Genomic DNA, 61789 nt, shown 5'->3' with positions numbered 1-61789 from the left:
TTTTGTACCTAGCTAATTTTTGGCCTACCCATGAGAAGGTTCCACTTTGAGAAGCTAAAATTGATGATTTTTTAAAATTCCCATTTGCATTTTTGGTGAGGGTAGCCTTAGCAATGATGCAATTTGGGCAAAGCAAAAATTAGGCATTTTTAAAATTTTGGGAATTGCATTTTTCCTATTGGACAATATGTTGATATGTGGCTTCTCTTCTTCATGCATACTTTAAAGTGATTGACTCTCTCTCTCTCTCTCTCTCTCTCTCTCTCTCTCAAGTCTTCCTACACACCATCATCTCCACCTTTTCTCCCTCCCCCCCCCAACACTCGCCCCCTCCCCCCCCCCCCCCCCCCTCTCTCTCTCTCTCTCTCTCTCTCTCTCCTGCAGTCTTCCTCCACACCATTTCCAGTGGATTCCTTTTTGTTTGCTTTTTTTATCTTAGGTAGGCCTTATGAATGATTAAATATTATTCACCTTGTTATGATCGTACAAGAAGGTAGCTAGTGTGATTGCTAAGCTTGTTGTATTGTCAAATCCGACTGAAAACAATTGCACTTAATATTTGTATCCTCTCTCTTTCTCTTCTTCTCCTTCTCTCTCTTTCTCAACCCCCTTTTCCGTTGCACCGTCTCATTGCCCCCTTGAAATCCTCCTCCTCTCTCTCTCTCTCTCTCTCTCTCTCTCTCTCTCTCTCTCTCTCTCTCAGCTTTCAATTCGCCCCTTTTTCGCACACCATCTCGGGCAAGCCACATGAATGAAATTCATCTTGTTTTTTAATTACACTTGGAACGTTGCCTCTAAATGGGTATTCTACATTCAAAAATTCATTATCTACCATCCAATTTACGGGGGATTTATTCCACCAAGTTTGTAATTTTGAGCTTCAATTGCTTCTGCATTGAACAATTGCATTTGATCTATAAAACTCCAAGAATTTGGAGGATTCATTGGAAAATAATAATTGGTAATACTTTATTAGCCCCTAAGTTTGTAATTTTGAGCTTCAATTGCTTCTGCATTGAACAATTGCATTTGATCTATAAAACTCCAAGAATTTGGAGGATTCATTGGAAAATAATAATTGGTAATACTTTATTAGCCCCTAAGCTTATCTATATTCATTTAATTAATCATTCTCCCCCCTGCCTCCCCTCACCCTTGCCTCCCTTCGCCTCTTTGCACTCCCCCTCGCTTGCACTCATCCAAATATGGAATGAGCCTACTCTGCTCTCATTGATCACCCCCTCTGCCCCCTTCCCCACATCCGCATCCCCTTTGCCCCACCCCCCCTTCCCAACTCTCCGCCCTATGCTTCGACACCCTCGTCGCCCCCCCTATCGCTGTGCCTCTCTCCTTTCCTGTCTCATCTACCCTACCCACATGTTGAGAGCTAGACACACATCACACTACCATGCTCCAAGCCTCCATGATTCATTGTGTGGGAGCCCTTGACAAGCTAGCAATTCCGTGTGGCAATCCATCATGCTCCACCTGTGGATGGAATCAACCACGGGACAGCAAGGAACTAATGTGATGGAGAGATTGCTATGCGGGACAACGAGGAACTATTGTGCGGGACACGCTTCCTTCCTAGCACCAAGGGCAAAGCTTGATGAGGTGTAGTGAGGTTAAACCGCGCACTCCCATTCGTAGGCTAGCGCAGTGATGCACAGGAGGGCGACCTTTAGACAATCTCAATGGCGGTTCAAAAATTCCCAAAGGCCACGCTCCAGGGACATGTGGCACTCTTACCTCCCCCAATCTATCCCCCTCCCCTTTCACCCTGTCCCCATGGGCTAATACCATTTTTTACCGACAAGGCCCCCCTATGGAGGTAGTGCTAATAAATGAACTCCAATGCGAGGGATATTTGAGACCTCAAGCCTATTCCCAATTAATCAAGGACTTGTTAAAGATTATCTTGGGAATGCATATCTTTTTTGAAAATTTAACCCCCTTGAAATACACTAGTTTAACTCAATCATACTTAAAAGAATGATACTTTAAATAAGTTTTTTGTTAAGTAAATGATATTTTATATAAGATGACTGGTATGTAACTCTAAGTGTTGAGATCATATTGAGACTATATAGTAGGGGTACTGGTTTGAAAGCCCTTGAAAGATGAAACCACTATGCTTGTAAGCTTAAAGAATGGACTTCATACTGTGTGCAAAAAAAGATCTGAAATTTCTTATTAAAACCACTTTTTGCGGTGAACTTTAATGTAATTAACTCATTAGTTATGTTAATTTTACTAACATAACATGAGGGCATTTGGGAAAAGGCCGTTAGAAGAGTTTATCATCCCTATATTTTTAATTCCTAAACTAGAGTTTATGGGATTAGAGCTTGTCATTCTGTTGGGAATAGAACATGAATAAACCACATTTTCCCCTTTCTAAACTCATGAGGTTTTATGTGACCTTGGACGTATACTTTACATAGGCTTATGTACCTTGCTCCTAGCTCCATTGGTTGAGATATTTGTCAAGGATATCGCTTTTATTACCAAGTTAATAATGGCCAAAGATTGGCACTTCTGGGGAAATAAAAACTAGCAAATACTTTAATAAGGGCATTGCTAGCATGACATCGTAACTTTTTCCTTTGATAATATGGAAGCTATCATTATTGTGACTAGTAACATGTAGTGACTTGAACAATGACAATATGAACAACGTTGTTGTTGTCCTTCAATCTCATAGTCGCTACGTCTTTCAATTCCTCAATTGTCCATGTGATTAAGAATGAGCATCAAACAGGTTAGCTTCTCAGAACATCAATCTATTTACTTACAACGAATGACTTATTTTTATACTTCTTGTTCCTCAAATTCCATTGTGCGAGTACTTAGAAATATTCATATATTTGATCGAATAAGAGACACACATTCATTTATTTATTATTTATTATATATGTATATTTATGTATATATGCTTATATGTATGTAGCTACATAGAGTGTGAGCAGAGAGGCAACATGCCTCCTCTCCCTAATTTATAAGTCTATATATAGCTACATAAGTGAGTGTGAGTGTGTGTGTGTGTGTGCACACACACGTGCATGCGTGTGTGTGTGTGTGCGTGTGTGTTACTAACAACACATTGTGCTATTGCAGTTTGAGACCAAGGGGAGTCATCCAACTTGGCCATTTCTTTTAAAATAATATTTGTTATACTTTTGTTTGGTGTTTATAATATTATTAATGTTTTGATTCTAATGCTTTTCCTCTATTTAAACTAGGGTTTCAGGACATTCATCCACAACATATGGGGGTGGATGAAAGAATTGTTCTTGTGGTAGACACAAATCTTGGTGGGTCCACGAGTCTGTAAATAATTTGCACAAGGGTTGTTGCTGTGTATCATGTAGGAATTCATAAGAGTAGACCTTTAAACTTTGTGATACTTTGCAAGAGGGCCCAAGAATTATCAACATTTGTTGCAAGGCTAGCGAAGCATGAGAACATTGTGAACCCCATCTTTATAGTGTAGGGTTGTGTCCTGGTATGGGTAAAATTTCCTACTTCTCTCTTCATGGATCTAGGCTATCCCATTGTGCCAGCTTAGAATGTGTGGTTGGAAGAGCTAGTGATGACTGCGTGTATGATGGCAAATGATTATTTGCTTAACAATGGAAGTTTTGTGACATTAAGCAACCCCATGCATATTCCATCCATTGTGAAGTGCACAAGAATCCACAATCTAGAACTCCATCAAACGATCTGTATTGAGATTGACAAACATTACTTTGAGATAGATGATGCTAGGGTTGAGTAGGTGACATCCAAAAAAACAAAGAATTAGCCTTATCTAAGGTTTCAAAAAGGTATATCTAACTTGGAATGATGGTGAAGGTGTGAAGAGAGTGGGAGAGAAGGAAGGAGTCTCACTTGTGGCTTTCTCACATACACAATGGGGGAATATACACAAAGGTGGAGGCTGAAAACACTTTTCCTCTTCTTAGTTTTAAGTAGCAAATTGTATTTGCATTCGCTACAACTATCAAAAGCAAGAAAGTAGATTCGATAGCACAACGGTAGTGCAGGATAAGTGGTGATTGGTTGCACAATAGGATATTAACCTGGTGGTTGTGACTTCCTTGAAATGCCATGTATAGTGCTTGAGGGGCAAGTAATGGTGGAGTGGCAGAATTACGCCCCATCGTATCTTCTATTACTACAATATGAATGATATACAATTCATTCATTTAGGATTTGTGGTCACTAGCCCAGTGGTTGAAATCTAACAATAGATAAAGAGAAACAGCCTAAAGGGGACTGTTTTAGTTATCTCAACACTCCCCCTCGAGCTCAATCCCAATTCTTGCACACCAAGCAGGTCTTTGAACATGCGCAGCTTCTCTGCACCCAGTGCCTTTGTGAATATGTCAGCTACCTGATCCTCTGTGCTGACATAAACTAGATCAATAAAACCTACTAGAACCTTCTCCCACACATAGTGATAATACACCTCAATGTGCTTTGTTCTAGCATGATAGACTAGGTTATTTGCTAAGTGTATACTGCTCATGTTGTCACAATAAATGACAACTGGCCCATCTGTAGACTGATGCATATCATAAAGTAGCTAATGCAACCAAGCTGCCTCACATGCAGCCATCGCTGCACCCCTGTACTCAACCTCTGTGCTCGACAAGGCAATTGTAGGATGTTTCTTATTGCTCCAAGTGATTGCAACACTCCCAAAAGAGAACATATATCCACTTGTAGATCGTCTATCAGAAATACTATCAGCCCAAACAACATCAGTGTATCCATGCAACTGTATCTGAACCCTTGTCTCATAAAATCGTCCATACTACAATGTGGACTTCACATACCTCGGTATGCGTCTAGCTACATCCAAATGCGTTTTACTTGGAGCCTACATAAACTGACTTACCACCCTAACAGCATAGCTCAAATCTGGCCTGGTAATAGTCATATAAATCAAACTTCCTACTATGCGTCTGTACATAGTAGGGTCTTCCAGAAGCTCACCTGCATCTGCACTCAACTTCACATTCTGCTCCAAAGGAACTAAAATAGTCTTACAACATGTTATCCCAAATGAATGCTGTTATGGTTGCCATCCTTGCAGCCGGACTGAATGTTTCTTCATAATCAATGCCATATGTATGTGCATACCCCTTGACAACTAATCTTGCCTTGTATCTGTTCACAGAACCATATGCATTGTGCTTCACCTTATAAACCCACTTGCAACCAATTGCATTCTTGTCTTTAGGCAAAGGCACCAATTCCCATGTAGCATTTGCTTCCAAAGCATCCATTTCTTTATCCATGGCTTTTTCCCATTTTTCTTTTCCCATGGCTTGCTCAAAAGAAGTGGGTTCTGGTTCATGTATTACTTTGACCATATAGGCATAGTGAATGGCTGTAAATCCATCATATTTCAGTGTATCCATAGGATACTTAGCTCAGTAGACCTGCGCAAAATAGGCTCACTACCAGGCACTCTCAAAACATCCCTTGTCTTCCTTACTACAAGTGTAACAATAGAAGGAATACCCAACTCATCATCAAGGCTCTGTTTTGAGCCACTGGATTCACCATCCACATAAGAGTGACTTGCATTCACATCAACCATGGACTGATCTACTTTCTCTTTTCCTTTTCGTGATACTTGCATACATTGCTTTGAAGAGATCCTCCTGATCTCAATCTGCCTTTTCATGGCAAAGTATGTGAACCACTGCTAGAGGACACTACAGGTCCACTAATATTTTGTGATTGCTATTGTGAATTCTATGCAACATTACCATTTTGTGCATCTACATCATCAATCACATTTACTAGTTTATACCAACTGCTTATCTCATAACATCTCTGCTCACTGTAAACTTACAAGTAGAAGGGTTATAGCATCTATACCCTTTCTGTTGTAGAGAATAACCAATAAAGATGCACTTCTCAGCTTTTGGATCCAACTTGGATCGCAACTCATCTGGCACATGAACATAGGCAATGCAACCAAAAAACTTTCAGATGAGAAATATTTGGTTTCCTACCAGTATACCTCTCCTTTGGCATCATGCCATGTATTGCTCCAGTGGGAGTCTTGTTCATTATGTAGACTGCTATGGCAACTGCTTCAGCCTAATAATAATCTGGTAGGTCTTTTTTGTTGAGCATGGCACGAGATATTTCCTTTCTGTAAGTCCATTTTGCTGTGAGGTATGACTACATGAATATTGCTGCTTTATGGCATGCTCCTACAAGAAACTTGCAAACTCATTTGAGAGGTACTCTCCCCCTCCATCAAACCTTAGGCATTTTATTTGCAGGCCTGTTTCTTTTTCAACCATAGTTTTAAAAGCTTTGAAATGCCCGAACACTTCACTTTTTTTTCATTAAATACACCCAAACTTTTCTGTTGTAGTCATCAATAAAAGTGACAAAATAATGACAGCCTCCAATAGATGCAGCTTTAGTATTCCACACATCAGAGTGGATTAATTCCAATGGCCTCTTACTCTCTTGAACATGTCTAGGAAATGGTTTCCTTGCCTGTTTTCCAAATTGACAGGCTTCACATACCTTATGCATTTATGCAACTTTGAACTTAGGCAATCTTGCAACAATATTTTGGGCCTGCATTAATTTAAGTTGTTGTACATTAATATGAACAATGCGTTTATGCCAGATATCAATATCTGCAACTACACCGGTCCCATTTTCAAACATTGATGCACTCAATTCAGGCATGTCCGCATCTAATGTAAACATCCTGCCCTTCTTCTTTACCTTCATGTGGTAGTCATTGATGCTCTTATTTTCTCTCTGCACATTATGCAACTCCTGCTTGAGCTGCATTTTCCTAGCTTGCGTATTTGTGCTATACATTTTTATCAAAGTATCGCATGCCTCCTTCGGCATGCTTGCATCCTGATATGCACAATCATAGGATCTTAAATATTGATAGACAGCTAGTACATAACTTTTCTGGCTCTCTCATGTCAACCTTTAAATGCCTGCAACTCCTGTTGATTGGGAACATTAGGAATAACTGGTTCTTGTTTAGCTCCAGTAATGAACTCCCAATAGCCTTTTCCCTAAAGGAAATTAATCATTCTAAACTTCCATGCTTGGAAGTTGTTCTTGTCAAGCTTTTCAGTGACAATCTGTGAAAGAGCATTAGACGCCATTATAGAACACTGCAAATATTCTGTCACTACAAATTTTGCCTCACAAGGGCAAATCTGCAAAACTGACGAAAGTGGTATTTGACCACATAGTCACTTCCTAGTGATGATTATGCATCAACAGGCAATAAGAATGATTCTGTCACTCCCAATATCTCTACGCACAGGCATACGATGTAATTTCTGCGATAAATTTTCACCAACCTGCAGAACAGTGGTCGCACAACAAAAACAAAGCACTTTCCTGAGTGCCTGCGGAAAACTTCCGCCAACAAAACGGGCCTCGAAATGGCCTCGAATCAAAAAAATAATCTCACCAAGGGCATCACCCTTTCCATAACATATACTTCCCTCTCGCCACACCATGAAGGGCATCCAAATCTGAGACAATGCACTCTTGCACTTTTCGGCTGTGCTACCTGCAGAGATTTGCTCCCAAACTCGACAAAAAAAAGGAAAGCAACATTGATCCTCTTACTAGGACACCGCGAACCTGGTTTGCTTTCTTGAGCTCCTTACCACGAACTGAGCTCTAATACCATGTGAAGAGGGTGGGAGAGAAGGAAGGAGTCTCACTTACAGCTTTCTCACATACACAATGGAGGAATATACACAAAGGTGGAGGCTGAAAACAATTTTCCTCTTCTTAGTTGTGAAAGCCAAAAGAACTCTAAGTACAAAAGAATAGGTGAACCCTATATGTGGGTCTCAAACCAAACTTAGCTAACTAAGGTGGCATAAATGCACAACGGTCACCCTGGCATATCACGAGTGGAGCTCGATATCTCAATAGAAGGCACCCATGCTACTCATTGGAATTATCTTTGTGCATATTCCACCTAGTCACAACAGTAGCCCGATATATATGATACCTTGGATATTAGGCAATTAGCCATCCGATCGATTTTGAGGGTGACTCAAACTTTCTAAGCAAGTGCCACAAGGAGTTACCTGATTGGATAATGGCAAGGTCAAGCTAAGGGGTCGATGGTCACTTTGAAGTAAGGAGACCTTATTTCTTATTCTCAAAATTTGTGTTCATTGCAGTAATGGGTCTTCCTAAAAAATGTTGGCACTTATAGGTGGTTGCTAGGAATTTTCTTCATGAGGGGGGACCTCATGCTAGACTACTTTCATAGGGATTTGTAGCATGGTGAAGGCATCCAAGAAAATGTTGTGGCATTGTAAACTAATGTAGTAGTCTCTACATGGAATGATCTACTCCCGACTTTCTCCTCGTTGTCCCATCACCTGAGCTTCTTGCCTTTGCCTAGTCTCCCTGCCCTTAGCGTGCCCTTTGCACCTTCTCTTTAGCCTCACCTTAGATTGTTTTGTGGTTCACCCCTTGCTGAAAGCTTTTGCATGGACCTTCTACTACTATACGGCATTTTATAATAGCTCAAGGTGCTTAGGGCTTGATCACAAGTGTGCCATTGTTAGGCAACTCATTACACACAATAGCTCAGATGCTATTCAAGTAATTGCTAATAGTTCGAGGGGCTTCCAATCCATTTGGCTAGCCTTTACCTTGTAGGTTGTGGACCCCTTGGAGTGCCCTTTACAGAAACTTGCAACTTTGGGGCTTCTTGGAATGAGGTGTAGTGTGTTTTTGGTGGAGAAAGGTCTTATCGGAGAGCAATAAAGAAAGGGAGAACACCGAAATTGTGGGTCCTAACTCACCCAGATCAAGGTAAGCTCTTATTATGTATGTATGGTACAAAGGGTTATATACTAGGCCATTGGCCTTTACCCCAACAACCTCCCACTTAAAGGCCAATGCGCCTTTAAGGGAGAAGATGGGCATCCTAATGTCATCCGATACCCATCAATACTCTACAATGTGCAAACCACTCTGAGGAAAGACTCTTTGTAAGAAGATCTGCAGGGTTCTCATCTATGTGAACCTTGGCAAGCTGGATGCGCTTGTCCTCAATCACCTCCCTGATGAAGTGATACTTCACATCAATATGCTTTGTCTTCGCATGGAAGATAGGATTCCATGCCAACTGGATGGCACTCTAACTATTACAGTGCAAAACTGGAACCTCTCCTACAATGCTCAAGTCTCCCACTAGACGAGTGAGCCATATAGCTTCCTTGCATGCCTCAGTGGCTGCAACATACTCTGCCTCAGTGGTAGACAAAGCCGTACATGGCTGCAAACGAGAGACCCATGAAACTGCACCTCCAGTGAATGAGAAAACATATCCTATAGTAGACCTCCTGGTGTCTACATTCCCTGCAAAATTAGCATCTGCATATCCAACAACAGATGTGTCCTTCCTCCCAAAGAAAATGCACATGTTCTTTGTACCATTCAAGTATCTCATGATACCCTTCACTGCCTCCCAATGCTTCTTGCCAGGATTTGCCATGTACCTGCTAACAGCTCCCACTGCAAAAGCAATATCTAGACATGTAGCAACCATGGCATACATCAAGCTTCCTACTGCGGATGCATAAGGTATCTTTGCCATTTCAGCCTCCTCCTCATCTGACTTAGGGCTATCCAATTGGCTGAGTTTCACATATGGAGGCAACGGAGTACTTATGTCCCTCTCCATATTGAAACGCTCAAGTACCTTGCTAATGTACTCTTTCTGTGACAAATGAAGGAGTTTCTTATTCCTATCCCGAACAATCCTCATGCCAAGTATGTGATTGGCATCACCCAAATCTTTCATGTCAAAGGTCTCATGCAACCTTTTCTTCAAGGCATCCACATCCAAAGTAGATTTCCTAGCAATAAGCATGTCATTAACATATAAAATCAAAATAAGAAGGCTACCATCTGATGCCTTCTTTGTGTGGAGGCAATGATCTGTCTCACTCTGTGTGTACCCTTGGGATCGCATAAATGCATCAAACTTATGGTACCACTCCCTAGGAGCCTGATTCAGCCCACCTACTTCAGCCCATAAAGACTTTTTTGAAGCTTGCATACCATCCGTTCTTTGCCCTGTACAACAAACCCCTCTGGCTGCTGCATATGGATGTTCTCATGAAGATCTCCATCTAGAAAAGTTCTTTTTACATCCATTTGGACAAGCTCCATGTCCTCTCTGGCAACCAATGCAAGCACTATACGAAGCGTAGTCATCTTCACCACTGGGGAAAAAATCTCATCAAAGTCAATACCCTTCTCCTGCTTAAAACCCTTGGCTACCAACCTTGCCTTATACTTAGGCAATGCATCTGCTGGAGACATCTTCAGCTTGTAAACCCATTTGCATGGGAATGCATGCTTTCCTTTGGGCAAATAAACCAAATCCCAAGTAGCATTCTTCATCAAACAATCCATCTCTGACTGCATAGCCTTCTCCCACTTATGCTTGTCATTCCTAGACATAGCATCCTCAAAGCATGAAGGCTCACCACAATCTATTAACATGACATAGTCTAGAGATGGAGCATATCTCTGTGGAGGTCATGAGACTCTAGTGGAACGTCTCAACACTTGCTCACCATGAGCATCTTGCTGTCCCAACTAATTTTCTTGCATAACCTGAGGTTGTCCACCTAGATGTGGCTCTCCCACCTCACGATCTATGGGCTATCCATGCTCTGCATCATGTGGAATAGGTCGTGCATGCCTCTCATATGGTGGTTGTCCATCCTCTTGAAACACCACTCTTCGTATCTCAACAGTCTTTTTTGGCTTCTTGTGCATCTTGTCCTCATTAAAGATAATATCATGGCTGTGTACTATCTTCCTGGCCCCTTTGGATCCCACAATCGGTATCCCATCTCGCCTGAATCACCATATCCAAGAAAAATGCTCTTCCTTGACTTTGGATCGAGCTGCTTGTGTTTTTCCTTAAGGATATGAACATAAGCTTCATAGCCAAATACACAAAGATGCCCATAAGATGGTGGCTTGCCTGACCAAACCTCTTATGGCACTTTCCCATCTAGTGCCTTGCTAGGCGATCTACTGATAAGATGTATTGCTGTCTTGATAGACTCAGCCCAAAAGCCATGAGGTAGACCGGCATTAGAAAGCATGCTTATATTCCTTTCTTGAATAGTTCTATTCATCTTCTTAGCAACCCCATTCTGAGAAGGATTCTTAGGAGCACTCAACTCCTGCTTGATGCCACGTAGCTCACAAAAATTCTTGAATGCATGAGAGGTATACTCTCCTACTCTTGCTCGACTGGTTTTCAGCAAATGTTAAGAACTTTTGAAATGCATCAAAGACATCACTCTTCTTCCGAAGAGGATAGACCCACACTTTCTATGTAGCATCATCAATGAAAGTAGCAAAGTAAGAAGCACCACCCAATGAGACAGTAGGCATAGGTTCCCACACATCACTATGAACCAACTCTAATGGTTTAAGCCTCTTCTTGCCCAAAGATTTTTTATGTGAAGACCGTTTGCTTCCCATACATGCAATACTCACACATGCTAAAATATGAAAAATTAAACATGGGAGCATACTGTAAACCAAAAAGTATCTTCGTTCCTATCATGCTCATGTGTCCTAACTGACGATGCCACAAAGAGACGGATGGCTGCTCGATCACATTGATTACATTATCTGTTATGCCTGACACATGCATTGAGTGCAATGTTCCATACTTGGAACCTCTAGCAATCACAAGTGACCCTTTGCTAATTACTTATCAAGCTCTTTTTCAGATTTGAAACATGCCTAACATTCTTGAGGACAAATGTAGAACCATTAGGAAGAGACAAGTGGATATCTCCCACTCCAACAATGTCACATGGATAATCGTTTCCAAGTCTCACGGTTCCTTTCCTTCGTGCATCATAAATGGTAAACCACTCCCTATGTGGAGTGACATGGAAAGGTGCTCTTGAGTCTAGTATCCAATTCTGTGACAATGCATCATCACTACTCACAAGAAAAGCATGCTCAAACATAGAGGCATAAAGAATGTCACCCTCATCACTATTATTACTTATGGCATTCACTTCCTCTATATTGACCGTGGATTTCTCTTCCTTCTTGGGTTGCACATTAGCTTTGCCTTTGCCTTTATCATTCTTCCATTTGTAGCAATCCTTTTTGAAATGGCCTCTCTTCCCATAATAGAAGCATTCCAAATCCTTTTTGGCATGGGATTTTCCTCTAGATTTGCTTCTAGACTTACTTGTATTTCTGTCGTGGTATTTCCCCCTAGAATATAACCTCCCTCTCACATTGAGAGCACTTAAACTTTTAGTTCCAGCATTGTTCTTTCTATTTACCTCCTCAGTGAGAAGGCTACTCTCAACATCACTGCTTGTCAAGCCTCCTGCACGGGCTGAATTGCTTATAGCAGTCCTAAAAGTGTTCCAACTTTCAGGAAGGGTGACAATAAGAACATTGCTTTGACTGAGTCATCAAAGGCAATTTTCTGAGTTGAAAGTTGACTGAAATTTGTGTTAAACTCGTTTAAATGGCTAGACATGGAAGTCCCTTCTTCCATGCAAAGATCTATGAGTTTCTTTAGCCAATACACTTGACAAGCGACACTCTGCTTCTCATAAAGATCATGCAACTTTGTCCACACACCATAGGCACCACCTGCAGTATCTTTCACATTGAAATACACCAATTTTGAAAGTGTGAGCATGATCGTGGAGCATGCAAGCTCATCCAATTCCTTCCACTCTTCATCATCTTCCCAATCCTCTAGCTTTATGCCTTTGTATTTTATAGGCTTTACTTGCTTCTTATGCACCAGAACATTGTAGATTTGCTCCTTCCAATAGGAGAAGTTTGTGCCATCCAACTTCTCAATGTTAAACAATGCATTCTCTGATGCCGAAGCCATCACAATGGATGACAAAACAACTAGGATACACTGCACCAATGTACCAAACTCAAACCCAAAAAATATAAACTACAATGACAACAGCCACACTGTCACTGTCACAAATACATGTTCTACTGTAAGTGACCTCAGGGCATCCCAAAACTAGCCAATAGCTTTTGCATGGGAGCTCCGATGCAAAAAGTGTAAACTGAAGAAATGTAGCTTGTAGAAAACTCTACAACTTCTCAGTTTATAGCAAGTCCAAAATCCTTACAAATTTCCTTATATCTACTGTTGGAAACCACCACGTACAAACTTTTACTACTGTAATAACAGTCTGCAACAGTTTTGGCCTATTTTGAACTGTTAATATCTTCCCAACCGTAATTTGGTTGCCTTTGCTGTAAACACCAAAGTTGTAGACAACCATTAGATCTTACAAACTTCTAGTTTACTACAGGTCCAAATTCATTATGGATTTTTTGATATTCACTGCTGACAGCAGCCCCCTGCTCACTTTTTCTAGCTGCTATCATAAACTGTCAAAACTATAAATCACGGGCATATCGGGCATCATAAGTTTTTCTCTAAATCTTGAATTGAAACGCTTTCAAAAACAAGATTATAGATTGTCCAAAAAACTTAAACTTCTTAGTTTAACTCACAAGACAATTCCTCATGGATTCTTTGATATTCACTTCTAAAAATAGTCACCTGCTCACTTTTTATTGCTGTCACAAGACTACAAACTGCCAATCACCAACTTTTCTTGAAGCATTTGAGGCATAAACTCCAATGAACTAGCCCAACAATTCTGAAAATTGTTGTCCACAAAATTCCCTTAGTGGGAAGAGTATTGTACTCACAAAAATAATCCCTTCCTGGGAGACAAGACAACTTTAGAAAAACACTGCTCACTTATGCTCACTTTCTCAGCTAGACAAAGGCTCAAAATGCATCAATTATAAGCAATCACTTTCAGCCAACCTTTGGCTTGATATGCATCAACTTGAAGGCATAAACCCAACTGAAATCTCAATGTACTAGCCGCCTTTGATCAACTGGAGTTTGCCACAAGCAAAAGACGTTTTTTCCTTTCGGGCCCCAAAAAAGCAACTTCCAGTGGCTGGAATTGCAAAGAAGCAGGTCGTTTTTTACGGTAGATGGATAATATTATTTCTCCCCCGCTCAAACAAGGCAATAAATTGCTAGAACAGTCGAGGCAACCTGATATATATGACTGAAACAGTAAAAACGAGCTAGTATATGTCAAAATATAGCTCCCAGGGGTAGCCCACAGACAGTAGGAGACTCCACGCAACAAGTTTGGGCTCTTGGCACAGCAACACCACAATGCTACAGTCTCCTTGTTTGCTTCGCTCAACCAAGCTCTCATACTAGATGGAGAGGAGGTCTTATCGGAGAGCAACAAAGAAAGGGAGAACATCGAAATTGTGGGTGCTAACTCACCCAGATCAAGGTAAGTTCTTATTATGTATGTATCGTACAAAGGGGTATATACTAGGCCATTGGCCTTTACCTCAACAATTTTGTGGTGCCCCTAGAGGAGAAATTTGCTACATTCTAGTCTCCCTAGGATCTGGGACTAGTTCTTGGCAATAGAAGCTAGTCCACCTTTCAAGAGCCCTCAAGGGTTGTGTTCTTTGCCTTGTACTTTGATGAGTCTCATGCCTTTTGGTGAAGTATTGGTAGGCCCTAGTTTCTAGCACTTGTTCCAAGCTATTGAGGGATTTTTCCTCTTTTTGCTAGTCCTTTAGTGGGTTTGGACCAGCATCTCTACTTGATACCTAGGTTGATGTTTCTTTGCCTTTTTCTTTTCCTTTTCTTTCTTCAACAATGGTGCATTTTTGCTTAGACTTGGCGGAAAAGGATTTTGGTGGCGACTTTTGGTCTGGCTAGAGGGCTCTAATGGTAGGACCCGTGACATCCCAAGGTTTTTCTTTCACCACCAACAAAAAAACAATAGGTAAAGCAAGTAGTTTACTCATTTCAAGACAAAGTAGTAGTGGGTCAAATCATGGGTCTCACTCCATCAAGCATACAAGTGTGGTTTTGGATCCAGGTGAGTCTGGCAATAGAGAGTGACCACATCCAAGAGATCACCATCTATGGGAGACATTTCTTCCTTCTTTAGCTAAGCAAATCCCCCTTTTTCTCACCCCATACCTTGTGTACTTCATTCCTTGGTACCACAGTTTCCGTTTCACAATAGATAACATTGAATTGACACTCTTGATGAATGTGAGCTAAGGTAGGGCATTGAGATTTTTAGCCTGCTAGGCTAGTGCCTACATTGTAGGCAGATGGGACAAATGGCATGAGATTGTAGGAGAGGGCTTGGCAGAGCCCCTCCTTAGCACCATCAGGAGTAGAGAGTAGCATGCCCATAGAGAGCTTGACATGTGTAAGGTCAGAGGATAGAGTCCCAAACACCTTGGATTGATCCCTCCTAAGGGACTTGGACTAGGGTGGAGTGCAAGAAGCATAGGAAGAAGACTCTAGATAACTATAGGTAGTAGACTAGACTCTAGGAGTGTTAGAGAGTAGCAAGGGTGGCTACACCCCTGAAATAGGGCAAGCTATCAAAGGATGCCCCTGTAGGCTAATCCCACACTTGGAAGGATGAGAACTTCTTTAATGTGTTGATAGAAGCCCTTGTGATAGGGGATTCAAGCACACAAGTGTTTAGGAAAATGCGTTAATGGAGAAACAATGCCTAAATAAAAAATTCATAAAGTACATAATACAAAATGCGCACAGAATGGAAGAGACACAGAGACACTGATATACATTGTTCACCCAATGTGAGCTACATCCACGGAGAAATAGCTAGTCCTATGTTTTTCTTATCCAACAAGCAAGAAGATACAAGATACAAGCAGTATATCCACTGCTCTCCTACTATGTGAGCCATACCCTTATCTTACAATTTTGAGCACACAATTCATGAGCAATTCATGCACCAATTCACTAGCCCCCCTTGGAACCCCCGAGTGACAGTACCAAGGGGGCATTGCCCCCCCACCCCCCCTTCATGGGATGGGTATAAACATGCCTGGATCCAAAAGACGGCCAAAAAACAATCTCTAAAAAAGGATTAGGCTCCATATACAACAATCTTCCACTTGGAGACTGATCATAGTCTCTCTACTATTACTACACTCACTAAAATTCTTTGGATTTGGCTGTCCCTCATATTGTTCCTCATTCTTGAAGACCAATTGAAATTGAGCAAGAGCTCCACTTTTGCCTAGTTACCACCTTAGTCAACATGTCTGCAGGATTTTGGCTAGTGTGTATCTTTTCTAGCTTCAATTTTCCATCCTCCAAAATAGATCAATGAAATGATATCTGAGTTATGTCTGTTTGGTTCTTAAATGGAAGGCTAATTTCTTTGCAAGATGAATAGCACTCCGGCCATCAGTATACAAGCTAAAATTTTCTTGCTTCTTCCCAAGTTCCTCCATAAACCTCTACAATACCAAATCATCTCTTTACTAGCATCTTTACTGCAATATATTCTTCTTACGTTGTAGAAAAAGGAAGAAACTTTTGCAACTTTGAAGTGAAGCTCACCATTGTTCCACCTCCAGTGAAAACATACCTGGAACAAAGCTAGAAGTAGATGTAGTGTTAACAGAGGAAGATAAGTTGCAACTTCCCAAGAAGGCTATAGAGAAGCTCGACCAGCTCAACAATTTGGAGAAGCAACATGAAAGAGAGCTCTATAAGAGTACATAGAATTGGTATAGACATCAAGAACTCATGTGGCAAGTGATAGAATCACCAAAACAAGGTGGAAATAACTCATTCTGGTCTCTAGAGCTTCTAGAACACAAACAATTGCTTGCTAAAGAAGTACAAAAGGTCGGTCTTCTCCAAATCAAAACTCCTTTGAACAAGTCAACTTAGATAACCAGAGATGAAGGCAAAATAGATGATTGTTTTTATACCACCATGAATCAATAGGTAGGTAAAATTTTTGACAAATCGGCCACAAATAAAGGTTTGAGAACTTCTTAGTGCAAGCAATATTGTATAGGGATTCAACAAAAAACTTTAGTTGAATAAGCTACCCACAAACTAAATTATACCTTCCAAACTCTCACTCTTGCACAAGAAGAGAAAGAACTCTGAGAATAGCAAGAGGATAGGAAGGGAGGGGAAGAGCCTAAAGCTCTAATACCATGTCAAAAGATCAAGTGCCAGGGAGAGAGAGTGCTCAAGATGGTGGAAGCTCACAAGATGAAAGGGTCTCTTGGACAAAACGTGACTTCAACTTGTGATTGTACTTATACACAGATTAGAATTAGGGTCCTCATCACCAATCCATAAGGCTGCATATCATTGCCTTACGTAATATCACCCACTCACCCATACACTCTCTTGCTTCCACTAGGAAGAGATTTTCAACACCTACTACAAGGCGGTGGTGATAGATGGAGAGAGCTTGTTGTTGATCCTTTCCTTGTAATCCACGAACACTGTAGATTGCTTGCTCAGTTTTTAAGAAGCCAATGTCAACCATTTCTTCAAACAAACACACATAATGCCCTTGAAGAGATATGGGTCTTTGAAAGAGGCGAATTGTTGTTTGAGCATCTCTCTGTTGATTTGGATTGAAGCTGAGGTTGGGCAAATGGTCATCACCGGTGAGGGACACCTCCAGGATTACTGCTAAAATTTCAATGTATTTTGCACTTTCCTTGAGTGTTTTGTCATAACTGCCTTTCATAATTGATTCATGTTTGTCCTAGGCTCTGATGAGTGTTTTTTGGCTTGTCCATTTGATTTTAGAGTTTCTATTGATTAACGACCATTGTGAGGAGCATCTACACTATCTGGATCATGATGATAGGCATCCCATCGGTAGCAACGGGGGTACCACATCAAATGTGGGATGCATGTGAAAGGAAGATGAAGCTTGTAAGTATTCAAGGAGGTACTTTTCATTGAGTAGCTTTGGTCTACATCAAGCAAGCTGTGGCTCCGATTTGTTGCTGATGTCAGGAGTGATTTACGCTTGGCGAATGCTCATTGAAATTTCAAAGAGGTCCCATCCTCTTCTTGACTGCATGTCAGGGTATTGCCTCCAAAAATCACCAATGGCATTACCAGGCACTGCAATCCTATCTGTATCTTGTTGCAACTCCCGTGTGGGTGTCCGATTTAGATTATCCAATTCTTGAAGCTCAGCTTGCAGACAATAAAGTTACAAAGGAAGTGTCTTATAGGCAACCATCTACAATGATGAGCCTTCTTTGCCCCAAGAGCCCCTTATTGGAAGAAAGGATCTGATAGCCAACTAGTGCATCAACAACCTCACTGTTTCCCAGGCAACCACCCACATGAATGTCTTGATTGGCAATTTCTTTCCTAGTGTGAACATGACCTAAGGGCTAAAGCACACTTCCCAATGGTTTGTGCCTTTGTGAACAAGTTAGCAAAACTATCCAAGGATAACCGTTTCTGGATATATCCAATGAACTTTGTGGATATAAAACTAGAAACAAAAAACTTTGCCCAAATTGAGCAAGGGTGAATATTTGAAACTCAAACAACTTTCTTAAACATAGAACTATTTGTCATGTCAGTTAGCTTTGGAACTTACTACATCATGAAGTATGACAAAAGAGATAGTTTACAGTTTAAAATAACAAAGTTCATTTGGAAACAATCAAATATACCTAGCTCATATTCATATAAGGTCATAATATCACAACCATTGCCATACATATGCAACGATGAAAGAGATGCACCAAAACAAATTTTTAAACTAATAAAAGGATTCCATACAAATGGTTTCCAAATACCATGGTTGATAAGAATAGTGAAAAAATCACTATCGAAGAAATATACCAAGGCCAGATGTGATCCACAAAAAACAAAAGCAATACTCGGTAAGCAAATAGGTTCTCATCAGGCTAAACACAAACTAAGAGGCCAATAATGACACCCAACGTGGTTCAATTATGAAATAGATCATCACAATTAAAATAATTGAAATAGCCTGTCATGAGGGACAAATGGTGGGTACACGTACACACACTAGCCAAGATCAAAATTGAAGAGACATTGCACATTTTACTAACTCCAAACTAGTATGCAGAAAAAATGTGGAGACTGCAATGCAACTACAAAAGACCACAACCGAGTGTGTCATAAGGTGTGAAAGATTAGACTCCACTCTATGAAATTCTATAAATTTCGACGAACTTTCATGCTTACTATGTGAATGATGGATAATTTTCACATCAAATCCATTGTGAACGCTTTATATTGCTCTATAAACATATTTCCAAAAGCATATTTCATTTAAATATTACTATGCCCTTATGTACTACATGATGCTCATATATGGTTGGCATTTAAATCATTGTTTGAGCATATTGAGTTGACCTTTTAGATGCTTGTGCCTTTTTTCTACCTTATGGATGCTTTCTGGGTTAGGGAGTAGAGGATAACATGGTTGGTTCTAAAGGCAGCCTCTTTATTGATTTAATGGGTGTGTGCTTTACAAGATTTGGAGTAATAGGTAAGGATATGTTTATTTAGATCTATGTTTAGAGTGTGACTTGTATATATGAGTATATTAGAAGCTTGTGTTCTCATGAATGCTCTATCTCATGAGAAAAAGGATGTGTACTTAAAAATTTCCAAGGATTTTGGAAGTATAGTAACGTTTTCTTATTGAAATTTATCGAATTTTGAGTGGCACTCATTCATCACTTGAATTATCTACTAGTACATTTTCACTTAAAATAAAATATGCAGAATTGATTGACTGGAAGTTGAGTGCCTCATCCCCTAAAGTTCTTTTTACTATTATAGATTTTAAATTAACTTGGTTAGGGCCATCTCTGACCCCTTTGTTTTCATTTAAATTTAATAGAGGAGGCAGTATACATATAAGAGTGTCATGATCTTCTTAAGTAGATGGAAAAGTAGTTACCAACGAGGGAAGGTAGGAACAAGATACATTGGTAAATTTGATGGTAGTCTCATTTCATTCTAGTGTTGTTACGGGATTTTATTTTTGATATTCTCTTGCTATGGAAATTATTTTATTTTACTCAAGTGTGACTATGGCAAAGTATTCCATAGTAGCACATCGGACGAAGCGAGGGTCCTAGTGGATGATTTGTGGGGTTTAGTTGGGGACGGCTAACTACCTCTGTTTTTGCTAGGCTAGATGGTTAGTATTGTGGGTGATTCCAAGTTAACACTAATGTCACTAGTGTTACTAGTGTCATTGCAATCGGTTGCAAGGTGTGTATTTTGATGTCTGTATATTAAGCGTACAATTGTGTTGGGATTAGTTGGTGTGATGATTCATCAATTGATTGTAACAGCTAACATAATTGGCAGCTTGAGTACAGATGATGAGTTGGATAATGAGGAACAGAGATGGTGAATGTGATTTGGATTGATTGAAGTATCTAATGGCTGTCAAAGACCATGGGCTATATTGTAAAGTAATGAATTTTAAGCCGTGGACTAATTTATTTTAATTAATTGTGGATGAGGGCATATTAAGCCTTGTGATATTTTAAGCTTGTGGAGCTATGTTGACAAATCCCTCTATAAATGAACAAGGGATGCTTTTGGATGTACTATTATTGGCTCTTTGCTTTTTAGAATTACAACTATAAATACTCTAGATGGGAAGTAAGAGCCACCATCTAGGGGGGCAAATTGGACCCCATGTAGTGTCGCTCTCTCTTCCTCTTCTCTCCCACTTGTTTCCTTGTTCTTGGTTTCTATGGTTTTGGTAAATCTTGAATTTGTGAGCATGTTTGATTTCAATTTTCACAACAAGTGTAATTAGAGTAAGCTGATCTATTGATTTTATATGCTTCGTGTAAGTTAGGTAGTTGTTTTTATATGCTTGAAGTGGTTTGTGCTTATAAGTGTTTAATGATTCTTTTTTACCTTTTGATTTTTACTTTGAAATTCAAGTAATTTTTTCTTGCATAGTTGGCTCTTGTGATGGCATTTCTTGTATAGTTTTGAATGAATTAATTTGTGGTCATGGTTTCTGCCATGAAGTAACCCTCAGCCGCCTATCCTCCCCTATGTAACCAAGCCACTTTATCTTTTCCCAATGAGCATGAAGATTGGCGCATCGTGATAATTGAAGTTTATGGAGTGTTGAGGCATGTTGTCATCTCTACTAGTGTCTGCGCATTCTTATGTTAGCTTTCGTATGTGAGCATAATTAGTGGCAACTCATGCTATTGTGAATATTCATCATCTGTAGCTCTAGCTTTGGGTTTTTTCCCCTTGCATGGCCATTGAATGCTTTGCAATGAGCTGGTAGGCTCTTAGCTCTTACTTCATGATTGATGGAGTTCTTCTTGCTAGCAGCCGTGGGGTGGTGTGCTTCATTCAAGCTACTACTTCTCTCTGCCTAGTTGTCGTGCTTCACCTAGTGGAAAGTGCAATCAGCTAGATGCTATCGGTTATGCTGCTGACTTTATGACCCTCTCTACTGTGTTTAGTTTCCTTGACGTTGAGAAAGAGTGGATGTGAGCTTTCTTTGTGGTTTAGACTAGTGTTGCTTTGGCAGTCACCTTTCTTATTGCCTGAGTCGCTTCTAAGTTTAGGTCTTGCCTTCCTATGTGAGCCTCAGTCGTGATGAATTCCTCACATTCAAGCTTCTGGTACTAGCCTGTCTCAATGGCATTTGGAGGACGTTCCTTTTTTGTGAAGCTTTCACTCGCGTCCACCCCGTCTCTAAGTTCTTATAACAATAGTTTAGGTTTTGTTCTTGTCTCAGGCTTTTGTCTCAGGCTTACATCGTTATTGCTCTTCAAGTCATCTTCAAGTTAGGCTTGTGGTGCTTCCTGCTTAGACTTTGATCCAAGCCCCTCAGTTGTGCTGTGTCCAAGCCACCAAGCAAAGTGTGCTGCTATTTCTTCTGTCGTGTATTCTTCAAGCTAGCAATGCTCACCCACTTCTCGGTCTCTCGGTATCGACTCATCGAGCATCCTTAGCTATTGTCAACCAAGCTACACCCTCCTAGCTTCAGCCTTCTACAGGCTCTATTTGGCTTCTTCAGGTGTCTCTCTGATCAAAGAGAATACTCTTCTATACTCATAAACCCCTTTGATATTTCGTGTGCTTATCCTTCTCCTAGCCAGTACCTTGTATTCTTCAAAGACAACTGAGATAGTAATGTTCTTGAGCTCATTTCTCTGCTCATTTCTCCTTCGTGGAACTTTGAAGGGCTAACTCCTCTATGATGCTTTGAGCCGGCTTCATAAACATATTTCCAGGGCAGTCCATTTGATCCGTAGAAGCTGATAAGTCCCTGGTTTTGTTCTATGTTCATCATAAAGGTGCTTCTTTGAGGTTGTGTACGTGTGTTTTAGTGGGCTTTGATTCATAGTAAGGAGTAGCAGTCGGCCTCTGAGTATGGTTCTCTGGGTGTGTAGTGAGCCTGGGGATAAATATTAGGGCATATGGTTTGTCGTTTTCTATGTGCGAGACTCGTGCGATCGGCACCAAAAAACGACAAATTTACTCAGATCAAAAGATTGTAAGTGGTGGGGTTTGAACCCACGACCATGAACTTTTGCTTGTAAGCCTCTACACTACACTACTGCATGCTTGCATGCAGGAGATGATAGTCAGATGTTTATAATCATATGTCTATAAACACATGTCTATAATCGTAGCTCCGGTGTCGTGAAAATCCACCGGCTTGCATGGGTCCTGCCTCCACCCACCTTAGACAAACTATATACCCCGAAATCTATCCTAAGGCGTGTAGTGATCGACCTGTCTGGTTTTGAGTATCTGGCTCTAGTATAGCGGTCCTCTGGACCATGTTCATCACTAGTAAAGGCAAGGTACTTTGGCTCTGGCTTTGTTGTCATTTGGAGCATTTTGCATTGTAGAAGATTGAGCAAGGTGGTAAAGAGTGGTAGTCATGGGTGATAGTCTATCGGGGTTGACAGTGTGTTCACGAGACCTACTTTTCATGAGCCTCAGTTTGCTTGTGTTGTCGGGGTTGAGCCTCCACACACACAAACACACACGTGCGTGTGTGTACACACACATGTATGTATGTAATATTATGAGAGAGAGAGAGAGAGAGAGAGAGAGAGAGAGAGAGAGAGAGAGAGAGAGAGAGAGAGAGAGAGAGAGAGAGAGAGAGAGAGAGAGAGAGAGAGAGAGAAAGAGAGAGAGAGAGAGTTTAAAGAATAAAATAAGCTTTTGGAAAATATATAGAAAAGATAATAACCATCAAAGTAATCTATACATCTATTAGCAAAGGTGGCTAAAAAATAATAGCCATCAAAGTAATCTAAAGTTATATTCATTTGTATATTGGTTAGCTATAAATCTCACCTCAAATAAGGCTCCTTTTTTATATGTAAACTCTAAGATCTAGGTGGTTGTATGTTTCATACTCAAATTTTCTATAATTTTGGTGTGGATGTAAAATGTTCATGCCATGGGTATGTGCCCTTAAATATAAAATTTAATAAGCTCAAATAAGATATGGCTTGTGTAATTCCATGTAAACATATTATAATTAGCATAGGCATGCATTTTTCCTATTTGGATTAAAATTAAACTTACTCATTTTATAGATTCTAAGGTCATGTTTTGATGCATATAATAAGCCTTAATACATTTTATTGAAGGTGCACCAACTTTAGTTTAGCATCAAGGCTTTCCTTACAAACATAGAAAATGCATTATAAGTGTTTAATGCATATAATAAGCCTAAATACATCTTGTGAGAGGAGTACCAAGATTAGCATCAAGTTTTATTCATGTATTGCAAACATAGACAATTAATGCAAATTTACCACATTAAAGGATTTTTATAGTGGCTTTCTATTTTGTTTGTGCCCATGTTGCATATAACTACATGTTATCCTACCACTCAAGTCAAGAGTATCTTGTTCAATTATCTATTTATAGAAGGGCAATCTCTTGTTCAATGTGCATCCTAGGTTCCTAGATTTCTAAGCGCATTGGTTCATACTCCCACTTCCTCATGAGGTGCTCTCTTCTTGCTCATCCTAGGAATGAAACAAAGAAGATTGATGAAGAAATGGAAGTATGATTATGAATAGAATAGAGACAAATAGGGTTTGCAAGAGTGCCAAAGGTTGAAATATTAAAACAAGCAATATTTTATACTACTTGTAATAAATTATAGACTTTTGAATTCTTTACATTTGCATGGACTTTAAATTAACTGCTTGTCTTAGGTCTCTTCTTCATTCACCGTCCAACTTCCTCTTTCTCAAGCTTCATTTTTGGTGATCCACTATTTGTTTGCTATTAGTATCTTTGCCAAACATCACATCCTTGCATTTATTGTTTCCATCATTCATTGTTGTGAGTTGGTTTGAACTGCTCCCATCACTGGCTTCTCTCGTACAAACCACTACATTCCCTAGCATGATTGCCAAAATTTTGATGCCAAATTATTGTCTTACTTATCAGTGCTTTGGTTCATCCCGTTGTGCCTCATCCTTTGCTTTTGCTCTAGGTGTGTAGTGTAGACTACCATTTCTAAGTGACCCGGTGATGGTTTACTTTGCAGCAATAAGTGCAAGGGTAGTTAGCGGTCTATGCACCCCATTATCCAAGATGTTGCCATCTATCCTCAAGAAGAATCTCTTGTTGAGGCCCTTTAAAACTACAAATTACACATACATTATGTTGTTTTATTTTTATGCTAGCATCATGAGACAAAGGCTTAAATTTTATTCTATAAACATTTTGGATTTCATGTAGCATCATAAAACAAGGCCTTCCTATGTGTAATGTTACATTGTAATCTTTTAAACTTGGCATGTTACGTTGCTAAAAATAGTTGGCATTAATAAAGACAAGGAAATTTAAGAGCTACAAAGATCAAAATGTCAATAATGTAAAGACTGTATGTATCACACTATCTATGAGATCTATCTATCACTATCTATATATATATATATATATATAGAGAGAGAGAGAGAGAGAGAGAGAGAGAGAGAGAGAGAGAGATCGCTTGATCAAAACGTCAATAATGTAAAGAATTAGACTAGAAAAGAGGTATGTAAAGTTAGCCTAGAAAAGACTAATGTTGAGTGACACTATGTATAATGATATTAAATTGTATGAGGATAATAATGATTTAAAAAAAACATGAAGGATCTATTCCTATGTGGATACTTCTAGACACAATGAACTTGAAGAATCTATTCCAATGTGGATACTTCTAGGCACAATGATCAAAAACCTACATGAAGAATCTATTCCAATGTGGATACTTCTCAATGCAATGAACATGAGAAAGGGAAATTCATCTTGTGCTTATGTTGCACTTTTCTTTCCAAAAAGTGCACACATGCATGTTGCTATGCATGAATTAGACACGTTAAAATGTAGAGGCCTTTATGTAGATATTGAAGATGGAGATTTTTGCTAATGCTATGATTTATGATGGAAATTGTGTGTGCGTGTGTGTCATAGATAGATAGATCTTACACACACACACACACACACGTAGTACGTACATATATGTATACATACATCCATGCATGCATGCACACATACATACATATGTACATGTATGTGTACATGCATGCATGAATACATACATATATGTATCGATGTATATATGTATGCATGCTTGTATGTGTGCATGTATGTATGTTTGTATGTATGTATGTATGCACGTATGGTATCTACATATGTAGGTTTGTATGTGTGTATGTATGTATGCATGCACGTATGGTACCTATATATGGTGCATACGGGTGCACGCAAGCAATGGGGGGGGGAGAGAGAGAGAGAGAGAGAGAGAGAGTATCTAGGGGTCAACATTCCTTTATCTTAGGTGTAGGAACATGCATTGAGAGCTCAAAATGTGTTTTATAAGACGCTTGCAAAAAGTTATTCTAACATCTTTTCTAGTTTCTACACATTGGATACACAAACATACATGATGATCTCACGTGAGACTATATTACTTTAGTTGAAATGAGACACACGTTAGGCTAGAGACAAACAACATATCACATCTTGTAGGCTTTACTAGTTCATTGTCCATTGACATTTATTTGTCCAACAAGATTCTTTTCAAATAAAGTCTTTAAAGGACACATACATCTTTGCAAATAGGACAAATAATACATGTCATCTTAGAGAAGTGATAGGAGATTTCCTAAACATAAATCCACCCATCAAGCCCAATTTGTTGAAAACATCTTGAAGATGCTAATGTATTGATGTGTGTGTAGATTTGTCACCAAACTCCGAGATAAATTCAAAGGGGGGGATGAGGCCAAGTGGTAGGAGGAGAAGGTAGCAGAGGACTTTAAGCATAGTGGTCCAATCTTTTTTCTTTTTGATAGGACCAAAGTTCTTTCATAACTTAAGGCAAATGACAATCGAGTACATGCTTATTTAACAAGCTCACATGTGGTTTATTTACGTGAAAGAGAGACCTTACTCCCTTTTTAGGTTGAAGTTTAGTACCATCATGTCTATGTCTAAGCGATCTTTTTCCATAACACTTATGATCACAAGTGAGGTACTAGTGTTATAATTCCTTATTTAGTCAAAAAACCAACCACCTTTTATACATTGAGTGAGAAATATTGAACGATTGTAGGATCTTCCTTATGAGCACAACCTTTAAGGTAGTGGTAGTGGAAATGCTTTGAGCTTTGCTAATTCTTTAATGACTCAGCTCTACTCCCACACGATTTGTTTATGGTGAGCTACTTGGTGTTATAATGCATGCCTGTGCTTTTCAGTGCACAGAGTGATTGAGTACAACCTAGTGCTCGAAGAAAATAATTTTGTCAACAAATCACAAAATCTGGGTTTCAAAATTTTTGAAGCAAACTTTTCGAGCCAAAATATAACTAAACTGCGAGAAATCTTGCAGATTTTACAAAACCGAGAGAGTAATATTCACAAGTGAAAAAACGAGAATATGGTATGGCTCAGTGTATGTAGTTTACAGGGTGTTGGTGAACACTGGTACAAACTTCTTGTTTTCACGTGCAAGGCAAGGCGGTGGAGTGCTAGTGGGATCGACCACAACGAGTGAGATGGTAAAGGGGGAAGAGGAAAAAGGGTGGAAGAGGGGGGATTACGTGGAGGGGTGGAGGGGATGACACGTGGAAAGGCGGTCCAGCTAAGGAAAAAAGCAGTTGCTTGTAAAACTCGCATGATTTGCCCGTTTACTTAATACCTACTTTAATATTTGATCAGACACTTCTGTATTTTCTTCCTCACCATCGCCATAGCCATCTTTCCAGATCGCTTCCTCTTCTCCCAGGTACCTCTTCCTTCCCTTTCCCTTTCTTTCTATCCCCTCCCTTTCCTTTCTTCCTTCGCCTTCCACCACCTCCTCCTCTCGCCAAATCGCCCCCAAGCAATCTCGCACCCCACTACCCCAAAAACTAGAAGATTAGAACAGCTGTACCACTGACCTAGGAAAACAGCAGTTCAAGGCGCCAGTCCATAAATAAGCATAATACGAGGGTGATAAGATTCCATAACGCAATAAGGAAGTGTGATATGCTTTAGAGCTGAGCTTTTATTGTCGACGTGTGTTTCTGTTTTTTAGCTCCTATCGCACCCTTTAAAGTTTAATGTAAAATCTAATAGCTGTGCCGCCAGATTGAGGTGTTTGTATTCAATTTGTGTCGATGCTGGAGGTCTTAATGGATTTGACTTCACAAAACAGCAAATTCTGGATTTATTATAGGCAATGACTTTCTTAAAAATGCACGCTTCCAGTAAGTTTTCCGATCAAAGATGGATTGTTTTAAGTGTCGATGCACAGTGCTTCTGCAACCTTAACACTGGACTGGCAGTGTGAGACATTGCCTGAACCTGGGAATGTTACGTATGAACTCAACCTGAAATGTGAAGGGTCCCTCTGTTGGATGATAGTTCACTCAACAGCACATCTTTGAGTCATTTTGAGTAACGTGCTTGCAAGGTAGCTTTCCTATCCCTCACACATTCACGGTTCAACTGACTGAGTGGAGAAGGGTAAATGACTTTCTACTTGAAAGTATAGTGAGTGAAACTGCTTAAGATAGAACACCTTCTATACACACACACACACACACACACACACACGCACGCGTGCACGCAAGCTTTCATTCCATTTATTTTATGCATCAAGCAAGGGTAGAGCACCCATCACTTGTGCACGAAGGTCCACTGCCCATGATTTTCCACATATTGCAAGTCTGCATCGAGAGACACGCTACAACAGGACCAGATTTGCAGCCATTGAGCCACAAATAGAACTTAAAAGGGCTGCACACAAAAGCCTCACGGGACACTGGCACAAACCCTAGGAGTCTCTAGCCTTTAAGCATCGCTTTAGTCTGATATTCGTCCTCTAATTCAATCATGCAACCCCATATACCAAGCCATTGCCATCATCGCGAGCCTCCTCCTTACATGACAAAAGTCAAGATACAAGCTTCCGTGAACTCTCCAGCTTGAAGCATCAATGCCAATGTGAGGGGTCGGGGCCAAGTCCCGTTGAGCAATGGCTTCCATTACCCATGTTTAAAAAATGGGGAGAGGGAGAGCTCAATGGCTTCCATTACCATGTTTAAAAAATGGGGATAGGGAGAGCAGCTACGTAGGGCGGAAGCTCATGACCATAAAGGGGAGGAAGCAAGCCATGGATACAGAAACATGTACATTTTTTCTTACTTTTAAGTTCTCTCTATCATTACACGAGCCAGGTACAATTTTTAAAGCCTCATGGCTTCCTTAGTTTGACATCCTCCCTTACACTATCCTATCGATTCTAGTTACTCACAATCACTCACATCCAGTCAATAGTCACACTCAATCTCATGTCTTGGAGCACTTACCCATGCGCACAAACACAGTCACACAAATGCACATCACCAAGCTTCTCGATTTCTCATAGCAGTGAAATCATATCTTGTAGATGGGTGTGTTCTTTGAGTATGCGTGTGCATAGACGTTCCTATCATTGAGATCTTGAGGGTTAGGCTCTAGCAAGCCAGCCTCGACATAATGATGTGATGGTGATCATACCCTTAGTAAGGGTTGTTACAGCCAATGAATGTAGCAATCATGAAATGAGTAGTAGTTATAATGGGGGTCATTAATGAAAGATAGTACATTGAACCATTTACTTTTGTGAATGTAAGTTAAAAAGGGCTAAACTAGTATGTTACTAGGTTATTATTAGCAGGCACCAAACTAGTACGTTACTAGGTTATTATCACCAAGCTTCTTGATTTCTCATAGCAGTGAAATCATATCTTGTAGATGTGTGTGTTCTTTGAGTATGCGTGTGCATAGACGTTCCTATCATTGAGATCTTGAGGGTTAGGCTCTAGCAAGCCAGCCTCCACATAATGGGTGATCATACCCTTAGTAGGGGTTGTTACAGCCAATGAATGTAACAATCATGAAATGAGTAGTAGATATAATGAGAGTCATTATTGAAAGATAGTACATTGAACCATTTACTTTAGTGAATGTAAGTTAAAAAAGGGCTAAACTAGTATGTTACTAGGTTATTAGTAGCAGGGCTGTAGTTGGATGTAATTAGGACTGCCATGTGTCAAGTATTGCAGGTCTATTATTTCATCCAATATTGTCACTGAGATCACTGACACGGCTGACTAATCTGAGGCTGCTTCACGTTTTTTATAACTGATTCAGCTCATCTTTATGATTCTCACCTGGCTTGTTGGCTGGTATGTGTTGGGGTGTGCAGTCCACACACCTCTTGTCTCCCAAGTAAGAGTGATTTGTTTACTTTTACTGCAGTATTTCACATTGTATTCGTTGTTCTTGCTGTTAATTCCATTACTTCTTTACTATTAGGCAAATATTTATCTAGTGTAGACTGAGCTAAAGAAAGAACCACCCTGTACAAGTTTAGTCCTGTTTCAGTTAGAGCTGTCCTAGGTTCCATCCTTTGAGATGGTATCAGAGCACTTATTTGGGAATTTCTTCTTGGAAACTTGTGAATTTCTCCAAACATACAGCCTTCTGTCTCTAAACAGTTGCATAAAAAAATAGTCATTATATAGTTGCAGATTTGCTGAATCGAGTTTCTCTTTTTCGAAGTTGTAAAGAACAGATTGTTGTTGCTGTCTGGACTCTGGAAACAGTGACAATGTACCGGCATCTTCCCTCAGGATTGGAGTGCCTTAGGAATTTTATGCAAACCAAAGAATAGCAACTCTCTTTTGGCTATTTTGTACATAGACTAGTTGGCAACATATAGTCTGAGTTCCACTAGTTCAGTGGTCAAAATTTTACCACTGTTTGGTGTCAAGTTTGGAAGGTTTTGAGTGGAGTTTCCTCGATACCTTGGTTTTCCATCTCCAAGGTATCTCCTTTTGGAATCAAGAATGCCTGGACAAGGGAGAGATCCCATCTTGACCCATTAATCTGGTTAGAGCACTGAGAGGTTTCATATCATCTCATAAACAACGCTGCCAATTACATGCCTATCCCTATTTAAAGGGGATGTCCTATTCTGATGTATTTCATTTAACATTTCATCTCAACCTTAATCTAGATGCCCAACCTTGATCTATTTCATTTAACATTTCATCTCTCAATAAGGAGGATCTTGCATGGCTTATTTGCTGGTGTTGTTGGAGTGCCATACGTCCCCTCTTCAAAGCAAGAGTGATCTGGTTACTTTATGTGACTTCTCATTTATAATTTATTATGATTTTTCTGTTAATTCTAGTACTTTTTGACTATTGGGCAAAGATTATTCCAGTGTAGGAAAGGATCAGGCTTTACTAGTTTAGTTTTGTCTCAGTTAGAGCTGTTCTAGTCGAGTTCTGTTTCAATGGACTTTACCTAGGAGCAGTGAACCATGGGCTAGACTTATGGCTAGAAACTAGCATTGGGATGGGCATTAAATAGAAATTTATATGAAAAAGATCCTCAGGGAACAAGTACAGGGGTACCCACATTGAGGGTTGGTATAATTAGCCCATGGGGCTAGTTGGTGTGTGAGGTGGCATCCACTTTGCATTCCAAAGTCTTCCTCAACGTGAGAGAATTAGAAATCAAGTAGGGCTCCCATAGACACTTGTTAACTTAACAAATCCCTTCAACAGTGAAGGCTAGTATGAAGCGGTTGATTAACCAAAGCCAACTGATACACCAAATCAATCTGTAGCTCCCTCGTCTGAGATTAGAACAATGCAGTCGTGCAAAGGCGAATCACTGCTCACAACCCGAACAGTAAAAATCCTGCATATGGTGCCTGGTATTTCTTTCCAGAGCCTTACCTTCACGTGTGTTGATCCCTTTTCCCTAGAAGCTCCATACACAATTTAGCATCTTGCCAAGTGTATTCTCATGCTTCTCCTCATAGGGTACTCTCATACCCCTCTAAAGGTATTACTATGAAATGCTATGCATATTAATATTAATTGCCTCTAGGCAGTTAACAACCTATAGCCAATAAAATCCATGCATAAGGAAATCTTAAGAACTCCTAGTGCTCTTAGACCCGTCATCAAGCATCTTGACAGAACCATACCTTTGCCCATTAGTTTGGCCCTATAACCCGCAAACCAAAAACCAAAGCAATATGTGCATCAGTATACACAACCAGATTACATCAAACTACTTATGGTCTCTCTAAAGACTTCTGTCAACCGATCCATCCAAGGTCGTGTTGCATTCAAACTAGAACGTAACATTCCTTCCCTTTCGTAAATGAACATCCTTTTTGGGAATGCTCTCCGGATTCCTACGCAGCATCAGTTAGAGAAAGCCAATGCCAAGTAACCAACACTGTAGATATATTTTAAGCCCATGCCAAGCAACCAGCACTGTAGATATCTTCTAGTTTCAAAGCATCAATTCTCTGTGGTCCAAGATTCTTGTTGGTGTATGTCCTGCATTATCCTCTAGGATGTGTAACGTAACAATTCTGTCAATTTAGAGAATCAGTTGGTTGTAAGAATGGTTTAACAAAGAAACATGAACATTGGATGCATCTTACAACCTTGTGGTAATTCTAGTCTATTGGTTATCTTGCCTCTTTTTCTTCACTTCATCCAGTCCACAATATCGGGGTGACAACCTACTGGGCAATGCCATGCAACTAAGGACTTAGCACATGAAGGAATCTTGAGAAAACTCTCTCTCCATCAAATCCTCTGAAAGTTATATTTTCATTTGCATAGTTTTTTCCCTATCCATGGGAAATACTCTGAAAGTTATATTTTCATTCGCATAGTTATTCCTCTATCCATGGTTTGACAGATGTAATGCTTTAGCCAGTGCTAGCACGGCCCCATCTCCGCATCTGGATTATGTAATCCCTGGCACGTCACGTGGATGAATGTTTTCTATGATTATAGGCAAATTCTAGTAATGGTAACCACTTGCTTCATGTAGGTTGTCTTAATTAAACGTATGCTCTTAGCATATCCTCAAGAGTCTGGCTGACTCTCTCGATTTGACCATCCGTATCAAGACGGTCCCCACTACTCATTCCGAGATTAGTCCTAAGTGCATCAAATACTCCATCCAGAAACGAGTAAATCTCATATCTCTATTTGATATTATGGATCTTGGTAACATGTAGATGAAATATGTTGGAGGTCAATGTCCCCACCTGTGAGCTCCCATATGAGGAGGACAGAGGGGGCATTGGACCATGTGAGCCCCCATATGAGGAGGACAGAGGGGGCATTGGACCATGAGGGGGTGGTGATTTGAGGAGGACAGAGGGGGCATTGGACCATATGAGGAGGACAGAGGGGGCATTGGACCATGAGGGGGTGGTGATTTGAGGGGGGCTGTATGGGCTGCAGGATGCACAGCAGCAGCAGCAAGCAAATGGGCCAAGGGAGACCCTATTATTGGCCTGCCCTTGGCTGGTTGGCCCAGCCAACCAAGGGCTGGTCAGTCCAGGCAACCAGGCTGGTCGGCCAGCCAACCAACAGGTCTGCCCACTTAGGGCAGAACCGATCAGCAGGTCGGTCAATCCAAGGGGGTAGCCAGCCCTTATATAAAGCCCCTCTCTCCACTCATTTTAGCATCAGCCACTGAAGCCTTTCTAGTACGAAGACTTTGTATAAACGAATGCTCAAGTATGTGTGGGTGTGTGGATTTGTATGTGTGAGAGCATATTTTTATACTATGGTCTACCCTCACTGTCGGGTGCTGATGACGTCGGTGGGGATGTCTCAGTAGCTAGTCCTTGCTATGCGTGATGGAGTTTAGGGTTTTCAACCTTATGAGTGACTATCATGAGATTGAAACTGCACTATGTTGTGTTTTAAGAGGATGAGTTTGGGAATGTTCTTGGATTCATCTAGGTATATGCTTCTGCCGTATTAGCGGAGATGCAAATTTCACCTTGTGAAGTTTTTGTCCATGTTGCAGCTTGCTGGTATTGCGATAATTCTATCTTAAATGGTGCGTTGCCCTATCAGCTAGATTTAGATGCTCGTTTGGGAGAGACTAAAATGAAATCGTTTAGACTTCACAAGCGGTTGTAGCTTAAATGAAGAGATTTTGGACTACTTTTTGATTAGCCTTCTCCTTTAGTGCTAGCCTTCATAATGGCTGAGTCTACCCTTCACCTCCGGAGTGTTGACAGAAACTCAATACAAAGACTTTGTATAAACGGATGCTTAAGTACTATGGTCTACCCCCACTGTTGGGCACTGATGACGTCAATGGGGATGTCATAGTAGCTAGTCCCTGCTATGTGTGATGGAGCTTATGGTTTTCAACCTTATGAGTGACTATCATGAGATTGAAACTGCACTATGTTGTGTTTTAAGAGGATGAGTTTGGGAATGTTCCTGGATTGATCTAGGTATATTAGCCACTGAACTGAAGCCTTTCTAGGCAGCGCAAAGCAAGTGTTAGCCTACAAGAGTCCTCATTCTTGCCCAGCCCCTTGCTGGTTGTCTTGTGCTCATGTTTGAGCTTGTTTTTGGTGGAGTAATAAGATCTGAGTTCTCTCCCTTTCTCTCTCTTGTATACAATGTCTATTCTCTACTGTTTGAGTGAGGTATTCATGAGTGTGCTGCATCATTGAGTCTGAGAGACGGAGCTGATCCTACATATGGTGTGAGGATTGAATGATTCTTTCCTCCATTTCCAATGTGGTATCAGAGCCAAAGCTGCAGCTATAGGTCTCCACTTCGAAGGAAGGAGGCCCCCTACACGAAGGCGACTCCGATCGAACTCAGGTTTGACAAGAGTTCTGTAATTTTTTATAGTGAGAGTTATTTGCAGATTTGCTGTGTGTTGTTGTAGCAAGTGTTGGAGATAAGTGCACACTAAGTACTATTTCCTAGTCTACATTAGTCTAAGTCTAAGTCTAAGTCTAAGTCTAGGCTTTATGTCTTGAGTGTGTGCCATGTGGCACTTCTACAATTATCCCATAAACACTCTTGCTTTATGTCTTGTACTTTGGCCCATATATTCAATGGGTCACATCATTCTAATCTATCAGTCTAGCTTGTGTCTTGTCTACACTCTTCTCAAGGTATTTCTAGTCTTTCAGTCTTGTTATTTCATTTCCAGTTTCTAGTTCTAGTTCTAGTTCTTGCTTCCATATTCCAACATGGTATCAGAGCATGTAGATCCCCTCTCCTCTCCTCTCACTCTGCTGCAGCCATAGCTTCATCTTCTCCTTTCAGCTTATCTCTCTCTCCGCCTGCTGCTCCTGTTGGCCACTATATCTGAACCGCCCCCCCCTTCTACACATCTGCCTCTTCATCTCAGCCTCAGGCCGCTGTCCATGCTGCACCTGTCTGCCCCACCAATGATGCGAGCACCTCTCCATTTTCTGCGCTGGAGCTGCTCCTGTTTACTCTAGATCTGCGCTCCAGATCTGTGCTCCAGATCTGCGCAGCTCAGCCACAGATCTGAGCGCCAGATCTGTTGTCACGCCAGATCTGCGCAACATCTCCTGTCACTGACAGATCTGCACCCGCTCCTGCTGTTGTACCTGATATCCGTACAGTGCCGCCCGTACTTTCGTACATAATCCGTATGCCGCCGTCCGTACGCCGTACTTTGCTCGTCGTCCGTACGCCGCTGTCCGTACTCCGTACTCTGTCCGCCGTCCGTACAGCAGTCCGTACAGTCCGTACGACTGTACGGAATCCGTACCTGCACAGGCTGAAGACTTCTTCGACTTCATCTGCACGAAGATCTGCATCCCTTTTTCATCTCTATCTCTGCCCGGGATTGAGGTACTAAGCTTTGCCTCTTTCAGTTTGCTGAACAGTCTCCTTTTTTTGCTGGTTCCTCCTACTTCGATGGGCTGTCATATGCTATGGCCCTGACAAAGTGGTGAGAGAACCGGCTTCTGGGATCTCTTCCTCTCATTTATTTTCTGCAATATTGTAAGGGAATAGACACTGCCCTTGCATCCTAGCAAGAGGTAAGACCTTCCCACATGGCATCTTCCTCTCATTCTCTCATATCTATCGACAAATTCAATGGGTCCAACTTTCATACTTGGCAGATCAAAATCAAGTGCTATCTTATGAAAGAAGGCCTTTGGGACATTGTTCACCGTGATGCTCCCGAAGGTCCATCTGAGCAAGTTGTTGCTGCCAAGAACGACAAAGCCTATGCTATCATATTGCTCGGCCTTGGAGATGATTACATTCATCACATCTCCGACATACAGTCTGCTCCTCAAACATGGATCACTTTGGACACTCTTTTTGGAGCCCGATCTAAAAACTCTAAGATTGCACTTATGATCTCATTCTTTGATCTACATATGCAGGAAGGAGCTACTATAGCCTCTCATGTCAATTATCTTCGCAGTCTTATGGTTCAGCTTGCGTCAGTCAAGTCTCCCATCTCCGAAGATATTGCTATTGCTGTGCTTCTCAAAAGCTTACCCAACTCCTATGCTACTCTTGTCACTGCCTTCAAGTATCATAATAATCCTTCTCTTGAGGGTATCATCAATGCTCTCCAAGAGGAAGAAAGAACTCAACAACGCAAGGTAACTGACACTGCATTTTTAGCAAAGAAAGGAAGTTCTAAGGTAAGAAAGCCTTGCACCCATTGTGGCAAAACTAATCATGTGGAGAAGGACTGTTTCAAGGCTCATCCATGCACCATTTGTGGCCGTGATAATCACCGGGAGAGGGACTGCTACTCCAAAACCTCTTCATCAGCTCCTGCATCTACCTCAGCCCATGTTGCTGCAACATCTCCATTAGCTGATCCTGCTGTTCCTTCCTTACATGATGAGAAGTGGGCTTTCTGATTACTTCTATGTTTTGTCTACCACCTTGACCACCGATGATGTAGGTCAAGGGGTTCTAGTGTCTTGGTCTATCTATTTGACTACAGTCAGTCTTCTGTCTATCTAGTCTTGTGTGTCTGTCTATCTGTCTATCAATCTGACTGTGTTTTGTTTTAGATCCATCTTGTCCTTACCCTTGTGGACCCATATGAGGATATCACTTGAGGAGGGGTGTCTCAGGATCATTTGTCTGTCATGTTTTCTCTCTCTCAATCTATCAATCTGTCTTCTAGTCTTGTCTTTCTGTCTTACTCCTAGTGTCCACTTAAGGAGGGTGTTGGAGATAAGTGCACACTAAGTACTATTTCCTAGTCTACATTAGTCTAAGTCTAAGTCTAAGTCTAAGTCTAGTCTTTATGTCTTGAGTGTGTGCCATGTGGCACTTCTACAATTATCCCATAAACACTCTTGCTTTATGTCTTGTACTTTGGCCCATATATTCAATGGGTCACATCATTCTAATCTATCAGTCTAGCTTGTGTCTTGTCTGCACTCTTCTCAAGGTATTTCTAGTCTTTCAGTCTTGTTATTTCATTTCCAGTTTCTAGTTCTAGTTCTAGTTCTTGCTTCCATATTCCAACAGCAAGATGCCAAACTCTACAACCTCTTCAGCCACTGCTCTTCCTTCCTCCTCCACTCATATTCCTTCTTTCACTATACGGGAACAGAAGCAAAGCCGGAGGACCAAGTTATGGCAAAGGGAGGATTCTTGTACCTGTAGATGCGGATGCATGGGAGGATAAAGGTGCCAAGCCCTTGTGTTGATCTTAGGGACGACGGTAGATTCAGTTATTCGTCATATCTAGATGGCAGATGCGTCAATAGAGGCGTGGGCCACCTTGGAGGATCTATATGAGACAGGCAACACGTCTCGTATTCTGACTCTTTAACTTTAGCTCTTCAACATGGGCATAGATGAGGGAGATCTGTTCATGATGACCTGATGAAAGTCGAAGTGGTGAGAGATCAACTTGCCTCAATTGGTCAAAAGGTGGATTCAAGTTAGTTGGCAATGCTGACACTTGGCATGCTACCTAGAAGCTTCAAGGGTTTTGTCACAATAGTCATAGTAGGAGAGAGAAACAACCCTCTTACTTTTGAAGAGCACCCTTATTGCTGCAGGAGGAGGCTCAGGAGAAGCTATACAACAAAGAGGTCGACAAAGCACTTCTACCAAAAGACAAGACTGGGACTCCAAAGGCAACAAGGCTGAAGATGCAGAGGAGAAGAAAGAGATCAAGTGCTTCTACTGTGAGAAACTCGGCCATTATGCAAAGGATTGTAGGAAGAAAAAGGCAGACTTGAAGCAGAAGCGAGAGTCCAAGAACAGCTTCAGCCAGTGTCAAAACCGACCATCTCTCATTTTAGGATTTTCGGTTCTAATGCCTTCGTACATGGGACTAGACAAAGTTGAATTCCATCTGCAGAAGGTGTATCTTCGTCGAGTATAGTGAAGAATCCAAGGCATACCGTTTCTTTGACCTGGTGAAACGACAGATTGAGGAGACAGAGCCCCAACCAGAAGAGGAGATACAACAAGTTCCCATTGCATCCCCACCCAAGCTGACTATTGAAGAAGTGAAGAGTCCGAGGAATCAGAAGCAGAGGCAGATGCATCAGACCCACCTCCGAAGCCAATTTTCTCAGAAAAGAAGTTACCAAAGTTGTATCTGAGAACCTTCCAAGACTCTCGGGTCACGGGCATCCTCGAGTCTAGTTTTGGAGTTCTGAGGTCTTGGCGCAATATGTCTACTTCCTCTGCAAATTTCACTATGGTGGCTCATATCGATGAGCCTAGATCCTTTGAGGAGGCAAAGGGATATTCCAGAGTGGCAGGTTGCAAAGATTGATGCTATTCTGAAGAATGAGACCTGGGACTTGGTGGACAAACCCTACAACCGGAAGGTAATTGGTACCAAGTGGGTGTATAAACTTAAGCTCAATTCTGATGGTAGCTTGGACAAGTACAAAGCTAGGCTGGTAGTAGAAGGGTACGCTTAGGCGGAAAGTCTCGACTTCAATGAGACGTTTGCTTCGACAACTCGAATGGTGACTATTGGGACTGCTATAGCCTTCGCCACCCATCATGGATGGCCGATATTCCAAATGGATGTAAAATCAACTTTCTTGAGCGGGACCTTGGAGGAGGAGGTATACGTGGAGTAGCCACGGGGCTTTAAGGTTCAGGTTCTGCTTCCAAGGTATGCAAATTAAAGAAAGCATTGTACAGGTTGTGGTACTAGTGGATTGACGAATTCTTTTCCAAGATTGGGTTGGCTCGAAGTCCTTCTGATGCCAATCTTTCTCTCATCAGAGGGGGGGGAGAGGCGGGTATTGATCCTGGGATGATCTGATACTTACAGGAGACCACAGGAAAAAGATCTCTACTATCAAAAAGCTTCCGATGGAGGAGTTTGAAATGACAGATCTAGGATCTCTCGATTATTTTCTTGGGATTGAGGTCAAGCAGAGCCAGGGCAGCATATTCATCTTGCAAGAGAAATATTGTTGGGAGTTACTCAAACGGTTTCAAATGGAGGATTGCAAGTTTGCGATGACACTCATGGAGGTTGGGCTGAAACTGAGTGTACATGATTCATGTTAGCTGGTGGATGCTAGTATCGGAGGATGGTGGGCAGCCTGCTATACCTAACCAACACCAGGCCAGATATCTCCTATGCTATAGGGCTGCATTGTTAAGGGAAAATCATTGGAAGGCAGGTTTACAGGTGCTGAGATAGTTGAAGGGTACATGTACCTACCGCATCACATACACCACGGGGGCGGAGTTGAGTGGTTTCTGTGATCTAGGTTGGCCAGGTGACGTGGATTCTAGGCGATTGACCAGGAGCTATTGTTTTGTGCTTGCATCAGGTGCCATCTCATGGCTAAGCAAGAAACAACCCTCGGTTGCCCTTTAATCTACAGAGGCGAAGTACAAAGCTGTGTGCACAGCAGCATGTGAGACATTGTGGCTCAGATGGATTCTGGAGGATATGGACGTGTTTCAGAGGAAGGTGATGGTGGTTATGTGCACCAACCAGAGTTGAGGTATGCTTGAGTGTGCTGCATCATTGAGTGTGAGAGACGGGGCTGATCCTATTCCACATACGATGTGAGGATTGAGGGATTCTTTCCTCTATTTCCAACAAAATACGCTACTAATAAACAAATCTGCTGCTTGAGCAGCACTAACTCGCCCTCGGTTGCCCTTTAATCTATAGAGGCGAAGTACAAAGCTGCGTGCACAGCAGCGTGTGAGACATTGTGGCTTAGATGTATTCTGGAGGATATGGACGTGTTTCAGAGGAAGGTGATGGTGGTTATGTGCACCAACCAGAGTTGAGGTATTCTTGAGTGTACTGCATCATTGAGTGTGAGAGACGCGGCTGATCCTATTCCACATACGATGTGAGGATTGAGGGATTCTTTCCTCTATTTCCAACAAAATACGCTACTAATAAACAAATCTGCTGCTTGAGCAGCACTAACTCGCTCTTCTTTCGGAATAAGGTTAGCCATCTTGGTAAGACGATCAATTACCATCATATCTTGCATGTATGGCCTTCCCTAGGTGCGAGCCCATTAACCACCTTGTGTGAATCACAGTAGCCTTAGGCTAATGGCTCTCGACATACTGGTCCACCCTTGATTTTCTTTGATCTCAATCATTAGAGCACTCTCTAATATAATGCTTTATGTACAACAACACTTCAACAACTTTATAATCCTTCCCTCTTCGGTACCAAAATTTCATAAAGAATTCTTGCATGAGTTGTGCCCATTTAGCTTGGCAGTCACTCAAATCTAGCTGTTTACAAAAATACTTCAGAGTATCATGGTGAACATCGACTTTAAATTTTGAACCATATAAATAATGCTTCCATGCTTTCAAAGCATGAATAACGATTTACAACTCTTGTTTATGAGTTGGGCAATTCCGTTGAGAGGGAGAAAGCTGCTTACTTTCAAAGGCAAGTGACCTTCCCTCTTGGAGTAAAACTGCTCCTATTGCATTACCACTTGCGTCGGTTTCTAGGAAAAACAATACTTGAGGATCAACAATCTTTAACATAGGTCCTCAAGCAATTGCTTTCTTTACTGTGTCTAAGGTTAACTCAGTTAGTGGTGAGATAATATCAGAATACATTCTAATAGGCCTTCTATAAAACTGAATAAAACCTAAGAATGACCGCAAAGCTATCACATACCGAGGCCCTAGCCACACTAAAATGGCAGCCACATTTTTTGGATCCATTTTCAACCCCCTCAAGAGTTATAATTAACCCCAAGTATTCTCACTTGACTGTACATAGTGCAGTCTCGTTTTTGTTATGAAAGAGACTAGCTTGTCCCAAGGTACTGAACACTGTTCTTAAGTGTTCCCTATGTTCAACAATGCTTTTGCTATAACTCGAATGTCATCAATAAGATGTACTATGAACTTTCTAATATATGGACGTTGTAAATCATTCATCAAACAAGGCGAATGGATTCGATCAGATGACTCTTCATTAATCAATGTGCAAGTCTTTCGAAAACAAGTTTTCAACAGGAAGCTTAGTTACAACACGCATTCCTCAGAATCCTGTAACCACCAAGACATACCGTATGCCTTCTGTTACTCAGCAGCGACTTGTGGAATTGAATTGGATTCTTACCACCAGGGATTCTGTTAAGGCTTGGCATCTGTAACCAGCAAGGCATACCATACCCTTCTGTTACTCCGCAAAGACTCAATGGGATTGGATTCTAATCTATCTAAGTATTCTCTTTCTTGAATACTCCTCATATATTCTTATTCTATGGTGCTTTAATCTCAAATTTTTAAAGCTTAATATCTAAGGAACTTAGGACCTCCTTTAAGACTTTACTACTGGCTGTTAGTAAGTTCATTTAAGCTGTAGGTACTCTTTATTTAGTCGTATCCTTTTTTCATGAAGGTGTAAAAACGTACTGATTCATAAGAATGGATGCTTTTCAATAAATTCTTTAGAAATATTTTCATCAGATTAAGATAGCATTCATTGCCTTGATTAGCAAAACTCGAGCTTTTAGCTTTGAAAACTTTGAACGACTGATAATATTGAGGATCCAGTCTTAGTTATGACTTTCATAAAGTCACCAATGATTTTATCTTTTATCTACTGTAGCTATACCCCGCGATATATCTAGAAACCAAGCTTGACTCTTATGACAATTTCCAAATCGTCCATCTCTAAAGCTTTGAAGTTCTCATCATTAGGATAGTGAGGTCTTTATCGGCCACCTGTGACTTTACTTCTAGCTAGAGGATGACATGTCTAAGTAAGGTGGTATGCATCAAATGAAGATAGCTCCACTTCCACCTCCAGCCGCAGTTGGCATAGCAGTTCCAAGCTCCTTCAGGTCCAGAGGGAGCCTGAGGCCATGGGCCAGTAGCAGCCCTCAGTCCTTCAGCAACAGGTGAAGCCCCCATAGCTTCTACAGTGACCCTTCTCTGATGGGAACAGTTCCCTACAATTAACTGTTAGTCTCATCCTTTCAGCCTCAGCATAGCCCTTTAGTGGGGACCAACATGTATGCCCTCTTCATTGAGGGATGGGCAGTTGTACCCCTTCGTATTCTGGTGATTGCCTGGTCCCAAGAGTAAAGACAGAAGTCAGCACAAACATGAGTGTCTATGATGTGTTATCTTTTATGCATCTCTCTCTCTCTCTCTATATATATATATATATATATATTATAGATAGAAGTCTCTATTTATCTTTTATGCATCTCTCTCTCTCTCTCTCTATATATATATATATATAGAGAGAGAGAGAGAGAGAGAGAGAGAGAGAGAGAGAGACAGAGAGATGCATAAAAGATAACACATCATAGACACTCATGTTTGTGCTGTCTATCTTTACTCTTGGGACTAGGCAATCACCCTTTGTATTCTGGTGATTGCCTGGTCCCAAGAGTAAAGATAGAAGTCAGCACAAACATGAGTGTCTATGATGTGTTATCTTTTATGCATCTCTCTCTCTCTCTCTATATATATATATATATATGTATATATATATATATATGGGAAGGTTGTTTGGGAGTGCAGGGTTCGGAGTCAGAGTTGCAGCACAGAGCAGCAAGCAAAACAACAATTTCAAGAGGGCAAGAACGACAATGCTTCTTTCTCTATCAAGATCTTGCTTGCCAAATGTTTTCAAGCTCAACCCCTCTATGCCTTAGTGTATGCCTCCTCCACCTTTATCTCTATGCGAACCTGATCCAGCATGCATCAAATTTTTGTTATCTCAAGAGAACGTTGCTACAATTTGGGCACTGGTAGAGTCTCAAAAGAGAATTTGTTTGAGTATGCTTCTGCTTCTAAGTTAGGAATGTAATTTTGCCTCTTTGTAGGAATCGATACATAAGTGTGAAGGGTCCATTTAGCTTTTTATGTTTTAAAAGAGAGAGAGAGAGAGATTTTATTCCTGTTTTTTGGAAGATTTTGTTTCTTGACTTGCTTGTTGCTTTGCTTGCTAAGTATGTCTTCCTTTTGTTTTTCATAAAAAAATTTGTTTACCTGTTTTTTCTTCTCTTTCATTTTCTCTTTTATTTTCAGTGTAGATTTTTGGTCTTTAGAACAACAAAAAATCTAGAATTGTATGATTGGACATATTCTAGTCTTACAAAGGTGTATATATATATATAGCATTCCACACTTCTGCACTCAGTAGTTAGGACGGGGACAGTTAATGAGAGATTATTCCACGCATCTTGCCCCAAGCTGCCTTGCAAGTGAGGTCATTCCACACTTCTGCACTCAGTAGTTAGGACGGGGACAGTTAATGAGAGATTATTCCACGCATCTTGCCCCAAGCTGCCTTGCAAGTGAGGTTAAACCCCATCCTGGTGAACAGGGTTTTGGCATCTGAAATGGGGATATCTCCTACTGCTAGGCCTCTGACCAAGACATTTAAGGATTCCGATTACATCAATTCTGTTGTTAGAAAAAATTGTATTGCCAAGCATCTGTTGTCGCCTTGCCCAGAATCTGTCCCATCTTTCTTAGCTTTCCTATTTCTGCGTATACAAAGCAAATTGATTTGAATTCTTACGTGCAAACTCCCATCCACGACTAGTGCTATATTTAACCTTTGTGGCTAGCTATCAGGGGTAGTATTGAAGAATGATCGAGTGTCTGTTGCAAATAGCATATCTTAGTTTATCTTAACACCATAAGGTCGTAAGGTCACCCCTCGTAGCAAGGTGAAAGTAGTGGAATCTCATTTTTCAATGATGATCTCATTCACCCTATACAAAGTCCCTTGCAGGAGATTTTGGATATGGCATGTCAAACAGGAACAAACCTTAATCTAACCAGGAACAACCTTATAACCATAATCACAACTCTATGAATAGGACACAAAGGGTGAGCATTTGTGAAAAAGGTTATTCCTATTTTTTTCCTGTTCCTTGAAGAAATGGTATCATGGTTACCCTCTGAGGATTAGGGCTCCAAACATTGTGAGATTCAATGTGGAAAATCAAACTTGTTGTGGAGATGGATCGTATTACTTGTTATTGAGTAGAACAGGGATGGTTTTAATTGCAGAGCTGCTGATTTTGAACATTGTGCTGCCTCAATTTGACTTGCTTGTGTATGGCAAGTTTAACAACGAACGTATTAGGCTTTTTGGTAAGAATAGTTGCAGTTATGGAGCAGCCAATACAGACAATCTGAATGAATACAGACAATCTGAATGATTGGAAAATGAGAGAAAGCCCAGGTTGCATCTGAACCCATTAACAGCTGGAGTACACAGGATCAAAATAGGAGTTTTTTTGGGAGAAAACGGATCAATATTTGAGCTTTACATGGCTTTTATATGATAAAGCTGACTCCTGAAATCTACTTGATGCTGACAAATGCATGGAGATGTATTTCGACCAAACTTGACCAAACTTTTACGAAATACACGATACTGTGCATTTTGTTTAGGTTTATAGTGGTAGGTTTGTTATGAGATCTGACCTTCCATGGACATACTTATTTTTGTCTCTCTCCTTGGGGGCTTCAGAACTTCTTTGGTACTTCCTCCCTTTTTTTCTTTCATTTTACTCAGAAGGTTTAACATCAATCGCTTCATATATGATTATCTACAAGCGTCATATAATGAATGTGTCTGTGTTCCAGGTTTATTTATGTGAAGAGTGAGTACGAAGTGGTTTAGGAGCTACTTGGGTACTTTCTGCCGACTTTGCATGGAAGGTTTATCCTCTTGTGTAAAGGATGGCCACTATCACTTCTTTTGTGTGCTGATTGGATGAGCTTTTTGTTTCAGCTGTTTGAATCAGGCGAAAGACATTGGTCTGAGTTTTTCTCAAAAGCAACAAGAATCAGCCACAGTATCACAGCATGTGTGGAAGCAGAAGGGAGTCAAAATTCTTCAGTGGTTCCAGCACAGAAGTCTGGTTTGCTTACTCTCATCTCGAATCAAAGTTGTCCATATTCTACAGGGAGAACCTATGCCAAACTAAGAAGGTGTGAGGAATATCAGGCAGGAAACAATGGATGATAAGTCTACCACATGTCAACAAGCTTCATGTGGAGAGGATGCTGATTTGTGTGTGAGGAGTACACAAAATTGTGAAGGGGAAGAATCAATGGTTTCAGCTCAAAATCAGAGGGAAAATGTTGGCTGTATTTCAGGAAGGGATATTGAGGATAAAGCATCCTGTTCACTTTCTCCTTCAGAGCATAACACTGATGGGAATGTTACACTTGACATTACTGCTCCTGCACTAGGTCAGGATCAAAGTGAAAACCTCACAAGCTTGCAATCTTCTGTGGACAAAACTGTTCTTCGGAGTGCACCAGAATCGGAACTTGTTTCAGGTATCACTCCTTTCCCATGCCTGCAGATAGCTGGGAAGTCCTTGGAAGCAAATCTGAACAATGGCGCCATCCAAAGAACTGTCAGTACCTTCAGTACTGATAGTGTTGCAGACTATTGTAGGTGCGTCTTGTATAGTTGCCTGCTTGTTGTAAGGTTTATTCTTGTGTATGGGAGTAAGAGTTATTTTCTGCGCTCATTATTGAGGGTGATAGCCGGGCTTGGGGCTTGTCCCATACAAGGAGAGAATTTTCAAAAATAGAAGGAAATGGGTCTGAGGTGACATTCATTCTTGTGTGCAATGTGTTTCTGTATTGGTAATTATCAGGAAATTGTAGGTATGTTCTGTCTAGTTGCCTGCTTGTCGTGAGAAATAACTTTAGGCTTTGGCATTCTGTGAATCAATACCTGCTTACATCTTGTACATCTTGGTAATAAATAAACCTCTAATACCCGCTTAAAGTCTAGCTATGACCAATCTCTACAAGAAATACGGAGATATTGGTTTGCGAAATTCCTATGCCCACATTTGTATATGTTGGTAATAGCTAAACCTCTAATACATCAGTGATGACACCCTATTTTTTGTGTGGATAAGCTAAATAAATGGTTTACAAGCAGACCTCAATCCTTTGAATGGAGCAAAACCTTTTGAAAAGAGAGATGATTAGAGACAATTCTGTTGGGCATTGGTTTTCATAGTCTTTATGACAAATGTGCAACTCCGTTCTTGGGAGAACCGATGTGGAAGCCCAGGTGTTTGCATGGCCATTTGGTGGCATGTGGTCCATGGCAAGGAATATTCTTGGTGTGCCCATTTTGGGCTTGCACCTGATGATAGGTCTGGGCCATGACAATGATGGACAACACTTTGTGTGCCAAGTGATTGGGCCATTCATGTGGCACTTTGCCTGGGCTTCATTGTGCTTTATATGCAACATCAAAGGATTGCAGAGTAATGTATGGGTTTTTCGGGCACTGTGCAAAGGATTGAGAGCTGTTTGATATTAGGTGTATCATGCCTGAATTTCAAAATGAAGAATTTCCTACCATATTCCCTTTGAAAGAAAGGAATTAAAGCTAGATCTACCCCATTTTCTTGTGACACTAGATCACTGCTACTGCTAATATCTTCAGATAGCAATTGGTTACATAAATAGTGTGTAGGACTACCCCTCAAAGAAGGGGTGAGGGGTTAGGAAGCAAAAAGCTTTCGGAGGCGGGGGCAAGATACGAGGCAGGGGAGTGGAGAAGAGGGGTGGGAGGGGGGGGGTCAGGAAACGGAGGGGATTTGAATGGAAAGCCCTGCATGGCCAGCTTGATCGCCCCTGACCCTGTGGGGTGGGGGGGCTTTAGGCTAGCTTGAGAGCCAATGAAAGGGAAACGGGTGGTGTTTGTTTTTTTTTTTGGGGGGGGGGGGGGGGGGGAGGCTTAGATGGGAGGGGTTGACATTGCAATGAAGGGGGGGAAAGGGACTAATGTAGGAGTACTCTAGGGAGGGGGCAAAACAGCTTGATATCTGTGCTAGTACTGGAGCAGTACTGACCAGATCTTTATGCATTATTATAGACTGGCATTTAGGAGCATTTGCAGCGTTTTTGGAGGCTTTTCCTTGACATACGTGAGAGGCGAAAGTTGCTGCGTTTGAATGGAAAGCCCTCCATGGCCATCTTGATCCCCCCTGACCCTGTGGGGTGGGGGGGCTTTAGGCTAGCTTGAGAGCCAATGAAAGGGAAACGGGTGGTGTTTTTAAAAAAAAAAAAGGGGGGGGGGGGCTTAGATGGGAGGGGTTGACATTGCAATGAAGGGGGGGAAAGGGACTAATGTAGGAGTACTCTAAAGAGGGGGCGAAACAGCTTGATATCCGCACTAGTACTGGAGCAGATCTTTATGCATTATTATACACTGGCATTTAGGAGCATTGCCGGCCTCTGATGTGAGGGCTCTTGAGCTCCAAACAATTGAGTGAGCTGCGAAGTTCCAAAGGTATGCAAGCCCAAGTAAGCTCACAAATACAAGCAGGCTACGGGCAGCACACATGGGACTGCATTGGAGGCTGAGAAAAAACCCAAGATGCTTTTGAGGTTTTCATCAACTCTATGCAAAAGCTAGCAACTTACTTTTATGGCAAAATAGGTTAAATACTTTGGGCACATTGTGAGCAGAGATAGGACTCGGGTGAACCCCGCCAAAGTGAAATGCGTGAGGGAATGACCACAGCCACTAAATCCACCCAGCTGAGAGGTTTTTTGGGTCTTGCCTCCTTCTATAGACGATTTATGCAGAAATTCGACACAAGGGGGAAGAAGGATGCCTTTTTTGTGGTCAACAGGAGCTCAGCTTCAGTTCTGAATTCGCATTACTCATGCCCCTATGTTGGTATGCCTTGATTTCTCACGGCCATTCAATGTGGAGGCAGATGCTAGCAGCAAAGTCTTGGGGACTGTTCTAAGGCAGGAGCATGTTGTAATAGCCTTTGAAAGAAGAAAATTTGATGTGAAAGAGCTCATTAATGATTAGGAAATGTTGGCCGTCCTACATGCCTTTAAAAAGTGGCATCACGTATGGGAGAAAAATTAAAGTTCAAACTGATCATAAAACATTTGATTTTTCCTTACGCATCCCAGCTTGTTAGCTAAGCAAAAGAGATGGTTGGCTTTAGTGCAGTCCTATGATTTTGACATTGAGTATAGAAAAGGGAAAGAAAATGTGATTGCAGATCTGTCACGATCTGTGACGTATTCTTTTCTCTTTCTAGACTTATGGATGGTTTAATGAATGGACACTTGTGGAAGGGTATGACCTTTCGACGGGACACTTGCCCTTTCGACGGGACACTTCCTTATGAGGCACAACCCTTCACAAGAGACATTCTAATGAAGAGACATTCCTATTGTAATGTACCCTCTCATCAAGGGTCACACCCTTCACAAGGGGTACACACCTCTTCATGCACATACCCTTTGGAGTACACACCTTTTCATGTGTGACTCTTCACTCTCTATATAAGAGAGGCCAAATTGTATGGATGAAAATCACATCCACCCTACAGACATTCAAGCAATATAATTATTCCTTGCTCTCTGCTATCTCAGTCTCTTTTCTGTTCCTTAGCACACTTCTAAATATAGTAAATCTAGGATTTCTTACAGTGGTATCAGAGCAAAATTCGCTCCTGCCTGTAGGAAATGCCCCCCACCTTCTAGCGCTGATCTGATACATTTTTGCCGCTAGAAGGACATCCGTGCACATTGTGCATGGAAGAGATGGAGAGGATGAGCGTAAAATTTTTTAACGCCTACCCGGCCTAAAGTCATCCTGGCCTCTCCATCTCCCTCACATCACAAGTTGATGTGAATGGACACGACCAAAATCGTGTCCTTTCAGGTACTTGGGCTGTCCCAAAACCAAGGGACGCACCTTTTCCACCATGGGACACACCTTTTGGTGACGAGTCTCAACTCCTCACTCATGGGACATACCCCATCGTGGGCAAATGGACATACCTATTCATGCAGGGTCACACCCTTTTTAACAATAGGGACACATCCCCTCATGAACAGGTGCACCTATTCCAAGGGTCACACCCCTTCGAATAGGCACACCTCCTAAGCCCAAGTACCTACAAAAGGGTACCTAGAGGGGTAAAAAGGGACAAAAATTAAACCCATCCCCTACCCCTAGGTTTACCCTAGCTACCTAGGGTTAGTTAAACCCCCCATTTGATTTTGGGGCAACTAACCCATTAGGCAGCCCTAGCGAAAAGTCGCAGCCTCTCCAACAAAAAAAAACTGTACGGACTTCCGTACCTTCTGCGCCAGCCGTACAACCTGCACAGCCAACCGTACAGCCCTGCGCCATCTTTTCGTACCTTTCCTGCGCAACCAGCCGTACAAGCCAACTGTACAACCAGCCGTACGGCCAGCCACCAGCCTGCGCCATTCCTCGCCGTACAGTCCGTATTGCGCCATTACTTGCCACCAGCCTGCGAAATTTCGACCGAACAGTCCGTGTTCAAATTGCACAGCCAGCCCATTTTGGAGCCTTTGCATCTTGGGTCTTCTGTGTCACGTGCCCTCCGAGTGACTTGGATCACATCCTCTACCTTCTGCGTGAGGCACCTCAGTTACATTATTTCCTCAGCACAGTACAGGTTGTGTTCCACGAGACACGAAGATATCCGGAACACGATATTCCTCAGGAGTTTGCTGTTCATTTTTGGAGAGAATTTTACCCTTCACCTTCGGCATCTCCAGGGTACTCTCCACCTCCTTCAGCTCCCAGATATCCTCCTCTACAGTATTTACATTCTGAAGGCACTCCCTCTCCTGGATATCCTCATCTTCCGACAGTAGCTCCTTACCCTTTTTCAGATCCGTGGACTCTGCTACCTACCCCTGTCTTATCACGAGCAGTAACACCTTTTTCAGAATCTCCAGTGTTACCTCCGACAGGACCTCCCTTACCAGATTTCCACGGGTGGTTCCATCCTGCCTCGCCTGCCCCCTCCAATATGAGCAATCTCAGGGAGCAGCCCGAATCCTCTTTCAGGGATGGTTCAAACTAGAGCGCAAGTTCGCGCCTCTCTCACAGGGATTTCCGACATGTCGCACCGCTCGCGTGAAGCCTCTCCCGAGATTAAAGAATCAAGTCCTAAAAAGACCCCTGAAGGCAACACCCAAAGTGAATCTCTATTGCAACTTCAAATATCTCAGCTTCAGGACAGCATCTCCGACCTGGTTCAAAAAGTTCAACAACTCCAAGATTCTCGAAGTCCAGCACATACAGAAGACGAGGTGACGCAACCCGACGACGATGCGGATTCTTTCCCCCCCGAGGTAGAAAATACTGAACTGCGTACTCTCTACCGATTACTTCAAGCTTCCAAAACAAAACGACTTGACGTCAAACTTCCGGAAGCCTACACTGGTCAACGTAATCGCCGAACTGTTGACCAATGGCTCGCTAAAATGCGCATGTATTTTGACACGGTTGACCTCACGGAAGGCAAAAAGATCGCCTTGGCAGCCTCCCTCCTGAAGGATACAGCATTTCTATGGTGGCAAAGACGCTTAAAGGACGGAAAAAGTGTGATAACTTGGGAACGTTTTGAACACGTGCTCCGTAAGCAGTTTGTACCTGCCAATGCGGACTTTCAAGCACGATCAAAACTTCGACAGTTGGAGCAAACGGGTTCCCTGTCTTCTTATATCTCTCAGTTCACCACATTGGTGCTAGAGATTGATGGTTTAACTGAGGATGATCGCCTTCATGCTTTCATCTCAGGCCTACAACCCTCGTTACGCATTGATGTTCTTAAAGCCAATATTACCACCACCGATGGCGCTATTGCTTATGCAGAGCGCATTACAGATTTCCTCAACACAGGGAAGCAGAGTGCTACTCGCACACAGAACTCTCCTACGGCCAAAGGTGCTCGCCCTCAAGATAATACCAGGTTTCGCAAAAACTTCGGTAATCAAGGTCAGCGACAGTCTCAAGATCCCCAGAAGCCTCAGAAATCATTTGCTGGATTCCAACAGAAGCACTTCCCCAAGGATCGTGTTTCTTCTTCTTCACAAAGTCATTACCGACATCCCCAACATAAAGGTGCGGCCACTGACAAGAAGAACAGCTCCAGCACAAAAGGACTTTGTACCATCTGTACAGGCGACCATAGATGGTTTGATTGTCCCAAGCGACCAAAGCAAAATTCTAATATGGAACCTAGCACTTCCCAAAAAGAAGATGCTACCTCAGCACAAGACAAGAAAGGCAAAGCTGTTCGAATGGCGAATACCATCCACCTGAGCCTTGCCAGCAACCCCGAACCTTCCCTGGCCACTCAAGTACTTTGTGTTCAAGGATCGATTCGTGGAACAACGGTCACCATCCTCATCGACAGTGGCTGTTCTCATAATTTCCTAGCCAGTTCTGTGGTCGATAAACTTCGGTTGACCACTAGTCCTAGTCTAATGGACTATCAGATTGAACTCGCAAATGGAACTACTTTCTTGTGCAACACCAGGATCAAAAACTTGTCTTTTCGCATCCAACATTATACGGACAAGTTGAACTTCGACATTATGCCTCTTTCTCGGTACGATGTCATACTCGGACAACAGTGGCTCTACGACTATGATCCATCAATCAGTTTTCGCAGCCATACTATCCAGTTTGTCCACCAGGGAAAACTTATTGAGCTAACTGGTTCTAGGGATTCTCCTTCAACCCCAGTTGCCTCTGCCCTACAAGTAAAGAAGTGGGTTCGTAAACGCCAAGCAAAGACTTCACTTCTGTTGGTTACGGCAGTAGAGGAGACACCAACAAAGGATCCTCCTGAATACCTCAACCAACCTTTTTTCCAGCCTTACCTGGATCTTTTTCCACAGGAATTGCCAAAGCAGTTACCACCTCGACGACCAGTGGACCACCCAATCGAGCTTATTCCCGGCAGTAATCCACCGTCGAAACCTCCTTATCGGGTTTCTCACACTCAAAATGGAAATCCAAAGACAGGTCACCGAGCTACTCGACAAAGGTCACATTCGGCCCAGTCGCAGCCCTTTCGGATCTCCTGTACTACTTGTGGAAAAAAAGAATAAGTCTATGCGTCTCTGCATCGACTACCGAGCCCTCAACAAGCTCACTATAAAAAACAAGTATCCATTGCCTCGCATTGATGACCTCTTCGATCAACTTCTACATGCAACACAATTCTCAAAGATTGATCTTCGTTCAGGTTATCATCAAATTCGTATACGAGAAGGCGATGAGTACAAGACAGCTTTTCGAACAAAGTATGGACACTATGAATGTTTGGTCATGCCTTTTGGGTTAAACAATGCCCCGGCCACATTCATGACATTAATGAACGACATCTTCAGGCCTTTCCTCGATAAGTTCGTCATCGTTTACCTCGATGACATCCTCGTTTTCAGCAGATCCCTACATGAGCACAAACAACATCTTCACCAAGTTTTTGAAGTTCTCCGCGCAAATTCTCTCTACATCAACATTGAGAAGAGTGAGTTCTTCAAGACCCAACTTGAATATTTGGGACATGTTATTTCAGCTCAAGGTATCTCTGTGGATCCCAAGAAGGTCGAGGTAATCCGAAACTGGCCTACTCCTAAGAATGTTCATGATGTCCGCTCTTTTCTCGGATTGGCAAACTTTTTCCATACAAAGGTCTATCAGTTTTCCGAAATCGCAGCTCCTATGTCCGAATTATTGAAAAGCACAGCAATTTTTCAATGGCTTCCCGAAACAAAGTATAGTTTCCAACAACTCAAGCAAGCACTCACTACCACACCAGTTATGGCTATCGCTGACCCCAACCTTCCATTTGAGGTCATGACCGACGCTTCCGACATCGCTACAGGAGCAGTCTTGATGCAAGAAGGCAGAGTTATTGCTTTTGACAGCCATAAACATTCTGATATCCAAACCCGATATCCGGTATATGATAAGGAGTTTCTTGCTGTTGTACATGCTTATGGCTCTTGGAAACATTATCTCATGGGTGCCGACTCTGTGGTCAAAACAGACCATCACTCTTTAAAGTACATCTTTACTCAGCCAGTCATGAACGCTCGATAAGCACGCTGGGTTGAGTTTTTGGCCAACTTTCACATGACCATTGAGTACATACCAGGACTACGCAATGTAGTTGCAGATGCTCTCAGTAGGTTACCTCTAGCATCAGCCATGGTAATCTCTACATTATCTGTGGATGTTCCGAATTCATTCAAAGGAAAGTATTTCAATGATAAAGACTTCGGCACCGCAGTACAGGTTCTTTCCAAAGATCAACCTTCGACTTCCGAACAGAAGATTTTCTCATCCTATTCTTATACGGACGACCTTTTGTATTATCAAGATCGCGTCTGTGTATCACATGACAAGGATGTTCGACGTCATGTAGTTCCTTATGCTGCCCATCTAGGCATCAATAAGACTTATCGGTTACTCAGTGCAACATACTACTGGCCTCAGATGAAAAGAGATGTCATCAACATGGTTACGTCTTGCTTATCATGTCAACAAATGAAAGCAAGTCGATGACTTCCAACAGGACTTCTTCAGCCTCTTCCAGTTCCAACTGAAAGGTGGGAAAGTATTTCCATGGATTTCATTACAACACTACCACGATCCTCCAGAGGTAACACTCAGATTATGGTAATTGTTGATCGCTTGTCCAAATTGGCACACTTTGTTGCTTGCAAAAGCAGTGCACAGGCCCCGGACATAGCCAAACTCTTTATACAACACATCTTCCGACACCATGGATTACCCAAGAATATCATATCCGACAGAGATCCTAAGTTTACCAGTCACTTCTAGATTTCACTGTTCGAATCTTTGGGTACAACTCTACTGTTCAGTTCAGCTTACCACCCAGAATCCGATGGACAGACTGAAAGAGTCAACCAAGTTCTGGAAGAAATGCTTCGACATTATGTTCAGTCACGCCTCGCAGCCTGGGAAGAGTATCTACCACTCCTCGAGTTTGCTTATAATAACTCTTTCCATAGTGCCATCAGCATGACTCCATTCCAAGCAGCTTATGGACACACTCCGATTGTACCAACAAATTTTGTACAGACATTCTACTGCAAGTCAGGGATCATATGCGAAAAGCGCAAGAGCGGTATCAACGGTCTGCCAACAAACATAGACGTCACCTGGAATTTAACACTGGTGACATGGTGCTATTATTTGTAGCTCCACATCGCTATAAGACGGTTAAGTCTGTGTTTCCTAAGTTGCGACCCAGATACTATGGACCTTTCCGGATCGTCAAGAAAAATTCACCTTTAAGTTATAAATTGGAATTACCACCATCATGGGGTAAAATCCATCCAACATTTCATATTTCTTGGCTAAAGACGTACATTCCAGGCGATGAAGCAATTCCTCCTGCAGGTGATTATGTCCCAGAAATCGAAGACGATTATGTTCTCCTTATTCCTGAGCGTATTCTGGACCATCGACAGCGAGAGACTCGACATCGACTTATCACGGAATTCCTTGTTCTTTGGCGAGATCTGGACGACTCCGACGCTACTTGGCAGTCTGATGAAGACTTACAGCAGTACCCTGATCTCTTACAGCAGTATTTTCAGCATCTACCATGATATTTTCTACATCAGTTCCTTATCTCCACCAGGGTCTTCTTTTGAGTGGGAGGGGATGTCACGATCTGTGACGTATTCTTTTCTCTTTCTAGACTTATGGATGGTTTAATGAATGGACACTTGTGGAAGGGTATGACCTTTCGACGGGACACTTGCCCTTTCGACGGGACACTTCCTTATGAGGCACAACCCTTCACAAGAGACATTCTAATGAAGAGACATTCCTATTGTAATGTACCCTCTCATCAAGGGTCACACCCTTCACAAGGGGTACACACCTCTTCATGCACATACCCTTTGGAGTACACACCTTTTCATGTGTGACTCTTCACTCTCTATATAAGAGAGGCCAAATTGTATGGATGAAAATCACATCCACCCTACAGACATTCAAGCAATATAATTATTCCTTGCTCTCTGCTATCTCAGTCTCTTTTCTGTTCCTTAGCACACTTCTAAATATAGTAAATCTAGGATTTCTTACAAGATCCCTTATCTAGGATGTGGGCTTGCACCTAGTTTGCAGTTTCTACAAATTTACCAAGATTGTATACAGGGCATTCAAGAAGAGCACATGCAGAATTCAAAAACAGCATCCATCTTTCCAGACTGCAGGAGCCCTCATGCCAAGATCATCCTGACTTTAAATTGCATAATGGGTTGTTACGGTTCTGGAACAAATTTTACTTGGTTCCAGACTATAGTATAGGCAGCTGCTGTTGAGGGAATTGCATTCCTCCCCTATGGCAGGACATATAGGTGTCACAAAGACGTATGAGAGGATAAGGCAATGTCTCTTCTGGGAAGGTCCTTGGAGAGATTAGTCAAATATGTTGCTGAGTGTTTGCCATGTCAGCAAAATAAAGTTGACAGCAAAGTACCAGCTGGTGTGTTGCAGCCATTACCATTCAAGAGGGCAAATGGTCACACATAGCGATGGATTTCATCACGGGATTTCCTTCTACAGATAGAGGATGGGACATCATCTATGTAATGGTGGATAGGCCTGACAAAACAAGCCTATTTCATACCCACCAAGACTGGGTATGCAGCATCACAGCTTGCTTGACAATTCATTGATCAGGTGTTTAACCATCATGGATTTCCTCAGGAAATTGTTACTGATAGAGAGATGCAAAATTTATGGGTCTTTCGGGCAGGAATCATTGACAGCAGCGGTACTTTACTCACCCTCACCCGTAGCACCACATACCATCTTGAAACTGATGGTCAGTGTGAAAGGGTGAAGAAATGGGTAGAGGAATACTTGAGGCGTTTTTGCCATGACACCCAGAGGCTGTGGGATAAGTGCCTTACACTTGCTGAATTTTTACACAACAGCACTAAGAATCTCTCTATTGGAATGGGCGCCATGTGGGAATCCCTTCTTTGATTGCAAGCATGGTGCTGAAAAATCAGCAAGCACGAGATGATTTGGAGAGAGTGGAGTCTCAGACTAACCATACTGAGACTGGTGGTTAGTCAGAAAGGGTGAACAAATGGTAGAGGAATATCTGAGGCATTCTTGCCATGACACCAAGAGGTCATGGATGAGTGGCTTGCACTTAATGAATTTTGCCACAACACCACTATTGGAATGAGTTTGTTTGAGGCAATGTATCGTTGCAAAGTGGGAATCCCTTCCTCAATTGCAAACTTGGTTGTGGAAAATCAGCAAGCACAAGATGATTGGAGGATGGAAGATCTTCTGCAATTGGCTAAAAGAATATGCAAGATGCCCAAGCCAAGCAGAAGAAATATGCGGATGAGCATAGGAGATACTTGGTTTTCAAGGAAGGGGATTATGTGCATTTACGTCTCTACAAAAATCGTTATGCTTCACTAAAGGGTAATGCCAACACAAAGATTGCTCATTGGTATTATGGCCCTTATAATCCGCAAGGTTGGGGAAGTAGTGTATGAATTGGAGCTAGTGCGCACCTCGAAGATCCACAATGTGTTTCATGTCTTTGCTGAAACCACATATGGGCCAGAATGTACACATTCTCCGTTAGCTGCCTCTTATGGATGATGAGGTCCTCGATGTACACCTCATTGCAATCTGAAATCACAATGCACTCAAAGATTGAACAATCATGGCAACTAGAGAGCATTGTCGAGGAGTACCCCTATCTTTTACCAGGCTGATCAGCATAACCTTGCTGTCTCAGACTCTCAGCACCCTTGTGTGACAGCTGAAACATGCGATTTTTAGGGCAAAATTCTATGGGAAGGGATGGGCTGTAATGAAGAGGGAAGAAGGGACTAATGTAGGAATACTCTAGTGAGAGGGAATTGTGGACTGGACTATGTAAATCCAAACCCATGACTCTTGTATCCACTTTTTGACTTTACCCCTAATCTTATCCCCTACTCTCCCCATCTCGCTCTCTTTCTCACACACACACACACACACACACACACACACACACACACCTCTTCTCTTTTTCCTACCGCATTCCTTCAGCTCCCGTTTCCTTTCCCCCTTCCTCTCTCTCCATTCTGCTATTTTTATCCCTTTGTCTAAACCTTTCCCATCCCCTTTTCTGTGCGAGAAAGACAGCCGACAGGCTGGGCTGCGAGCACCTCACCAGGGGGGAGGAACATGCTGAGCGAGGTTGCACAGGCAGGGGCAAGCAAGGGATGAGGCTAGTAGGAGCAGGTTAGCACGTTGAAGCAAGTGGCTTTTATGTCTTTGTAAATTGTTTCAACCACCCTAAAAACTGACATTGGCAATCTTTAAGTGAGGAAAGGACCTTTCTTAGGGAAGAGTGGTGGCCATGGGGTATTTGACACACCTGCTCTGCAGCAATTGTAGGCTGAGGAGGCAGAGGAGTGCTGAGTAAAACAACCAGGGCATCGACGAGCGCTTGTCAGCATTCTCAATCGCACACAGCTAGCAGCTGATGTCAAGTTGGATGGATATTATCCACGCTTATTATGATATAAGATTGAATGTTTTAATAACTCCTACCTTAAATCAAGGAGGAAAGGATCAAGAGCATCTCCCACTATTTTGATGTGGTTCTTTATGCATTCATGGAAAAGGTAAGAGTTTTTTAATTATGAACAATTTGGAACAGTAAAGGGAACTTCCCAGAGGAGGTGCCATCCTGCAAATACACTTCTCTAATATATAGAGTAGGCCGAACAATAACTTAGATTTAACCTACTATCTCAACCGAAACTCACTACAGAGAAGTTTATTTGCAGGATAGCACGATAAATATATCTTTGTATTGCTCTACCTTCTAAAAGATGTTTATAAGAAGTCAGTCTATGCAGGTTTTCTCACAATTACCAGTGGTCTAAGAGCCCTGTGTGATTCCTTTGTTTATGCTACACAGAGTATGCCAACATATGGGTGAGGAGCCTTTGATAGAGTTAGGGTGTCATTGTCGCGGAGAGCTCGCAAAAGCGCATCACTCTTGTATACAACAATGGTTCAATAACAAAGGGTCTAACAAGTGTGAAGTCTGCCAGTATGTGAAACTCAGTGACTTTCAGCTTTTTTGAAGTAAACTCATCACTTTTATTTGAAAGCATCACCAAATTGTAATCATGTTTCATCATATTGTTTTGTCAATCCATTCTTTTTTTAATTGTTCCAGGCATGTGGCAACGAATCTTCCCCCTCCAACCTCACAACCTAAGGCAAGTCAAAACTCTGGTCTGGTCTTCATTTTCCTGATTCTCTGTTCATTGCAAACATTGGCAAGTAACAATTTCTGTGTCTGCTGATCTCTATCAAGGCTGACCTATTCGAAGTGCGTGTCAGGATTTTGTATTTAAAGCCAATCCATTTGTCTTGATGCTGATAGCCTTTGTTTGTTTGCAGCAAAATTTTTGGGTGTGGAGACTGAATAGACCATATGGTGTTCAAAGAACCGATGATGGAGTGGGGCAAAGTTCAAACAGCTCAATACGACCTGTTCTTTTGTTGATTCTGAGGCGACATCCTTCAATCACACTGCTGTGGCTGTTCTTACTTATCTTTATGACGTATCTTTTTGTGGATGTGGTTGGATCCTCTTCTGTTGGCTATGCTGCAATGGCAATAGGCTTCCTTTTTGGTAAAAACCTACTGCTTTTTCACATTTATTGCCAATTCTCCATCTTCCTCCGGTCCCAAGGAGTGAAGTTTGCCAATGGGTTTTTTACATTCATCTAGCATCTTCATTTCTGAGAGGGGTATGGGTCAATTAGTAAATGTGCAACATGTAACAAATCATACAGGAAAATACTTTCTTGATAAAAATAAAAGGTACATACTTCATATAATTTCATTTGTGGCCTTGCTTGACATTGATGTCTGATAATAAGAATTTGTAACACTTGTAGGTGTCCTAGTTGTGCTTGGTTTGGGAACCGGTGCTCGCCTCATCGCTGAATGCTGGCATGAGCGAAATATGATGAGGAATATTCAAAGGATGGAGACTCCACAAAGTGCAGATCATATACAAGTGGGCATTGATTAAGGCTCATGGTGTGCTGCCAAATGGCATTATAATTTCTGTGGAATCTGGAGATTGCAGCTTGTCGTACAGTGAAAAGGCAATAAATCTCCCAGGTACCCCCAGTTTGTTTTTTACATTGGGCTTATTATTCTATGGAATACATGTGCAGGACTCCTGGTCACGTTTATCTTTCATATGTGGTTATGTTAGTATCTGAATGGCAGGAGCTAGATGGGGAAAGGAGAATTATGGCACGCCTCTACCCAAAAGCGGTTTTACATTTAATGGGAAATAGGTGAAGCTGTATATATTGCACATCCTTTTTCTGTGTTTTCTGTCCCTATCAATGCTCTGTTAAATAAATTGTGCAACGGAACAATCAGAAGAAATCTCTTTTCAAAGTGTATGATCGAACAAGATAAATTACAGAAGTGACCTTTTGATTTCATAAGGTATACAGATGAATCTTGCTATTCGAGGGAATTGTAGCAGTTGAATGATGAGATAGAAAGATGGAGTACAGATAATGTATATAAACAGTTGCAGTGAGATTGTAACCATGACTCTGATATAGCAGAAATCCCTACAGAAACATGTATCCATAAGACAGGGGCTGGCCTTTATTGATGAGAAAGACCATTCACAAGAAAAGATCTTTGAGATGCAAGGCATTCAACATGATGGGAGTTCATGCTTTCTCATGCATTACAGAAATTAGCTCCTAGTATTTTATTCCTTGTTTTCACTCTATGACCTTATTATGGGTGAATTTCCAAATTTATACTTCTCCATACACCCGATTCCTCCGAAGGTTGATAAGCCGTAATACCTAGCCTTTTTGCATTGCTATGCAAGGATATTTGTTAAGTCTTCCTTGTTTTCACGTCACATGCAAAATGGAATATGGCAATGTACTCATTGGTTGTAAAGTGCACATACAACAATTCGAATATCTTTCATGTGGAGTTGTTAATACTTGAATAGATAACTCAATCCTTGTGTACCTTTTTATTAAAGCATATAATGACTATCAATGCTATACATTTGAGCATACCCTTTTGTAACTAGCCTTTTGACCACCTTTTGGGTACCAACCTTTTGATTTAGCTCCATATAACATCCTCAAGTGACTCAATTGATTGTCAATTTTTTGTTTGGCTTTTCTCAATACATAGCATTCCTTCATTCTTTATGCTTGACTACATTTTATAATGAATGGCTCTTCTTTTTCTATGTAGAAGTTTTAAACATTGGCTTCAAGTATCTTTCATGTGGAGTTGTTTATACTTTTGAATAAATGACCGGATCTTTGTGTACACTTTTATTAAATTATCAATTCTATACATTTGAGCATACCCTTTTGTTGCTAATCTTTTGACCAAGCTTTTGATTTAGTTCCATATAACACCTCAAGTGACTCAATTGACTCTCAAATTGTCGTTTGGATTTTCTCAATCCATAGCATTCCTTCATTCTTTATGCTAATAATGAATGGGCTCTTCTTTATCTACATCGAAGTTTTAAACATTGCATTGCTACTGAAATTCCTTTTGCATTCTTCTTACTTTCGTAGATTTTAAATCTTCTCATATTGATGGCATTCCACAATATTCTTGCTTAGTGAACGGCTTCCTTGTGAGCAGCCTCGTTGATCTTTATTTGCGTGAATACCCCTTGGTACTTTGAACTGTGTTGATGAAGAGGAGAATTGAGGTGACTATGATTGTCCAGATTGATTTAAGGATTACCTTGAACGATGTGTGGTAGAAGATGGAACCTCATCTTTCTTCGACTCTAGTTGAACTTCATCTATTCCAACTATCTTATCCTTTAGAGGTCATCCCAACCCCTATCAAATGTGTCATCCTACCTCGCCCCCAAGGGGCGTGAGGCATCTAACTTGTGACCTTCACTAGGCCCATTCAATGCTATGCCAACAATTCCCTTCTATGCCAACAATTTCCTCGGTTTGTAGGGCGATAATTTGATTATTCAACTCTTTGGATATACAATGAAGAGAAGATTCATGTGATTGCTTAAAATTGTATATAATTTCAATTTTGAATTGCCTTGTGATATTTTTTTGCCTCAAAATGCTTTTGATGATCCTAGGACTCTTTAGGAGCACTCATTTGGGTGAGCTAACACTTCATACACTTCTTTTCCATTCTATTGCTCTTATTAGTGGAGATGTGGTCTCTTTGCCTGTTGAAATAAATAAATTGCACTTGCTAATTGCATGCCCAAGAGCACCTAAATGATCGAGGGGGAAGTGATGGTTAAGTTGTACTCTACATAACACACATACACACACACACACACTCTCTCTCTCTCTTTCTTCCTCCTCTTTTGCTTTGTTTCATTTGTTTGCACTCTTTGATAGAACTAAACTTTAACTCTATTTGCAAATAGAAACCTAGCATTTCTTCAAAGAAATCTACTCAAAGCTCGATATCACCTCTCCCACCAAAAAATTTGCAAAAGACAAAAAAAAAACCCTTTCAATTCCAACAAGAGTCAAGCATAGTTGGAAATGTTTCCATAGAGCCAGGCTCGGATTGTATCACGAGATTAAGGAATGGATGCTTGATAATGGGGTACTAATGACAACGCTAGTCATCATGGCTAACATATATACATCATCCAGGTAGATTTGCTTGAGTTTCATATTGGTATACAATATCTAACAATCCCAACTGATCATTCAGATTGTGGTATTGTTTTTGCATAGATTCATAGAGTTGAGTTGGATTGGGATGACTACCCCCACCACAAAGACATGTAATGAGCCTCAAAATGCTTTTGATGATCCTAGGCCTCTTTAGGAGCTAACACTTTATACTTTGTTTTCCATTCTAGTGCTCTTATTAGTTGAGATGTGGTCTCTCTACCTATCGAAATAAATGAATTGCACTTGCTAATTGCATGCCCAAGAGCACCTACATGATCAAGAGGGAGAAGTGATGGTTAAGTTGTACTCTACATACATTTTTTCATTGTGTGGTCAGATTATACTATGGTTAAATTCTTTCTCTCTCTCGCTCTCTCTCTCCTGCTGCTGCTTCCTC

At 41.5% G+C, this 61789-nt stretch overlaps 1 protein-coding gene across 3 annotated transcripts; it reads left to right on the top strand.

The window, feature by feature from the left end:
• Positions 1-27166: 27166 nt before the first annotated feature.
• On the top strand, positions 27167-59647 carry LOC147893478 (uncharacterized). 3 transcript variants are annotated; one of them, XR_015542249.1, is made up of 7 exons: positions 27167-27254; positions 44573-45247; positions 57612-57746; positions 57876-57918; positions 58103-58337; positions 58606-58834; positions 58946-59647. XR_015542249.1 is itself a non-coding variant. In XM_087386270.1 (6 exons), exons 2-6 carry the CDS (start codon positions 44799-44801, stop codon positions 58740-58742), a joined length of 999 nt encoding a protein of 332 aa, XP_087242396.1. In that variant the 5' UTR covers positions 27167-27254; positions 44573-44798; the 3' UTR covers positions 58743-59647. The 3 variants fall into 3 exon arrangements, 1 of the variants encoding a protein (XP_087242396.1); XR_015542250.1 differs by having other exon boundaries at positions 58932-59647; XM_087386270.1 differs by having other exon boundaries at positions 58606-59647.
• Positions 59648-61789: the final 2142 nt, after the last annotated feature.

This window comes from Dipteris shenzhenensis, chromosome 15 (genome assembly GCF_047967505.1).
Source record: "Dipteris shenzhenensis isolate YYH24624 ecotype China chromosome 15, Dip_SZ_1.0, whole genome shotgun sequence".
NCBI classification, from domain to species: Eukaryota; Viridiplantae; Streptophyta; class Polypodiopsida; order Gleicheniales; family Dipteridaceae; genus Dipteris; species Dipteris shenzhenensis.
Note: the sequence above shows the minus strand (reverse complement) of the source record. Positions and strands in the feature narration are given on the sequence as shown.

Coding starts and splice junctions, on each gene's coding strand:
- LOC147893478 (XM_087386270.1), top strand. CDS start 44,799: ATGGATGATAAGTCTACCACATGTCAACAAGCTTCATGTGGAGAGGAT. Junction 45,248..57,611: donor AGTGTTGCAGACTATTGTAG/GTGCGTCTTGTA, acceptor TATGCTACACAG/AGTATGCCAACATATGGGTG. Junction 58,338..58,605: donor GGCAATAGGCTTCCTTTTTG/GTAAAAACCTAC, acceptor TAACACTTGTAG/GTGTCCTAGTTGTGCTTGGT.